The 72089-nt window shown below is 38.1% G+C and overlaps 2 long non-coding RNA genes across 4 annotated transcripts in view; both read left to right on the forward strand.

The window, feature by feature from the left end:
* Positions 1–6183: 6183 nt before the first annotated feature.
* LOC149919716 (uncharacterized) lies at positions 6184–28379 on the forward strand. The gene is made up of 3 exons (XR_016463685.1): positions 6184–6303; positions 12973–13062; positions 28145–28379. It is a non-coding gene; the product is annotated as an uncharacterized LOC149919716 (long non-coding RNA).
* A 14266-nt stretch (positions 28380–42645) lies between these two features.
* The window catches only part of LOC149919717 (uncharacterized), a 138374-nt gene continuing 108930 nt past the window's right edge, over positions 42646–72089 (forward strand). For all 3 annotated transcript variants that reach the window (XR_016469687.1, XR_016469688.1, XR_016469689.1), the window contains exon 1: positions 42646–43979. This is a non-coding gene — a long non-coding RNA (uncharacterized LOC149919717). The remainder of the gene's footprint in view (positions 43980–72089) is intronic.

The following is a 72089-nucleotide window of genomic DNA, read 5'->3' on the forward strand; positions in this document are numbered from 1 at the left end:
TCTCTGCTAAATACTGGCATTGTGTTTTTTTTCTTTTCCTTTTTGTTTTAGCTATCCCTGCACATTGTGCTATCAGCTGAAATTGCACGTCAGTGGAGGGGAGTCTGTTCAGATACTAGTTGTCAAAATAGTATTCAGTGTAAATTGTATTGTATGTATACAGTGTAAATTGTAAAGCTCTGAATAAAGTTTTATTCAGGATTGCTTCCTTGCCTCCTCTTGCTAAGCCATTCCTAACGCAAGCAAAATCCCACCAGTGACTGAGGGACATACCAGTGTGTTTGCAGCTTGGTTCTCTCCCTGTGTATAGAAGAGGGGTGGATATGTTATTGGACTCTCTTACCCTCCTTCTCCTCCTCTCTGTTACAACTGACATTTTGCAAAGCTGGTGTCAGCTGCCAAATCAGAATTGGTTATCTGTCCAAAAGTCTCTGAAGTTTTGAACTGATGGAGGAGATTAATTTGGTCCCTTTCCCAAGCAAAAACACGTTTTGAAAGCTGGACTTCAATTCTCTTTCTGAAAGCTGTGTTAGTATTAGCAAACACTCTTTACTGTTGCTGAGGGACACAGCACTTTAAATCAGCTATTTCGTGATGGAATTTTCCTTCCCTGTCTAAAAGCCTGCAAACTGCTCAATCTAAATCAAGCAGAGCACTGAAAATGCTTGCAGCCCCATTTGGCAGCCTAACAGCAAACAGCTCTAGGCTGGGATCCTATCCCAAAACAACTATCCCCATAGGAAACAAGGAGCTAAAGCAAGGAGCAACACATCTGTAATCTATACATTTCTCTTGCAGGCCTCCTAAAATAAGAACAGATAAATATAGAAACCTGTCAAGGCCAGCATGCGTGGCTGAAACTTTTATTTAAAGTGAGGAGGACAGATCTATGGTCATGTCACTAGATTCATAGTGTGAAATCCAAGCCTGCTTCCAACTTGCTGTGCATTTGCATAATACACATATTAGGTGGCACGTGCATGGATGGTCTTTTTCAAATCAGCCTGGAATGGTTACCTGAGTGGAGAAGGCATGACACTAGTGCTGGGGCAGGGAACAACATGTCTATATCAGAAAGTATTTCCTGTTGCAACAGATAACTTCACCCCATTCTCATAGTCTTATAATACTAAGACTAGTAGCTTAGGCACTGGAGGTTAGTGTCATGGAGACCAGTGTCCTGTTTCTGCCACGTGCCTTTTTTGTGATTGCAGGAAAGTTGCTTCTCCATTTGACATCTTTTTCTTCATTTCACTGGCTAGTTGGGTGGTGCAGGGATGCACAAGCATTGTGCTGTAAGAAAGTTCCACCTCAGTGGATAGATAAAATTTTTAACTTTTATCTGTAGACTGTGATCTGCTTGGGGCAGCTACTCATGATTACCAACGTGTTCAGGCAGTGCTGTTGCATAAAACTTTCTTACTGATATAAAATGAAATACAGGAAAATGAATGACAAGAAGCTACTTGAAAAGCAAAGCAGCTTGGTCGCTATTCAGGCTTACATGCATTGATGTTACAGAGTCTGCAGAAGGTGAAATCTCTCTTTGTTTTTCATCACTGTCCTCAGCTGCAGCATCAGCTCCCAGGCAACATGATTGTGATACTAAAACCAGTATCAGAAAGTAGAGGGACATCCAGTTAGCCTTCTCACTTTGAATTATCTGCAGTTTGGGTTATTGTTAGAGCCAGGGTTATGGTTTTTACAATAGGAAAGCCACTTTTAGGTACTCACAGAGAACTCACGGGCTCCAAATCATGCACAAATTGCCCATTTCATCCAGACAAGTTATAGAAAACACATCTTTGATAACTCTTTTGGAGTCTGTATCAATAAAATTAGGATAAGAAATGTCTGTGGGTTGACTGCAAATGTAGTTCATCAAGCCCTTTGAAATTCTAAGAGAGAAGGTGCTGCAAAAGTGCAAAATATTACAATCCTGAAAATCATGAGTTGTACAGATATATTAGATAAATAAAACTTCTGTGTATGAAGTGCTGCACCACAGTCTGCTAGACTGAGACTTGGCACTTGCAGAGATAATCACTGGAGATGAGGCAGGGTTAAATGTTGAATTAATAGACATGATAGGTCACTACCCTTTAGTCTTTCCTTCTGGGAAGAAGTAAATAAATATGTCAGTTTAATCTAACATGTTAATCTTCCTCTTATTCTTACAGTTTACTTACTGGGGGATTTGCATAATCTACCTGATAAATAAGAACAGTAATTATACCTGCTCTAGAGCATTGTGAGAAATATCTGCAATGAAGCTCGAAGCTGGATTTGAAGACTGCTTTGGTTTTATTAGAAACAAAAAACTCTGGCCAGGTTTCATGGAAAATTCCACGGGGCCCAATGCAAGTGGAAGTAAATTTTCCATATGTGTGTTTGCTTAGTCAAAGTGTAGATCCAGGGTTGCACATGGGCCTGAATAGTGGGGAGAAAGAAGTTCCAGAAATATATTTGCAGGAGCACAGTGAAGAAAAGCCTTGTCCTTCATGAAGGCAATGACTGCATTATTCCACCAAGAAGTATCATGGGGGGGAGAAGAAACACAGCTCCATCCATCTGCTATCTATTAGCAGGTAGTATTGTCTTCTCCACGCCCCTTAACTTATTGTATCAAAACTTTTTTCTTTAACTTCCTTTTCCAGAGAAGAACACAAGTGAGACTTGAATGATCAGAAATCTAACAGTGACAACTAAAAGGAGGGAAAATAGGGCATTTCCATGATTCAGATGAACAGAAAGCTCATATTCCCTCTCAGCAGCAAATGAAGCCATTCCTTCCCCAAAGGTGAAAATGCTTTCCAGATTTTTCCAAGGCACATGGAAATTAGCACGGTGCCATTTGGGTGATCAGTATGTAAGAACAGCTTTTGCATTCTCCTGAACAAAATGTCATATTTTTGTGCATATAGGAAAGACATACTCTTCATTCTGTCCCTAGCACTGGATGTACAGGTGTTGAACAGCATCTCTCCCACTGCAAACATAGTGAAAAAGAACAGCAACTGAAAAGAAAACAAGTCCTATATCCTGGAAAATCTTTTCCAGGGACATTTGGACACTTCCATTTATTAATATATCTGCAAGTATCTATATTGAATACACATGTACGGTAAAACCTGACAGCCCACATTCATATCCATCTGTTCAGATGGCAGGAAACTTGCTCATCTCTTCATAACTTTTGTCCCAGTATATAGGTGTTATGCAACAGGGGGGCACTTAAAACACACTTCAAACAATATTAAAACCATCCCTCCAGCAGGACAGCTTTCCTGGTGGGTAATTAATTGAGCTTCCAGCAGTGCTTGTCAGCTACCTGCAACAAGCTTGTTTGCGTGGATAAGCAGCTATGATGATACTAAGCACTGTCTTTCCTATGAGGTCTGAAGGCTGAAGAACTTAACTGTATTTAAACTGTTGCCTGCAAATTAGATTTTCGAGTGGTCAGTTCCCATTCCTATGTGCAGCAGACAGTGAGTGAGATTTGCTTTAAGCCAGGCTCTTGAGCCAGAAAACTGTCTAGTACAACTGGTGAGAGTTAAATGGAAGAAAGCTCAAGTACTGAAGAGTATTAAAAAGATTTAGAGAAAACTATAAAGTCATTCACAGTAATGAAATTGTTGCAGCTGTTTTCCAAATGCTGTGCAGAAGAGTTATCTTTTCAGGGACTGTGATGGTACAGGGATGTTCTTTTAGTGAGGTGTCCTACAGTGCCTTACACCATGGCAACACAGTGCCTCGTAGCTGGGATCTCATAATGCTCCTCAACTAACAATGCTTTTGAATACTTCTGCAGGTTCTGCTTACTCCCACATGCAGTCTTCAGTCTTGTACACCTAGAAATAGAGCATCGGCTCTTTTAATAAAAATTCCTCAAACTCTGTGCTATTTTTACAGTTATTTAAAATCTTCAGTAGCTTCTCCAACATTTACAGCACTTTCCAAACACTTTCTAATCATTAACACCACCAGAAAACCAATCAACCAAAAACAACTCTGATATTCTTCGTGAAGCATAGAAGAGATACAGATATTTTTGCATGTTGGCAAGTTGCCTTTGATATTGCTGTAATTCACCTATTGCTCATCTTTCTATAAAAAAAAAATAAAAAAACAACAAAAACTTTGTGAATTACTTTAGTTAAGCCAATTAGAAGATCAACAGCTATGTTTATATGAATTGATATGGTTTTTGGTGATCTAAGATAATGACTAGTCACAGAGATAGATGGAAATACATGTGCTTGCTTGCATAAACTTCTATCAGGTCAAAAGAAGCCTTGGACCTCAGTCGAAGCATTGATGCAGGTGCTACTGTTCACTTCTACAACTCTTTCTCAATGCAGAAATAAACGTTTGTAATAAGTGGCCAAAGTCAACCATTGTATCAATAGAAGCTGCCAAACAAGGTATTATGAAGATCATTTTCACAGATGGAATGGGAACTGTCCGAAACCATACCATACCTCAAGAGCCAGGGGGCAGAAAGGGGAAGACGATGGTAGAAAGCTGATGTGGTACAAAACAGATGTGAAATGACTCAGAGGGACAGAGGGTGGCAAGGGGTAGGAGCAAACAGCCAGCTTTCAGGAGTGGGGGTGAGCCTGATTTTCAAAGCAGCAAGCTTGACTGCTATCTGCAGTCTGCGAATCCTGTGATTTTTCCTCATCTTTCACCACTGAATGGGCCAAGCAAGAGGACACAGATGTCCTAGTGAATGAATAACCAATCCTGAGGAGCACAGGAAGATTATTACTTCTATGTGATTACATCTTACTACCATGGTAGAGATCCTGTCTCCACTATGTCAGGACCTGAGGGCACCAAGGGGCCCTGACTATCCTGGACAGCCCTACCTTGGGCCTCTGCCCTCTGCAAACTTCACCCATTACTCAGTCAGGGTAGTTTGGCCTACATTTGAGGTGCTTTATGGCCTAAGCTTAGGTCTGCTTCCTGTGTTTCCTTACTTGTCTTCTGGGATGGATTCTAAAGCTGTGTTGCATGTAGTTTTGTGCCTGGTCCTGTCTCTGGTTTTTTTCCTCGGCTGTAAAATTTGTTATCTGTAGCCATGTTTCTAGAGTTGACTCCTGTTTTCTTGACTGTCCTCCCTAGCTGGAGCCCAGGTCATCTTCTCATTTCATCTGATCAGGGAATATTAGTGGAGCTGGGCGCTGTCGTTGCTTCAGCCCTACTCATGGCCAGAGGGGTGAGGGTACTGCATTTTCTTTACTGGAGTTATCCTCAACACTTGTCTTATTCCCCTGGGTGCAACAGTGACCACTGAACAGTTCTCTGTGGCTGAGTATTAGTTGCTAAGGAGATCAGGGCCTGACTTGGAGGTGTTCTGAGATCTTTCTCTCTTCTGTAGAGAAGAGAGCATTTCTTGTTAATTGTGTCAATAGAAAATCAATCTGTAGAAAGGACCAACAGAAAAAGGCAATTCTTCTGAATCTTCTGATTCATGGATTGACTCTGAGTAAACTTTGTAATGATGGTTATTTGTTCCCACAGTACCCATTGAATACAGAGGAATGATTTATTTCCCTGATATTCCCATCAGGATGGATTTTGAAAGTATGCATGGTTGGGGGTTTACTGTAATTGCTGGGTGGTTAAAGTCACTTGCACTTTAGTCTCTTACTGCTACCTGAGGCATACAGTAATCACCCAACCATGCACTGCCTGTCATCTTGTATTGCACAGCCATGTGTCCTGCTTAAATGGTCCCTTGTCAAAAGTTGCTTTGCATTATTAGCAGGAAGGCCACCCAGAAGACAAAGCTGGGAGTACAGAGCAAAGTATTAATTAGATGTAAGTGTGCTATCAACATGCTGAACGGTTCTGTATATGTTGTAGTGTAAAGCACTAAAGCACAAACAGGCTATGCATAATGGTAGCCCTAGAGAAGTAGAAAGTTGGGCTGGCAGGGGTTAGAAAATTTGCCTCATCTGATCAAACCCAATAAAACTGGAATAGCACATTCCATCAGTCCTGTGGTTTACCGTCACAGGCACTAGAAGCAAAGGTAAAAAGGAAAGAGTTTCATTATCTTCAAGTTTCTTAGTTACAGTTCAAGTGGGAGGAACATTAGAAATTGCTTTGTAAGTAAGCACTCTTGATCTCCTCAATAGATAAAATGATCAAATCTTGTTTAAATATAGGTGTACGCTTACAGGGATGGAAGGTGGAAGGGGTGTATGAGTCTCTTGTCACAACTGTCTACAGCTGTATCTGCCTTGCTAGCTGAGCTGCATGAAGCTTGCTGAGATTCTATAAAGGAATCAGAAAGTAAGTCATCACAGATGGAAATTTTGGTAAGAATCTTGTAGGTATCTATTGATATGTCATCTACTGATGGTATTAAGTCAGAAAAGAAAGAGCTCCAGAGATGCAAGTGGATGTGATGGAGAGGTTTTTACACAGCTGGAATAATGACAAAAAATGAAAGTATGTACACACAAAGACTACCAAAACCATAACCTAACATAAAGAGAAGCACTGTTAGTGCAGTTCCCCGAGGCTGCTAACATAATGCAAGTGTAAGTGACAAGATTTATAGTGTATGAGGGCCTGGGAGGCTGCAAGCAAATTGCAATTGATACTTAACATTGGACAGTTATTTTGGTCAGACTCTTGAATTAATGCAGATGGGATTTCTACACATGTGCAGCATGTTAAAAAGGACATGATAACTGAGGATTCATTGTCCTCATCAATTTGGTGGCAGATGAGCAAGATAAGATTGACTGTGCAGTGTTAGCTAGGTGATATAAACCAGAGGTTTCACTGCAGAACAGTTGCTTTCTATTTCACTACTCATGAAGAGAAACACAGCAAGTATATTTTATTAGTCTTCATGATGATGATTACAGACTTTTAACCTATTGCTTCTGACACTTTTTAGACAGCTAACAACAATGCAGAAATGGTGATAGTGTGGAATATTTCTTCCAAGTGTTATATGAGGCCAGTGTGCTATGATGGCGTCTGAGTTGGCTTGGTTTCATTTGTGCAGAGCACCAGGCGTAGGGTTGTTGATGGATGAGTGGTACATTAGGTATTAAGGAGGCAGATACTGGCGGGTGTTTGAATGAATATGAAGAACGAGAGGGTGGTGGTGTTTGGATTTGAGGGCTGTCATTCTTCTTGCACTTAGCTCAGTCCACACTATTTCCTTGATTTGTTACACCTGGCTGCACTGCCACAAAGAGTGGGAAAATTGTGCAGGTGTGATTATTATGCAATGGTTGGTGATTCCTGACAACAGTAATCAGAAGAGTATGCTGGCTTTAATAACTGGAGCTTTGCTTACTGCTAACCCTATATTTTTGGTATTGTATTTCTTCAGGGGACCTCATTATGTTTGAAAGGAACTTCTGAGAAGTGTAACATTGAGCTTAGAGTATAGGGAAGGGGAAAGAAAAAATCTGCTCTTCTGTCTATACCTTTATCTGGAGAACAAAGACCCTGAATCTGCATGTATTTTGATCAATATTATGAAAGCATTCAGTAGCTATAATTCTGTGAGAATACAGATAAAGATGCAGGGAGATACTGGAGTTAATTCTTTATTCAAATGCTCTTGTTGTTTTTATCAAAGTGATACTTGTTTTGAGAGCAAGTGGAAACTAAGGGGCTTAGTGGAGTTTGTTCTTCTGTTTGCCTGCTTAGCTGCCTGCTCTATATACAACATACCAAGCTTGTAGGCTGTAATTTGGAGCTGAGGGGTGCAGAAATGTATATTAATAGTTAATGTAGTGGATCCTTAATGCCCAGATACCAAAGTGTTTAAATAAATGATATGATGCTATATCTAAGATGGAATCCTTATTTGAAGGCTGAAGTTGGTATCACATTGTGGGGTGGAAGAAATACTGGACTTGACATACACAGATCACTAAAAAGCTAGTATGGAAAGATTTCTGTTGTAATGTTATAGGTATCTTGAATGTTAGGATGCAAGAAAATATCAAGAATTATGATCAAAAACTGAAGAATTTCCTGGAATCATGCGAGTGTTCCTAATATATTTTAAGCCACACACTTATATGTGTTTTCTTGGTGAGGTGTTCATTTTGAAAGTAAGCTAGTGAATTTAGAAGAGAAACAAATGGCATATTTTACTATCAATTTATATTTAGTTTGCCTTCTTTCCTTAAGGGAAAGGATTTTTTTTTCCCAGATTTTTATTCTTTGAACTGACATAGCTTGCTCAGTGCAACCCATGAATTAACCTACTTGGAATCTGGTAACATTGCAAAAACTGATTTCCTTAACACTCTATTTGAAAACACCATAGTCAAGTGACTAAAGATTGCTGGGTAGGGCCTTAAATATACTTACTATAATAAGGATAAACCCATAACATACAGCTCCATCATTGTGGTTTGTCTCAATCAGTTGCAATGCCAAACTTGCCTAAGGCAACTGCTTTTTTTATTTGCACCAAACAAAGAATCTTTTGAGACACATTTGCAAGTCTGAGACCTCACTTGCCTGACCGAGTAAATAATGTCATATGTGCACTTTGCCCTGACAAAGGAGGGGAATATCCCATTGCTGTGTTACAGCCTTTTTAGCCTCTCCCTGTGGAATGTAAGACTACACGTTTCCTCTTGTGAAGCTCTCCTGTACAGTACAATCAGAGGTAGACTCCTGCCCACTTACTCCACAGAGTAACCTTAGATATCTCTTCCTGATGAATCTCTAGCATGTACATGTTTGACCCCAATACTTTCACATTTACTACGGATTGAATGTTTAATTGAAACTGAAGCTTTTGTGTTTTCTCAAGTTGCATGCTTTTTAATGTAGGGAGTGCTTTTTGTTTTCTTTTTACATGTAGCACTGTGGAATAGGATCTTGGTTCAGGGTTTAACGTTGCTACTTTATTTCAGTATAAATACCAAGAAACAAATAGTTATTAAGGGGAGGAGGGAGAAAAGGGAAGATAATTGCGCTTGCAGTGCTTTGACACGTGATTTGTTTAGCTGAAATCCCATAGTATGAAACCAGAGTTTTCCTACAGTGGCATGGCTAACTTGCTGTAGTAAAAATGTAACATAAGATCCTTATGGAAAAAGCAGAATTTCAATTTAAACATAGTAAAATTCTTGTGTTTGGACTTAAATATGAGTACACGTTCCCTCTTCCCTTCACCTTTGTTGCCATGTCTAAATATTTCTAGATAATTCTTTTTTCCTCAGTAAGTAGTATGAAATTCTTCAGTAAAAAGAAACGTTTGCTTTCACAAAGTGTTTTTTCCCTTTTATTCTGAGCAGCAATATTTACTTTAATCTAGATGAGAATGCAGGCTTACCTGTGCTGCTCCTTTCCATGTACTCTGTTTCTAATTACGGAAAATCAGCAAACAATAATAAATGCCCACCATGTACAAAGAAGAAAAATACTCAAGCTTCTGAATTTGAGCCCAAAGTGGTGAAAACTGGTGATTACAAGTAATCTGACCAATTTTGGCTCGCAGTAAATGAAAATCTGGCTTACTGTCTTAACCTCTTCAGAAAATATTGTTTTTTTTGTTTTGTTTTGTTTTTGCTGAGATAGCATCACTGTAGTTATTTTAGGAAACCCCCTCAAGTTATTTCAAAGTCTTACATTTAGGGCTACAAGCTTAACATCTTTTTTTTTTTTTTTTCTCTTTCCTTATTCTCCTTTTTTCTTTGCTAGTCGGTAGCTATTGACAATTCTATACCATATAGAATCATATATATATAATATACATAAGGTTTGTATAGAGCATGAGGTATGACTGCTGTATTTTGCAAAGTAGTCACAAAGCATCTTATTACAACAGAAAATATTTTACCTGAGAAGACTTCTGTGATGTAGTTAACCACAATTGTTTAAGTTCTCAGTGGTTATATCTCCTTTAGCTTTGCAATCTGACATGCAAAGAGGGATATGGTAGCTGTATTAAGGCAGCTGCTACTTCAGGTCCTTGTAAGATAAGATTTGAAATTTGAATGGTGAGTTTTGTTCAGTGACTGCATCCAAAACAAAATTGAACTCTTTCAGGATTTGGGAGGCTCAGGTTAGTTTTAAAGCCAAGGCAGCATCATACAAAAGTGGTGGTACAAAAGGAAACACTGATCTATTTTCCCCAAACGGCTCTGATGAATAATTATGCAAGAAATGGCCTTCAAAAATGAAAGTACCTGAGTGAAAAAGCAAATTAAAAAAGTAAGAATAAATGATATTTTTTCCCCAGATATGTTTAGTATGCCAATGTTTTCCTTAGCTCATGAATGGTAAAACAGATAGAATTTGGAACTTATAGGATGTGGCCTTTGAAGTTAAGATATAACACTGTGGAAGCTCATCTCTTCAGTTTGTATGGACAAACTGCAGTTAAATTGGCTTTGCTTCACTGTAGATCTATAGGATTTGCTATTTAAGTAGAATTAGATTGCCAATGTATCCGAACTTCTCAGCTGTAGACAATTAGTTTGGATCAAAGAAAACTACTTCCTAGGATCACAGAATCATAGAATCATAGAACCATAGAATCATAGAATGGCCTGGGTTGAAAAGGACCACAATGATCATCTAGCTTCAACCCCCCCTGCTATGTGCAGGGTCGCCAACCACCAGACCAGGCTGCCCAGAGCCACATCCAGCCTGGCCTTGAATGCCTCCAGGGATGGGGCATCCACAACCTCCTTGGGCAACCTGTTCCAGTAATACAGAAGCAGAATATTTTGTGAAGTACTCTAAATGTGCTGAAGTGGGTATTTAGGGTAGCAGCACAGCCATGTACGTAAGAGAGAGCTCAGGTCAGACTTCATTACCTTATCCAAGAGCATGGTTCATATGGTTAGCCCAGCATTACAGAATGAAGGCTTGCTGGCTGTGCTCTAGTTCAGCCAAAAGGTTTTCAGCTCAGTGTACAAAATTGCAGATAGTTGCTTGATGAATCATTATGGTCCCTTATAGACCATATCTCTATTCACTCTGGTTTCATCAGCTTTGCTGGACAGCGAGCCACTACAAAGTGCCTGAATCAGATGTGAGCACCTCTCCACATCTTTATCAAATGGATTTGGGTGCAGATTGTGAAGTTACTCCGCCTTTTACTTTTGAACTAGCTAGGTAGAAAGGCAGAAGATACAGAGTGTTCCAGTAGCATGAACAGGTAACCCCTCTGGTGCTGTAAAGGAGGCTGATCTCACATTTTTGGAGAGCAAATTTGAGCTGGCAAGGCATGCATAGAAAAGAAATGCTACATCATGTAGGCAGTATATTTTTCATCTGAAAACAAAGAAGCCACTAAGTCTGGGAAAAATCACCCTGTGTTTTATAAGTCTTTTCCTGAACTGACATATGAACTTTTAAAACTGTGAACTAAAGAGTTGAATGGGAGAATGAAGCAGAATCTCCCACCTTCCTTTCCTATGTATTTGTATTTGGTGAGAGTGACAGAAAGATCTTTAAAAACCTGGCACTGGGAAAGTACTTCATAATAAAATATGAAGATTTTAAGTTCTCCCTTGCCACCTACTGGATTTCTAGTATTGTAAGTGCACTGCACAAGCAGTGCTCATATATAGAGTTTTTTTAATGGGCAAGAATTCAGATTTGCAAGGGCTTGGCACTGTGTATTTTTCAGAGAAGCTCAGCAATTCTTGCAACACTTCTGACGTTTTTAGTAGGTACATGACATTTAATTTGGTGTCAGAGGCTACAGATAGTAGAAATTTGTTTTCAGGTTGTTAGAAAGTGTCTCCATTTTTTCTAGAAAGAAACATTCTGAATCGATTTCATTCAACTCAGAGAACACAGATTTAATTCCTCATCAGAATACCTGCACATAGATAGGGAAAAGGACCATTTCTGTTCAGAAGAATAATGACTGACTTAAAAATCAAAGCTAGAAGCTAATACTGGCAATTCATAATATTTTTAGATTATTCCTTGAATACATTTACAGTCAAATAGATTTATTTCATTTCTCTTTTCTTTCAAGCTTTGTCCTCCTTTTTGCTTATTGTTGGAGAAAAGCCACCCCAAGTTAAAGGAAAAGGACTGTACCAAGTAGTAAAAACAACTGAATAGAACCTCCATGATTACTTTTGTGCCAAAAAGTCCATTACAGCTCTAGAGTTGGTGGTGAATTAACACTTGATGTTACACTATTGCAAAACTAAAAATCTGCTCATTTGAAGAGTCCAGGATGGTTTGTCAGACACATGCTTTAGCTGAAACAAGGACGCACTGAAGGCTGGATGGTGGAGCCATTCATTGACCCTATTACAATAGCAGTCAGATCAAAGTGAAGTTTGAACTCCTGATGAAATACCTCCTTTTTTTTTTGCCTTTCTCCCCTGTATAAATTGCATGTCAAACAACTGTAAGGTTTGTGGCAGTTTGTGCTGTTTGTACAGCTGGTGGATTGCCACATGAAAGAGGGGTTTTCTTCTGGTTGGAGGGGAGGGAAGGGCTGAGGAGGTTCAAAGATAGTTGAGGCCAATTTATCTGAACTTGGATAGCTAAATTCTGGTTCCTGTGTCATTTGCTTTTATATCAGTTCTGGTGAATACCTGCTGAATTTATCAAAAGCATATGCAGTATATTTCAAAAATACGCCCTGAATGGATTTTGGTGTTGCCATAAAAAATCTTGGCCCATATTCTTGCCCTTTTCTGTGAGTTGCCAGCATGGGGAAATATAAACTCAAGCCACGTGGTTGTTCTAAGATTGAAACAAGCTCTAATACTCCTCAGAAACAATTCTGAACTAATGTTTTTTTGGATGAAGGAGCATACATGTGTGCAGGAGAGACGGCTGTAGCAATTGACCTTAGGAACAAAGTCACTGAACTTGCACAACAGTTTGAATGTCCCTGCCTTGGTCTGAGACTTCACTAGCTCTTGCTTGGAGAAACAACTTGTCACATGTCAGGTGCGCTGCTGACAGCTCTTCCTATCTCCTTCATTGTAGGCAATTGTATGGTGGAGGCAAATCACAGCTATCACTTCTTCAGGGCCGTGTAATAGCCACTCCTCGAACTACTTGGAGCAGAAAAGGCAGGTAAGATGAACAGGACCTTTCTAACCAACCTGTGCTCAGCACCCATCCACTACCAGAAACCATGCTGTAAAGCCTGCTCCAGGATTTGAACAGTGTTGGAAGATAATCTCCTGCAGTGCTAGGAAAAAGACATTCTCTATCTCTTTTAGAGTAAGCTGCCAGTGTTGGGGAGAATCTGTTCAGCTTGGGTGCCAGGAAATTTGTTCTTTTCAAGGAGAGGAAGCTCCTTGCTTGAGTGACCATGAAAGTCCAGAGGCTTAATCTGTGGACTTGGGGAATATACAGCAGGTAAAGAACCATAAATATACGCTCACAAAAGCATTAAGGAGGCTCAGAGACTCAATAGACAGAGGGAGGAATTCTGAAGTGTGGATTACAGTGGGAGGTCAGATTATGGACATACTGTGGAGATGGGATAGATAGAGAAATTAGAAGTAGAAATTAATAAGGTTCTCCCCTTGATAAAAATGCCTGAGGTGAACAAATCTGAGGAAGTGCCCTGAAAAATGCCAGTAACAGAATATTGTTATCACTGTTTGTATTCAGTATCCTGTCCAGAACTATCTGGAACAAAATGGAAGTGGAATTATTTGCAGCTGAAAACAGATCACAGAATCACAAAATCACAGAATTGCAGGGGCTGGAAGGGACCTTCAGAGATCAAGTCCAACCCCCCTACAAATCAGGCTCCACGCACATGTAGGTGTCCAGGTGGGTCTTGAATATCTCCAGAGAAGGAGACTCCACAACCTCCCTGGGCAGCCTGTTCCAGTGCTCCATTACCCTCACCTTTGGGTTCCTTTGCATATTGGTGCAGAACTTCATATGCTCCAGTTTAGGGCTGTTTCCCTTTGTCCTATTCCTACAGACACAGGAAAGTAACATGCCCCAAAAGCAGTAAATGTGGATAGCTTGGGGTGTATGCATCGACCTTTGATGTTAGCATGCATTCACATCTTGCTTGACAACTGTAAACCAGCTCACAAATGGACAGCAACTGAATCATGAATAAAAAAGAAAATAGAGGAGTGTTAAGATAGAGGAACTTAGCTGGCTAAAATGGAGAATGAGTTAATGAGTCATACTAGTGATTTGAACAATGTGCCAGCACTCCTGGAAAAAGTACAGAAGGCCTTAAATAGTCAGTGGAAAAGCTGAAATTGAAAAATAGCTAGTAGTATAAATAGGCTTTCCCTGCTAATCTGAAGAGATACCGCCCTCTAAACCTGGTAGTTCAAGGTAGGTGAGCTTGTCCTTGGATTACTTGATTTAAAAATAAGAATCACTGGCAAATGCAGAAGAAAGTTGCTATTTAGAAAAGTCTGGAGTGTTTTTTTAACGTTAGTTAATTACACTACATTACATCAGTAGAAGAGGGTACAAAAATGTTTATTTGTGTCTTCCAATGACTGTTTCTTGAAATAAAATGTAGGAGAACAACAAATAATGCATATTAAAGACCAACGGCATAATGACTTGCTCAGGATACTGTCAGCTGACTATGAATTGAGCTTAAAGTTTGGAATCCTAATTGTTTGGGGAGAATGAATGAATCCATACCTGCACAGTGCCACTGCATTTAGAGCCCTCTTCAGAAATCTTAAACAAAGAAGAGTAGGTACTCACAGATGTTCTGGCATACTCTCAATCCGGTCCAAGGAGAACACCTCTGCTGCTAATGTGGGTGAAAATGGACAACTAAAATGACTTGCATTAATTACTTTACAGTGAAAAACTTCTTACAGGAGAGTGAAACAGAAGGGTGGAGATCCCAGGATCCCTCCATTCTATCTTGTGAAGTGAATGATGGTCCTGGCCAGATTAGAGAAGGCTTTGGAGTTACGCTATCATGAAGTGGGATTGAACAGTTACAAATGTGAATTATGAAGTCTATTTTTTCTGTTGCAAATGGGATATTTCTATACTGACATTCATTTCAGAACTGCTCCATCTTAAATATTCTTGGTAAAATGGACAGTTAGAAGTTTTTATTCATGCTACAGAATTAATAATTGCTATGTTTTGCCATGTGCACTGTAATTCTTTTAATAGCTTCATTCCATTATCAACTATTTATTAAAAAGATTTCACCACAGATACAGGCTTTACAGAGATTACTGTGCACTATACTTAATTACCAGATGTTCAGTATGTTTACAGTATATCTGGTATTCAAGTAAACTTCTCTGTGTGAAAACCATCTAAAATGAACGGTTAAAATACCACTGTAAAGCTTTGTATTATAATAACTTGAAATGGAAATTCCAGCTGGGCAGTGTTATGAAACAAACTAGAAAGAATTTCAGCCTTGCTCCAAAACAGCATTATTAAACTCCAGTGAAAATGTGTTTCACTGTCTGAATTTACCTCCTACAATCAGTCTGTCAGATAAACCATCACCCATGTGCTTTTCATAGTCTTTTAGCTAGTTTAATGCTATCTTTCATCAAAGCTATATAAACTTGAATGTGTGCCCAAGTTTGGAAAAAAAAAAAAACTTCAGATTTTTATGGTGAGGGAGGTTTAAAATTAAGAGGCAGCAAAACCAAGGGCGAGTGTCACACTGTCTCAGTTCCATTTTGCAGCTTCCTTAAAACAGGTTTTCATGCAATTTTTTAATGCTAACTCTCTTCAAATCTACCTGTTTTGGGATATGTGACTAGCAAATATCCCCAAGCCTAAAGCTCATCTGTTGTAAGCTTGTATTACCACCTCAAAAGTAGAGACATTTTGCTTAGTGTTTCAACAAGCTGGCTGATCCAGAATCATTTTTTCTGATTTTGGTTCTAGTTTTTGTCATATTTTATCATCTTCTGCTGGGATGAAATTGTTTTTCATTTTAACGATTCTTCTCTTCTACTATTGATCTTGAGCAGTTGTAGTCTTGTATATTCACTACTGAGTCTTAAACCAAGGCTGCACAGCTCAAACTCTCTTCCAGTCTACTTTAAATTCCTCTGCTAACATGTTTTTCTCCGTTTGTCTTCGTATGACCAGAAGCACACAAAGATAATCTGCATGAAATCTCATACGTGCTCTTGTAATAAATTTCACAATTATTTTTCAGGGAAACATTAATTTATCCCAATATCTTTCCATGGCTGCATCATAACGTGATAAAATAACTAGATAACTCTTCTCATTTCTACTTTAAGAGCCCCTAGTTTGGATCCAAAATATTTGTCCCTATGTTCTGCATGTACGATATAGAATTCTTTCATTCCTTTTTTCTGACTCTACCAAACACATTGTAATGTACCCAGGCTCCCCTCTTCGCAATGTGCAGCTTTGTCAAGCTGTCATGAACATTAAATTGATCTTTCTGCAATCATGTTTCTATCACGCGTTCACTATTTACCAAAACCAACTCTGAAGATTCAGTGATTCCTTGAGAAATCTGCTATTTCTGTTCTAGAATAACAAAATCCTACCTGCAGTACTGTCACATTCCTCCTATTTTTGTTTGCAGCCAAAGGTCTCTAATAACCCAATTCTTAATATAACCTAATTCAATAGCAATACTCTATTACTATTCAAATATCAGTAACATGTATTTCTGCCTATATTCAGCTTCATATTTCTGTCTGTTTTTACTTCTGGCAGCAGATCATGATGCTGTTTCAGGAAAACTTTTTGCAGATCTCTTCCAGTCTGAGCCTTAGCTGTTTCACTTTTAGTGTTACCTCTTCTCATTTCCTTCAAGCCCAACATATATCAGTACCAAACAGTGTTGTCTAACTTTGTTATTTTCTTTTCTTTTATTTTGTTTTCTGTGAACTTAAGGGAGCTGGATCTTGCCTGTACAACAATCCCTTCAGCCCTCAGTAACTATTCCCTGAAGAGCTGCATAGGAAGTGCTTAAGGGCAAAATTTGGGGCAGTGTGTTTTTTGTTTTGTTGCTTTCTGGTAGGCTTCTCATTCAGATAATAGGCTTTTTTTTTTCTTTTTTTTTTTTCCCCTTGTCATGACTTTATTAGAAAGGATATCACCATAGATACAGGATCTAAAAGGACTACTGCATAGTAAATGTAATTACATATTTCTCAGCATGTTTCCAGAATTTGGCAGTGAACCACAATGGGCTCGATGCTTTCTGTATCTTCCAGTGTGACTGCTGCAAGTCTCAAAAGTATCATATTATGCAAAATAATTTAAAAAAATATATAAAAAAAAATTATAAAGAAATCAGTGTATTGACACACAACTAAATATTAACTAGCTTGTGTTTCAAACATTTTTAAGGTCTTGTGTTAGCTTTGCAGTATAAACACTTTGGTGGGATTATTTCCCAACAGAATAACTTGGCTGCATATAATTTGTGCCAAAATAATTATTGTAGTAGTGTAGCAATAAAGTTGACTGAAGTATTGTGCATTCCTCACTAAAGATTCTCAGCTCTTGCTGCTGTTATTGAGGCTGATCTGCTTTGTTCTGCCTTCTAAAGTAGAATACTCCGAAGTGTTCAGTAATCATTTTCAAGATGAAAATAGCCAGTCAAAATCAAAGGATTGCTTTTTAAACTTTGAGAGAAAATTTAACCAAAATGTAAAGTATACTGTGAGAAATCAAAGTCAAGTGACAGTGTCATGTGCTGTGATTATTAGCATTCATACAATACTTTTGACAGGACTCAGGTGCTATACCAGCAGAACAAAAAAGCATTTTATAATCTTGAGAGGAATACAGAGAGATGTAACTAGGTTATTTTTCATATTGGTAATGCCAATCATGATACTGTATGAAAAACAATTCATTATGTTTAAATTAAAAAGCAAAAGCATTCTAATGCTCATGGGTTGAGGGTTATTTGTTTGTTTTGAGAGAAAAGATTGATCCTAAAGTTCAAAAAAATAATCACAGAAAGAAAGAAAATGATTCTACAGTGTTTTGGTTTTAGGAAAGTCTCTGCACTTCAAGCTATCATCATGATCTCTTACAGTCTAAGACTGGCAAGGCTGTTTGTACAGGATGCAGGTAAGCTGTCACTGAAAAATGAAGTAGCATGTTACGTGTGATAGGAGACAGGTAGGGAGGTGTGGATGTGGAATTATTAGCATTCTTGCAGGAGCAGTAAGAAGTAGTGTTTTGAGAAATAAGCCAGGATGTTATAAGAAATTTGGAAATGCAGTTGGGAAGGAGAGATATAAACTCATGTATGTACTGGAATATGTGAAAAGGAAGCAGAATGAAGAATATGGCAAGGCATAAAAGTAAAATGTGAAGTGTAGGAAACTGGAGAGAGGAAAATGTGAAGGGGAGGCTGGCAGAGGATGAATGACTGTGGGGAGAGGGTTAGAGAATAGTGAACCAGGCAGCTGCCTATCCTGATTGTCTGGGGGTAGGGCTGCAAACATAGCAAGCCCCACTCTGTACCCTGCAAGGGAGGAGTGCAGGAGAGTTGCATTCATCCAAGTTACAGCAAGTTACTGTTCTGGCAAATGATATGCATCACCAAAATGAGTCTGAATATGCTTTGTGAAGCCCTTCTTAACAATATTCCAAGTTGCACAATGAGGTATGTTTTGCAAGGGGTAGCAGAAGATAAGCTTTTCAAATAAAGAATGGCTGTAATTACTTCATTTGGAAAAAAAGAAGAAAAACCCCCTCTTGGTGTAACACTGCTCTGCTAGAGATTTGCTCACTTCAGCATAAGCTGGGAGTGACAAGCTGACTTGTGTTTTAAGTGACGCCCAGAGCTAAGCTGCATGTGACACAAGTGACAGCAGGACAGGCCCATCAGTGTTTCATACTTCAAGAGCAAGAACAGCCTGACAGCTTTCTCTGAGACTAATTCAGAGGTTTCATTCAGAACTGTCAAGGCTACATTTGTATCTGAACTTCATTTTTCAAGGCTTATGATGGAGCGTTTTAGGTGTCTGTTGAAGGTTGTATGGGAGTAGAAATTCTTTTACATCACTGCTTCCATGTGACTAGTTTTTTTCCTAATTTATGTTTAGTGTGCTCCAGTTACCACTCCTAAGATCTGAGACTTCATATGTAGCAGTGGGGCCTCTAATTGGAACCATGAAGTCTTTGCTTTAGGTTTATCAGTGTTTGTTTGAATGGGATGTACAAAGCAGTGAATCCTGCTCAGAGTGTTCATCCTGCCACACTTCACCGGTCTTCACTCACTCAAAACCCTAGTTTTGTGAGACAAGGCTGTTCATTTCCATGGTGCTCCACTTTCAAAGCCTTTTTGGCATGGTATTAGGACAAATAAGTGATTAGTATTTATCACTTCTAGCTTGCCTTTTGCACCTGGTCAAAGTGCAAGGGAGCTGAGAGCAGGAAACAATCAGTATTGTGGCAGATAAGACAGGATATGAACCCTCTGGCCCTCTTCTATTCGCTTTCCACAAAGAACAGATTATTTTTCCATCCCTTTCACTTCGGAAATGACAATCAGCAAGTGAAATAAAAAAGAAGGAAACCGGAACTGGGCCCCTGGATTTTATTGGCTGATGGTGGGCAGCCAGCATAGGTGAGGATGGTTTGGTTTGGGGATGTATTTGTCATCTTCTAGTGTCTTAAAGTGTTGGTTCTCAGGATTTACATAGTCAGGAATCTTGTAATCTTTACTTCTTTAATACCTCTGTGCCTATTGGTGAGGGTGACAGAAGTATTTGTTCTGTGTTCAGTGAATGGGGTCTTAGCTGAATCAAGCTGCCTTCACAAGGTTGTAGGAATGGGATATTTTATTCAAAGTTCTTCCAGAAATGTTGATAGTTGAAGCCCTGCCTCAGATATGCAGACTATAAAGAAGCACTGAAAAAGTCTTTCTTGCTCTAATTTCTTATGTCCTGTTACACACATTACATTTCCTCCTTTTTTTTTTTTTTTTTTTTTTTTAAGTTATTATTTGGGAGTTCAAATTATAGACATGTCATCCTGATCAATGCCAAAGCTCTTTGACTTCCACAGCTAGGATACTGCATCAAAAATATGGTACTGATTGGAAGCATTTGAGTCCCTTACCACCTTACAGTTCTTATTTCAATGTAATGTCTAGTGCAATTGAACTTGATGCTAAACTAAGTTAAACTATTGTACTGAATTACATTAGACTGATAGTTACAATACTTATCTTGGATTTAGATACTAAGCAAACTGTTTGCATTCTTCCCTGTAGACTGGAAAGAAGAAAACTTCTGACTATCCTGATATTCTTGCACACTGAATAGCTCAATTATGTAAAGATATTTCTCTAAAAGAAAATTACATGAGCTTTGAGATTTAATTTTCCAGCCAGTGTTGCACTAAGTCTTCCAACTACTCAGCAACTTTGTGTCCTACAGAAATACAAAATGCACATGTTCTAAGAAGGTGTATCAAAATGTGTTATGCAGTGACGCTGAATTTCTTAAAATATTTTCCATCTTTTCATCTTGTCATATAAAGCAAAAATTATACCAATATGTGCTCCCTCAACTGAGTTGTTCACAAACATATTTTAAATGCCTCAGATTCACACGTGTTAAACACAACAGTCAAATGTCAAAATAAGTTATTTTTTTACAGCTTTGATCATTCTTATGGTTTTCTGGATTGCTAACATTTTCTGTTATGACTTGTTAGCTTTCCATACAGTTCTAACAAGTACGGTTCTCTTCAGAATTATCATTCATGTTCCCTATTGCAATTTAACTCTGCTGAAGAAGGATTTATTTTCTTATGAAAATAAATTAAAAAATAAGGATTTAAGAAAATAAATAAAAATAAGGATTTCTTTTCTTTAGGATAAATAATATCAATATTATTATTAATAATAATAATAAATGAAAAGAGTCAGCTTGCCTTTGTGTCTTGAAATGAAGCTGTTTTTGTTTTGTTATTGCCCAGTCATTTGTTACACACAGTGTTCGGTATTTATGATAAGTTTTTACAGGGAATAAACTCTATGTACTTCCTGGTGAATAAAGCCCCTGATATTGCAAAGTTAGTAATGCTTGCAAGTTTCCTTAATGTTATTTTCTGTAATAATAGATTATGTTTTATTTACATTTCCTATAGAGCTAGAGAGAAAGCTGTCCTTTAATGACTCAATAGTTTAAAAAGATCAAGACTGATGGTATATAAAATTTTTAAACTTAACTTCTGCTTTCAATAAAAATATAAATCAGTGACACAATTCTTTCTCAGTTGGCCTCCTGTTTATGGTATCTACATGAAGCATAGTACTTGGTTGATTGCAAACAGTATAATTATGTATGCTTCATCAAGTCAGAATGCAATATTATAAATGCAGTGTTCAAGACACAATTTGTTCCTTAGATGCATTTTAACCTATTTGGCACAGTCCTTTCCAGTGTATATATTAACATCCAGTAACAGTCTTGATCCAGAAAAGTTTTTACGCTTGCAGCTAGCTCAGAGCAGGTGACTGAATTCTTGATGCTTGCTGTTCTTTGCTGGACTATGCTTTAAATGAAAATTAATCATTCTCCTTGCAAATGGTTTTAAGATTCTGTTCATTTTCAGACCTGCAAGTCTGCAAAAATGCTTTTTATCTTACATTTACTTTTTATCCTCTCATAAAAATGTCATTTCCATTGTAAACTTTCTGCTACTAAAATGCTTTTGTCTTGTTTTAGTGCCGTTCAGAGATTGACAGCACTGGAGTACAGCTTCTCTGCTTAGTCACAGCATTAGTACCACCATCATATTTGATTCAAGTCAGCAATCCTATTTCTGAAATAGGTCTGACCAGGCAATTTTTCCTGGAAAAGGAACTCATGACGTCTATTCTCCCTGAAGAACACCCTGAAAAAGGCACCCCTTGCAGTGACAAGATCTTTGACTGTGTCTTGTACAGCACATGTACTTGTACATACATGTACAAACACTCCTTAGTGCACTTTTTCATGTTTTGTGACCATCTTCATTGTCACTTTGTTTAATGAATATAGCTTCTTATAGCTTGACTTCATTTATAATTCACTGTGTTCACCTCTCTAGCCTATAAACAGGACAGGCAATACAACACTAATGTGTTTTGGATGCTGTGCACTTCCCTGGTGTATTCCCTGCTAATATAAACATAGGAGATCTCAGGAAGGAGTCTATGGTCAGATTCTGCTGAAATTACAGGTGTGTATAAAGAATGAGAGATCAGACAGACATCTGTGAAGCTACAGCACTTGGTGGATTGCGAACAGTGCAGAATTCAATTTTGATGCATCCCAAACTAGATGTTCTGTAGAAGAGCAGGCAAGTAATTAATAAGGTAGTGAAAGATTAATCAACAGTTAAATCAGTATTTCTAATCTCAAAGTGAGTATTTAACAAACACAGAAGTTAGCTGAATTAGAGCAGATACATTCAGGAGGCTTTTTGGCCTCCTAAAGAAGTAAATTTTTCTTTTGTGATTTCAGTCATTATCCAATGATTTCTATTCAGTTTACTATTTTAATAAATCACATGGTATCAGCTAAACCTGAAAATTCTGAGGTGTGTAACGTTGTGGATGTATGTATGTTTGTATGGGATGCTTCATCAGCTGAAGTGATTTCTGTTAAGTTCCTGTAACAGCTGTCTTACTACTAGCTGAGATTGACATCTGATAGGGCTGTAGAACCTGAATTAAAAGATTTTAAGGTTCAGGGATTTAGAATCCAGATTTTAGAATTCCAAGGTAGGAGACTGTAAAATTTGTCTGTGATGCATTTTGATAAGTCTTATTTAAGGCAGAACTCTAACTGCTTGCATTTAAGCGGCTTTCTCTACTCAAACTAAGTAAAGAAATTAAAAAATGGGACCCCAGCAATTACTATTGCAATGCTCTTTTCATATGAATATACTCCAATGTGTCTTTTATATATATATAAAATATATTGCATATTCAATTATCAAAATACTACTTTTAGGTCAGAAGTTTTGTTCTGTTTTGTTGTTTTGTATGTGGAAGGCTAAAAAATCCACCATTATTTGCATGTACTCCATAAGGTCTGCCTTTTTGGTATTTCACAAATTTTTAAAGTCTTTATAAGCCTGACAATTGTCTTCCTCACTTAATTTTTCTTCCCAACTGAGTTGGAGAATGGAGGTATAATACCTGTGATCTTTTATCATGCAGTAAAAGCAATGCTTGCATGGTGACAGTCAGGACTTGCTGCTTGCCCCTGGCTGTATCCGACAAGGATCAGTGATTAGGTGCTCACTTGACACTTCTCACCGATTTTCTTCAGTTTGTTTTCCATTAGCTCAAAATTCAGAGGTTATTTGGAAGGGAATACTTTTTTCCCTTACTTGTACTTGCCTCTAATTCTCTGCAACTAAAATGCCCAGTAGACGATGGAAAGCAAGAGCCTATTCCTGCTATCTTATTTGGCCATATAGTAGTCAAACTGTTCAATTTGAGAGGGATTACGGGTATCAAAATATAGCTGGACTTGTGATCTATCCTTACTTATTAAGAAAAGTAACCTTACATTTTAAGCTTCTCAGGGAGTGCAGTGCAGAAATTTGGTTCATTAGATACAACATTTTTGTAACTGGTTAGGTTAAGGATTTGGTTCAGCATCAGTCTTTGGAGTTATAAAACGAAATAATCTTCTATGCTTTTAATTTGGGATTCATGCTAAATAGTTCTAAACATGACATTTTATCAAATCTTACAGTTGGATGTTCATGGCAGTACTGAAGACATTGTTCCGATTTTAATGAAACTAAATTCCTGTTCCAACATTTAGATGAGAGATGTGTATGAGGACTCATACGTGTAAATGGCCTATGTGAAGAACGAGGGTAGTCCACTTTTGGCTGTTCTACAAGTTCACAGCAGAAAGGAAAATTTTATGGAATATTTATTTATATATTACATTTCCTCATCTTTATAATGGTGGGACCCATAGATTTCCTCAAAATTAGTACAGTGCAACTTCATTTAGCTCTTGGGTGTATTGGGAAGAGGAAAGGTATTCTTTCAGTCCTTCTTTACTAATGTTATCCGAAACTTGTTCATTTACACAGGACTAACCAGGCATGTCTGAGCTCTAGAAATCTGAACTACAAAATGAGATTGTATCCTGAAAAGCACCATGATAAATAGATTGTGGCTGTTTTGTTTTGTTTTGTTTTTTCCTCTGTGAAAACACCTATAGTACTACAAAAGATTGACTTAGCGTTAGGACAGTGAGGAACAGCTACAGAACATTTATTTGAAAGTTGCGGAGTACAAAACAGCAACTACATTTTTAGTTCTCTTTCAACAGTCTCAAATACACAGCCCAGCTGAAACAAATGACCCTAAACTGGGAGGAGCTGTTGACACCTTTAAGGGTAGAAAGACCTTGCAGGGGATCTAGACCTTGCAAGGGATCTTGACCAATTGGAGGTTTGGGCAATCACCAATTGCGTGAAGTTTAACAAGAGCAAGTGCTGGATTATGCACCTGGGACAGGGCAACTCTGGGTATGTGTACAGATTGGAGGATGAGCATCTGGAAATAGCCCATAGAAAGGGATCTAGGGGTTCTGGTTGATGTAGTGTTGAATCTGAGCCAGCAGTATTCCCTGGCAGTCAAAAAAGCCAACTGTACCCTGGGATGCATCCCAACACTGCGAGCTGGGTGAGGCAAGAGATTGTCTCACTCTGCTCTGCACGGTGCTGCCTCACCTCAAGCACTGTGTGCAGGTTTGGGTTCCAAAATACAAGAAGGACGTAATTCTACGAAAGAGAACCCAAAGGAGAACTACAAAGATGGGGAAGGTTCTAGAGGGCAAGGTGTCTGAGGAGAGGCCAAGGTCCCTTGGTGTGCTCAGAGCAGAGGAGCTGAGGGGAGGCCTGATGGCGGCTGCAGCTCCTCACAGGGAGCGGAGCGGCAGCGCTGAGCTCTGCTCTGTGTGACAGCGACAGGGCCCGAGGGAACGGCATGGAGCTGTGTCAGGGGAGGGCAGCTGGGGGTTAAGGACGTGGTCTGCACCACAGGGTGCTCAGGCTGTGCAACAGGCTGCCCAGGGCACTGGCTGCCTACTGCTGGAGTTCATGGACAGCGCTGTCAGACACAGGGTTTGGCTTTGGGGTGAAGCTGGGAGTTGGACTCGATGATGCTTGTGGGTCCCCTCCAAGTTGATTCTATGGAGTGTGGGGCTTCTGTCTGTTTTTTAGGATTGAAGTGTGTATAGTGGTTTCCTTCTTAATATTACATAAGGGTGGTTGTACAAAGATGTGGCTGAATCAAGATTTGTGAATTAAATACACCTTATTAAATTAGTTAATGTAGTTGGAAATAATGATAATTCTAGACATACAAGCCCTTTTTAAGATCTGATGATATGTAAGAGCCTGTGTACCAAATAAAGTGTACAAAGTGTACAATCTGACACTGGGAAAAATTGTTCTCTGGTTTAACAAGTACTCAGAAGCTGTGCAGCTGTACAGCCTGGTGTCTTACAAGTTCACATTCTTGATGTTTTCTGTTCTGCTGGGCTGTGCCCAAGTTTGCACTCGGGGTGGCAGAAGAGGAGTTGCTGAGCAGTAATCCTGCACAAGAACATCCTGCTGTGCTCAGTGGGATGAGGCATGGAGTTGAGGCCTTGAAATAAGGGATCATTTTTTTTCAATACGAACTTGATGCTGTTACTAATGCAGAGTGGAGCATTGGACAGATCATCTTAATGCAAAATTTTAGACTTATTGGCTTAGAAATGGGAAGTCTCTGCATCCAGCTAGTGCAAGGAGACAGTACCAAAGCAGTTACCATTGTGATCTTATTTTTCTCATGATGTTGGTTAACTATTTGCTATAATTAGAGGTTACACCACTTCTTTACATGTGAAGACAAGATTCCATTTGGGAAATAACACTCTTTCTTCTTAGGCAGCTATATGGAGACAGCAGTGGGTGTTACAGCTGACAAATGTAAATATCAGGCCACAAAGCAGGTGTTTGGGACAGCATGCCTTCAGATACTGGCTACCCTATGGTCGTCACAGCTCTTCTAAAGTGAAGGCAGTTGCAACAGAACTATTCAGTGTAAAGTGTTGGTGGTACTAATATATTTTATCCATTCAGTTATTATTTTTAGCTGCCATAGCTAAATGATATCAGAAACACAAAGAAAAAAGTTATTAAATTGTATCTGCTTTTAAATATTTGCTTAAGTAAACCTGTGTTCCTTTTTACAATTGGCAGTTAAAGAAATCAAGCATGAGTTGATACATACACCATATAAAATACCAGAATGCAGAAGCCAAGAACTCAGAAATCATACTGCATATGATCATAACAGTCTTTGCTCTAAGCACTGTACAAACATTCTGCGTAGAAGACCAACTGTTTCTTGAGATTATCTGAAATACCTCAAGAAACAAGTACTGAAATAAGTACAAAGGGAAAGCTGCAAATGTGCTTGAAATTTCAATTTTGCCCTCGTTGGCTTTTGCCTGTTGCAGACATACCGTATTAGCATAAAATTGAATTTTTAAAATTTTCACATAGTTAAAAATGACTAGATGAAGTAATTTATAGCAGCACTCCAGACTATTTGTTGGTTGTTTTTTTGTTTATCCACCTGTTTTCTGACTCCTTGAATAAATTCTTTCTTTTATTATTAAAAAAAAAAAAAAAAAAAGGAAAGAAAAGAAAAGAAAAAGCCTGCTGTTACTGAAACAAATAGGTACTGTAGAGCACTTGAGTTCCACTCTTTGTTTTGCTGCCTGCATTAGGTGGGTTTAGGGGCCAGATGCACTGAACTTTGCAACAGACAGTCCTGGGACCATCTGTGCGGAGTTGGGGGGTGTCAAAGAAAGGCTGTTTGTGTAAGTCGTGGGAAATGTAGTGGCCTGCCTGCCAGTGTGCTACATGAATTGAACTAATTGAAGATTATACCCTAGAGCTTGCCGTAGCTGAGTGAGAGGATAATCCTTCATCAGCTGCAGTCGCAGCCAGTAATTGGAGCTTATTACAGGGAGGAGTTCCCCTGCAGTGCTGCAGAAACTGAGAGGCTTTAGTGTTTAATTACTATCTTTCAATAGAGATGGGAGGGGGGAAAAAAAAAAGGCTAGGGTAAGAAAGTCCGGGAATAAGAGGAGGGGCATGCAGTGTAATGCAATTTCTGATAGTCTAGGCTAGACATTTAACAAGCGGGAGCTTCTTTTGTGTGTGAGAACAACATTGTGGAATGTATAATGAACTTCTGTTGTTTGTAATTAACCCCCACATCACCACAAAGTCTTTGTTTGGGATATTAGAGATTGTTTTCTACACCTCCAGAGCAGTTAAAAAGACTATAAAGGTTTGACTTACCATATTCATGTCAACCTTACTTTTAAAAGGGATTTCTAGTTTATTGTGGTCCTAAGTGCAGGTGACATTTCCATTTGACTCTGGCTCCATATTCATATTAGAAGTAGATGACTATTAATGTAAATATATACTTGTATGTATCTATGTAAAGTCAGTTGAATAATCTGATTTCTGTAGGTAAAACAAAATAATAATAATTTAGTTAAACAAACATGTTACTAGCTTTTACTGATTTTTGGATTTTCCTGATATAAATGATTTTTTTAAACTGATAGCATGTAACACGTCTGAACTCCTCATATGTGCAATTCCTTTCTTTACAGATATAGTTTCAACTTACTCCCTCTCCTTCAATAACGATAACAAAGAAGTAAATTACATAGAGTACGTTAAGATTAGGCACACTGTTCCATGATTTAGACTATGGTTTGTGCAATAACTTCCAAATGTTAATGATATTCAAAGAGGTTAGGTTGCTAATTTAGACAAGGCAATCTAATCCTGCTTGATCAGAATAAATGTTGGGGTCCCAGTGGGCAGATCTAGATGTCTCAGAGGTTTGTGTTCTCATTGCCTGCTGCCTTCCTTGTAGAAAATATTTCTGCTGAGTAAAGTACAGAATTGGCTGACATTGTTTTTGAAACAGTCTGTCAGGAATGATGTTCTCTGGCTGTATTTGCAGAGCAGATTGTATGTTATGTGAGTGCTGTTACAAATTAAGTGATTGATCATGCTATTCATAGCACTTATGGAGCAAAATGAATAATGTGCAACAGATACATATCAGGAACTTGCATCATTTTTAAAACAGATTCTTAGTGGCCACTTTGTTTTACAGGATACTGCCGAGATCTTATCCTCGTCTTCCTGTAATGTGGACAGTGAAGTCCATGTCCACCTTTGGTCTTCCTAGTGCTTCCAGAGAGCCCACACTGCATCACATCTGGGATAAACTAACTATGATCATGGCCTGGAAATGTTAAAACTCACCAAAGAAGGGCAACTCTGTTCAGTCTTTCCAAATCAGCCTCCACCAAGACTGCCCTAAGAGGTAACACAGGCACACGATAGCATTAACCGAAGAGCTTCAGATGATTTCTCTGGAGCCAGGAAGGCATGCAGGAGCCACTGGATGTGTGCGGGCATGGCAGTAGCATGGCTGGAAGTAGAAGTAACTTTCAAGGGAGGTCCTATCCATATCCAGTTTACATTGCTGAGAAGAAACAAGGATCCCATTATACTCAATTGGAATGGTTTCCAGTATACTTACAGATCAAATTAGCTGTTACCATATTCCGGAGCAAAACACGGGCTCTACCTTGGCCCTCAGCTGCAAGACATATAAGTGGGACAGACCAACATGTTAAGGCAGAGAAGTGGGCAAGAGAGCAGACAGCAGTGTGTGTAAATAAAGGCCACCCCTTTTCAGTTTTTTTTTTTTTTTTCAGCCATAATTGCCTGCATGTTGATTGCCTAAAGGCAGCTCCCTTGGCTGACTGGAGACAAAGAAAAAGGCCTTTGGACAGAACAGGCTAGCACTCTTTTGATATTATAGTAGTTACAAAGCATGACTGCTGTTAAAAGAGTGTTTCAAGCCTTCATTGTATGTTTGTCAACACATTGCTCCCTTTTCAGCACATGTATGGAAAGGGGTAGAGTGGAAGGCATGTTGATTGTTCTCTAATGTCACAAGCAGATAAACTCAGAAATGCAATAATTAAATAAGAATAATATCTATGGAAAAAAAAAATCTCTGTAGTTCCATAGATTAATTCTGAAAATGTACTGTGAAGGTGCTGAAAGTTTAAGCTTGTATTATTTTTATTGTGCGTTTCCTTAGAAACTCAAAGTACTCAACTGTGTGCCTGCCTAAAACCTAAAAACTTCATTAGCATGTAAGTACTTGCTCAAATTCATTAGAGCTTTATGCTGTTCATTAATAATAATAATTTCTTGTGGCATCGGATGACTAGCAAGTACCTGGGAAAAGTCAGTGTGCCATGAAGAAACCACCATCTTGTAAGAAGCTGCTAGGAGATAGGAAAGCTGTCAAAATAAAACAGAATTTTGCCATGAAACAACTAATTAAACATAAACAGAGTAAACATCAGGCCACAGCTTTTTTCTTTGTGTTTTTTTGTTGTTATTCTTGTTATCTAATATTTAAGCCCATTTGTGTTTGGTATGCAAAAACAGTATCTGGTATATTTGGGAGATGCTATCACTTATAATGAAGTGGAAGGAAAATAGTCTGCCATGATGTATTTGTCTCCGATATCTTCTCCCCCATACTGTAGGACAAACAATGGAATAGCTGCAACTGCCTGAGCAACCAACAGCCCAAGCCTCTTACGATGCAACAAGCATATAGAAACAAAATTAATCAGAAATAAACCTTTAAACTGATATCATGAGGAGAACAAAAACAACCCTGGGATGGCCTGGATTAATCCAGCCTTGGAAAAGCAAACGTACAGCTAAACCATAACATGACAAAATCTGTTAAGAAGAAAGTATAAGGTAAACAAAACCCGAACCATGCTCAAACTGAACAGGCTAGAATCTGGCTGAGCAGGAGCTTTCCTGAGTGTGCTACAAGAGCTGCTCCAAAAGTAATGCCTCCTATTTCATTATGTTGGCCCATGACATCAGAGGTGGATGTTGGTGGTAGGACATTTAATATTGAACCTTCCCCCAGTATTCCATTATATTTTGTTGCTGTGTGACAGATGGCAACAGAGAGGCAGTCTAACAAAATGGTGTCTGACCATTTTGTGTACAATTTTACTGGTGTACAAAGCAAAGCCAAGCCATTCAGGATCCCCACTGACATCCATAGATGTCTTTTGGACATTTATGGAGACCAAACTCTGGATATTAGCATGGTGACACAGAGGGTGATGCCTTCCAGCAACAGCAATAGCGTTGTTAAAGACAAGCCATGTTCTGACAGCCATACACAGCTGTCACACCACAAAACGAAGATTGTCTTGATCAGTCCAACCAGGCTAACTGGTGGATTACAAGCAGGGAACTGAGTGCAGCGCTCCAGGTGGGTCCCACAAATGCTTACATAGAAACAGAAAGAACATCATATGCAAGTTTTTCAGGACCTATTGAACCAATATGAGGTTGAAGGTGATCATTTCCTGGACTTTATTGTTACTGGTGACACACTTCACCATTACGAGCTGAAGTCAAAACAGCAGTCCATGGAGTGGTGACACATGAACTTCCAATCAAAGAAAAAGTTCAAGACACAGCCTTCAGCAGGCAAAGTGATGTGTACAGTCTTTTGGGATAGGTAAGGGGTGATAGTGGGTTTCCCGGAACCCGGACAAACTATCAACTCAGGTCACTATATTATAATGCTGACTAAACTGGAGGCTTGAACTTCCAGTCAGGCCAGAGAAGCAGACAGCTTTCTCCTGAAACATAACACCAGGCTCCATATCAGTTTGAAGACTGTGGAGCACACTGCCAATCTCAGTTGGACTGCCCTATCACACCCACTGCATAGTCCAGATTTGGCTCCTTCTGACTTCCATCTGTTTGAGATAATGAATGATGTACTGTGTTGGCAACATTTTCTTAGCAATGATACCATCATAGTAGCTGTGAAACAGTGGGTCATCTCCACTGAGCGTAGCATGCAGGCTCTTCCTGGCAAAAATGCATAGCTATGTTGAAAAATGGTATTTTGTAATTTAGAATTTTCTTTATCAAATAGCATTATTGCATTCTTCGTCGCTGTTGTAATTTCCATAGGCATTACTTTTGGAGCAATATACATAGAATGGGTCTCATTGCAATAATTTTTGCCTGTTTGTCCTCCTTTCCCTCACACCAAGATAGCGTAAAAAGGCCGGAACAAGTGTACACTTATGCTACATGTGTCACTTCAGTAAATTTACTTTTGGAAACTACTTAGTCTGATTATAGTAATAATGATGAAAAACTAGATTTTTTCTCATACTTAAAAGTCATAAAAGGTTATTCTGAAAGGATCTACATTTAGATAAAATAAACACCTTTTCAAGCTGTCTGGAGGCAAATAGTCTTTATGCAAACAATCTTTTCCCAGGTGTATTTATGCTGTTTAATATAGTATTTGCTTGGCAATTTTGAAATATCCAATGTTTTTGTTCAAGATTTGGGAAACTTGTAATAAGTAGATATTTTATAACTTCTAGTGCTTCCTAAACATCAGTAGTTCTTAGGAATTATAAACTGCTAGATGAAAAGAAGCAATATTCTCATTATGGATTATAAGTATAATAAAGATTAGTAATGGTTCTTCTCTTGCCTCAGGTGGGCCTGAGACTGATCTTGTTTGAGCAGTAGTGCTGAGTGATTTGTTAGATATATGACAATTGCACTATTAAGCTGAGGTACACTCAGGCAGCAACAAACATTAAGTGAAGGGTATAATTACAGCTAGTTCCAGTAAAAGAGATTGATCATAAGAGGAAGCTATGTAAATTAGCTTGTAGCAGTGGAAGCTGCATGTTTGTCTCACCTCTTAAACTTGTGATAGAAGACAGAAATATTATCTCCTAAAACAATATATATTTTAATTAACATTTTTAGTTTTTATGGCTTTAGGAAAAGTGGCTGAATGCAATTTTGACTTCATTACTATCTGTATGTTTAGAAACAGAGAAATCATGCAAGATGTTTTCAACAATCCTGTTATTCTTAGGTTGTCATCTATAAGAATGACTTCTACTTTTGAGTATCTAGTATTGATAATACCAGAAAACTTTGTGAAGCCACGTGGAGGAGCACTGGCACAGATTGTCTAGAGGCTGTGGTGTTTTCCTCGTGGAGATTCCAAAGCCATCTCCATGTGGTTGGGGCAACCTACTCTAGGTGGCCCAGATGGACTCAGGTTGGTCCCTGCCAACCTCTGCCACTTTGTGATTGTGAACCACGTCAGTAAATTTAAAACATGGAAATTAAAATAATATTTGAATCAGGATGTTAAATCTTTAGTTACTGGCCCTCAAGTTACAAGGGTCTTCCTCTTACTGCAAGCCCTCTGTATGGCTCATCAGCCAGGATTCCTTAGTTCAGACATCCTTCTTTGTTTGTTTTTGTTCCTTACAATTATTCTAGGTGACATGCCTTAAACATGACTAATTTTTACAACTTCTTCTTCAATTATTTTTTTTTTATTGAGGCCTTAAATTTGTCCTTTAGTGCTTCTTTCGTTAACAGAGGTAATAATTACTACTGGTGGTTTTCATCCATTGCCTGTTTCTACCCCACATCATGTTCTACTCAACATGCAAACAAGATTTTACAACATCTAGCTATAAGAAACTGCTGCTTAAGGTGATTTGAAACAAAAACAAAGAAGACTAGGTTAGTAGTTCATAAGAAGAATAACTGCTCTTCATTGATGTCTTCTGATTAATTTCAAAGCTACGAAGACAAAGAGTAACATTTTCCCAGCAATATAACTGTAGTTCCTCTGAGATTATATCCTACAAATCTAGGGTCTTGGTACATGGAGCAATTCTACATTGAACTGTTAGGACTCCAACCCATGTGTGGTGGCCAAAATTTACTACCTATCCATACAGATCTCTTACTGATCATAAATTAGTTTTCTGTGAGAAGACAGAAAACGTATAAACACAGCATTGCCATTAATGAAATATTGGTTTGTGGGTGGATTTTTTGCTGTCTGCAAGAGATCTTCTGCTGTCTGCAAGATTAAAAAGTAGCAGTTTATAGGATCTGTTTGCTCAAATTTATTAGCTTTAAAAGCACCCTTTCTTCTGAAATATAATGATTATAATTGGAGGGTCACTGTCCTAATAAATATACATATATTTATAAGCCTGTTCCAGCCAAATTCATTTAAAACAGGTCAGTAATATAGCTGAGAATAAAATATATATTTATCTATTTTAATGAATTTTGTTCTATAAATTTCCTAAAATATTGCTTTAATCCTCACATGCCCTCTGGCTTACTGACTGTACAGTCAGATTTTTTTTGTTTGTAGTGATTGCCCTATTAAAATGGCTTTAAAGTGAGTTTTAATCTGGTATTTAACTAGGGAGGGTCTGTAAATTACTTTTACTACTAACAGTTACCAGCAGAAAATAAATTGTATCAGCCAATCTTAAAAGAAGTTAGGCTACACTTCCAAACTTTTTAAAAAGTGTATTTAAACTATAGCATATTGTGGGAAGGGGGTGCATGTATGGAGATGGTTGTGGACACAATTTGATTATCAATACTTGCTTTACATGATAGTTAAAACTCTCCATTATGTAATATACAGGGTTTTTATCTCAGCCTATCAATATGCAGCTGACTAACAGAATCACAGAATTACAGAATGGCCAGGGTTGGAAGGGACCTCAAGGATCATGAATCTCCAGCACACCTGCCACAGGTAGGGCCACCAACCTCCCCATTTGATACTAGACCAGGTTGCATGCCCAGGGCCCCATCCAATCTGGCCTTGAACACCTCCAGGGACGGGGCATCCACAACCTTTCTGGGCAGCCTGTTCCAGCACCTCACCATTCTCTCTGTAAAGAAATTCCTCTTGACATCCTTGACATCTTCCCTCCCTCAACTTAAAACCATTTCCTCCCTTGTCCTGCTGTTATCTAACCTTTCAAAGAGTTGATTCCCCTCCTCTTTGTGGCTCCCTTTAGGTACTGAAAAGCTGCAATTAGATCATCCTGCAGCCTTCTTTTCTGCAGGCTGAACAAGCCCAGCTCCCTCAGCCTGTCTCTGTAGGGGAGGTGCTTCAGCCCCCTAATCATCTTCGTGGCCCTCCTCTGGACCCTCTCCAACAGCTCCCTGTCTTTCTTGTACTGGGGGCTCCAGACCTGGACGCAGTACTCCAGATGGGGCCTCACAAGAGCTGAGTAGAGGGGGACAATCATCTCCCTGTCCCTGCTGGCCAGCTCTCTTCTGGAACATATGTGGAACAATCATTTTGAAAACAGCTGCTGCTTGCTGCATTTTTCTTTTTTTATTATTTACCTATGAAATACTGTAACTTGTAAAATTCCCTTTTACCTGTGAATAGATTTCAACTGTGCAACTGGTATCTTTTTAACATTCCCAGTATACTTCCTGGGTCACAAAATACTTTGCCAGTTAGGATCTGGTTTGAGAGCTAAGACTGGCAGACAGCTCAGTTTTTGATTTCAGATTTTTTGCTTGACCTTAAATAAATGTTGCTAGTGAGTACCACAAAGGACTTGAGGCAGGATTTGGGTCTTGTGTTCAGTTACGAGCATTTAGTGCAGACAGAAGCTCATAGTCTAGATTTATCCAGCCGGGAAAGTAATATTCAGAGTAGGCTCAGCTCTGACTACTGAAGATGTGGTTGAGTGTGATATGTAGACTTTAGGCTAGAGATATGGAGGGAAATTAGACCCAACTTCAGAAGCTTATAATTTTGACCTCATGATTGTTTTGACTGGACAAATCAACCAAAAATTTGGGAATAATCCAAGCACTTAGCTTGTATAGGATCACTTAAGACTTGGACTTAACCGATTAACATTTCTTTACTCTTATTGTCCTAGCATGTCTGAGCTGCTCTGAACTCCTACAGAGACTTAAGAATTTATAGTGTCTTAGCATAGTTAGGATTTCTTCCCTCATCACAAAGACTTAACTGTAATATAGTTCCTTAAATATTTAACAAAGTTTATATTCACTGTAGTTCCTAATTTCCTTATTAATTTCAAAACAAGATTAATGATTAATCACACTGCACAATTCTTTGCATTGATTTTGAGAGGCCAAGCTCTTGAGAAATTCAAGAAGCTACCTTCAAAGTTAGCTCAGTCATCATAACTTCATATACCACTTTATTTGAATAGAAACCTTTGAATGGCATAGGATATACTGTAAGAAGCAGCTCTTCTGTGCTGCTAAATTACCACTGTTGCATTACTTAACTTTTTTGAACTTTCTAAACAGAGACCTTCATTTTTAACTAAGAATTCCATTGTTGTTTTCCTTACATTTAATTTTATAGGATTGATGTTCATATCAATGAATATTTTAGCAACTTATCTGCATACATAAATACATGTATTTACACAAGTCAAAAACTATAAAGCCTATGGATGAGAGACACCTAAACTAGGACAGGCTGCTTAATGGCAGTTCTTTCTCCTCTAGTTCAGGGAATTTTAAGTTGAAAAGTTTCAAATTGTCAATACGTCAAAAAAAAAAAAAAAAAAAAAAAAAGGCTGCCTGATGGTCAGCAGTCACAAATTTGAGATGCCTAATTCAAAGTTTCTGAGCTTTTAGAGCTCACAGCTTCATTGTACTTCATATACTGAAACTGCAGTTTTCAATTACTTTAGCTCTAGGTGTGGCAGGTCTGCATTTTTGCACATCTTGTCCTTGAATCTAATCAGAAACACACCCCACAATTAGGTGTCTGGCTGTGGAAAACATTTCTTCTACCACATAGGACATCTACAGGAGACACAAATCTTGTTCTTTATCCAATTTCTGTCACATCTGTAGCACTTCTCTACAGAAAGTTAACGCTGTTGCTTTGCCCCTGAACTCAAGGCATACAAACTAGGTCTTTTCCACTTGCAATTTTTTTACCTCATCATATTAGAGGTCTTCAGTTTCTTAATACTTGTTAGTGATGATAAAGCACACAGAATCTGGAGAAAGAACATAGAACATACAGTTGATATGGTTCACTCTGTAACTATGGCGTGTGGCAGCTATAGAATGCAGATGAGGAGAAAACAAATGATTAGTAATTTTCCTGCCTGACCAGCAATGGTTCTAGAATTTCTACACACACAAATAATTTTACATGAACTCATCCCAAACCTATTCAACCACTGCATTTATTATAATAGCCTGAACTGGTACAGAAATGAGCTGTGATTGCTACTTTGTAGTTGGTTCTCAGTCTTCACTGGGTCTGTGGCTAGTATAGTCAGTGTCAAATGTTGGGCTGATGGCAGCTAACTATTTTATGCCCTTGTAACAAAGGTTTTCATTAACATAAAGTCCCTTCATAAAATAGCAGAGAACAATGCTCTGGCCTCACTTGAAGTGACTGTGTCTGTATATTGCCCCTCTGAAGAAACCACAGAGTGCTAAAAAACATAACTACAGTACACCATAAGAAAGCTTCATGGAACATGGGCAAAATTGGCTAAGAATACCAAAATAGGAATCAGTGGAATAGAACAGGTTCAGGTAAGTTGAAATTTTTATCTTTCTTGATGGCGTACCCTCATAAGGATTTCAGTGCCCATCATGATTCTGGGGTACTGCCTGCTTTTTATCATGACTTACAAAACTGAGTATCAACGAAGTCAGTCTTTGCAAACAGCTATTCTGTGGTTGCAGAAAAGTGTTGGCTTGTATCTCTGAAAGGCTGATGGCAGGACAGCCTTGCCTCTGAGATCATTTGGATATCAAAGTTAAAAATGCCATGTGTGTGCCATATGTGGGTTGTTGAGTGCTGCAGTTTTCTCTTGTCCCTACAAGACCCATACTCAGACAAAACCATTTCTTGTGGCACTTGATTCCCTTTGTTCACATACATTGCTGCTGCTGCAGGGCTATGTCTTGTTCCCCTTGGTTACTGAATTAATCACTTTCCTTTGTCAGCAGCAGTGGGTCACTGAAAGTACCGGAGAGACATTTTCTGTTCACAAATATGGCCAGAGATGAATATCTAGTTCTTTCTCATGCAGAGTGGGTGAAATTGCCAGTAATAGTTCCTGCTGGAACACAAGTCCATATCTAGAGTCAAGAGGAATCTTCTTCCCCCTAGATCAAATTGCAAAGTGCCATTGCCCTCCCCTGTAAATCAAAGTCTGCCCAGCAGTCTGGTCCTTAGGTCACCTGGAAGTTTTATTCTATATTAGCAATTTCTCCCCCACCAGTATTTTTACTACTTTTTTTTTCTGTTTGCGTACTGACATAATGTATTTAATTTCATTCTTCATGTTCTCGGTATGCTATAACAGTTTTATAAAGTGTTTTGTGGCCAAGGGCTTACAGGAGTTCTTGCCAAGATTCTGTGGAGCTCTCAGACCTGTGCATCTGCACATTTGTCACAATTGCATGGGACTCCATTCAAACCGTTGGGCAATTCCTTCCAATCTCATGCTGTAGTAAAGTATATGGGCCATAGCTTTTCAAGGGCTGATAAGTAGCCCTTAATGTATATATATAGGTTGATTTTTATGGGGAAAGTGAAACAGCAAACTCCCTAACAAAAGGATTGCTTCCTACCAATTTCAGGGCAGTGCATGACAACAAGCAAGCTTTTCAGTGAAAATGGCTGAGTTTGTTTTCCTTTTTTCATGAGTGAAACACTGATTTCCCCCCTAATGTCTTTCTTGGAAATAGCTGTATTTTTGTAGCTGAAACTTTCCAACATATCTCAGCTTGAGGCACAGGCATTGAATGGAAAATTTCAGTCCAAACATTTAATATTTGGCAAAGTTATAAGCAACTAGAGCTTAAAATTGCAAAGTCTGGCAATATAGGATATGCTAACAGCCATTTTCCTGATGAGCATGCTTGTACAAAGGCTAATATACTCCCAAACAAGTCTAAAAGTATAGACTAAAAACAATGTTGGTATCCTATCTTAACTTTCTAGGCTTTATGGAAAAGTACTTTGAAAAATCATTGGAAAGTAAAGCTGTATGAGTAAAACAGATATAAATCTAACTATAATTTTCTGGTAGGCTTAATAGTTGAAATACTGTCTTCAGCTTCAATGGTGATATTACCAAAATGCAGCGTAGCGCTAGAAAAGCTTCCAAAAAGGAAATTGAGAATGATCCCCAGAGAGAAAAGAATGTGCAAGATGCAGTAAAGAAATTTGCATAAAAATTGTTAGATTGGTATTTAATTGAATCATATTGAAGCTTATGCCTTATAGATAATGTCAGTTTGAGTTACTATTCTGGGTTATTATAGACTGGTGTATTATTAAAAACAAATGTATTACTGAAACAAGTTTTGACAATTTTGTGCAAAATGTGCTTACCTGGTAAAGTCATCTTTTTAAAGCATTCATGCTTTCTAATGTAGTGAAATATGAGATCACTAAATAAAACCTGTTAAATTTGTAGTTTCCATCATTCTTATTATAGATCTCTCCCAAAGGTGCATAGAATGTTTCCAGCTGATTCAGTTTCAGAGCAGGCCAAAACATGTTAACATTTGGTAGATATTGCTGATTTTTAGTATATAATTATAGTACAATAAATACTTTCCTTTTTTCCCCTTGTTGTTCAGCTACTAAGCTAATATTGCCAGGTTAAAAACAGTCTTTAAAGCTGCTTGCATATATGTTGGCAGCACTGCTCTAACACATTCAAATGGAAGAATGCTAAATCTAATACAAATCCTTACGCTTGTTTCTGTTTGATGCTCTGAATAACCAGAATGTTGATAACACAGATTTGGTCTATTGAAAAAAAAATAAATTACTATTCTCATAAGTGAGACAACCTTTTCCTGTATCAATTTAACCAATTGTACAATGCTCATTTCAGGACTGACCTAACTCTGATTATGGTTAATTCATGCGGTGAAGAAGAAAAAAGAGTAACTCCTGCCCTAAGTAGGTATAAACGTATGTTATTGACAATTGAGAATGATTAAGAAATGTTTGGGGTTTTTTAGAAAAGCTTCAGTTTTGGACATTCTGTTCTGTAAGTAGTGATTTTATTTTCCTATTCATTTATAGTATCCTAAAGAACTGATAGCTGTAACTGTGTTGGACTCTTAAGATACGAAATACAGCATGTGAATAAATACTTACATTTTTGTATGATTATTAACCAGTGGCCATTATATTACTGTCCTCTTGCATTACAAATAAAACAGCAATGTCTGAGCTTATATTTTTAATCATATTCAAGCTCTGTTTTAATCTTCTGGGCCTCTGTGGTTCCACGTCAATGCTGACGAAAATTGTACAGATCTTTACCAGTGCAGCAGTTAGAAGACCTTATGCTTTGGCATACTCTTAATCTCAGCACTCTCAGCGACCTTCTTATGGAGCACAATATTCTAGTCCCTCTTGTGACACAGTATATGCTGAAGTGGATCAAGTTATAGTCGGTGTGCTGACTGTTGTTAATCATGCCAGATGCACAGCACTTAATGACTGTAGCAGCCACAGAAAATTGATGCTTCTGATTTTTGTGGGAAACTGGGTTTCAGTCACTTTTTAACATTTCTACTTCACTGTAATTGTAGGTATGGTTTAAACAAAAGCTTTTCCGTTCTGATTTTCTCCCTGTGAATCTTGATCCTGTGAGCTCTAAGGGATATTTTGCTGCATGGCTTATCTACATAGCCAACTGAGGGAGGATTAAAAAAGCTGAACATGGGCTTTATTAGAAACTTATCAAGATCTGATGGAGATTTTGCCATTATTTGTACTAATGTTTTTCAGTGAGATGCAGCCCTTTGAGGCTGAATGAAAACAGTGTTTAAGGCTAGATAATCAGACTGCAGTTTATGACATCAACCATGCAGTCAGGTCTATGCAGGTGGATTTCTATAGCCTGCTGAAGCCCTTTTACCCGTGGATTTTCAGAGGCGCAGAAATTCACTGGCTTGGCTCAGATTGCCCATATAGCAAATGCAGAAACTCTTATGAAATTCCAGAAACAGTGTAAACAGACTGTTATCTTCTGCTTCAGCATTTTAAGGGATTAAGAACAGATATCTTTGAAAACATGCATGCATGCGGACTCTTATTCTTTCTGAAACAGCCAACAAGTCAGGAAGGAAAAAAGGAAGCAACCAAGAGAGTTTTCTAGACAATTTTGCTTAGCGAGATCGTACTGAAAACAATTACAGTACTTCTCCTCAATTATTGCATCAAATAAGCAGCATTTCTCTCAGCATTCTTTGAAACACTGACAGGTATGTGGGGAATTGGAGTCTTACTAGACTAGAAAGGGAAAAACAAAGTGAGAATGACCTGGTAACTTAGTGTTGTAGGCACTGAGGAGGAGGTCTGTGTTCTAGTTAGTGGTCAGAAGAGGTCCTTTGTTTTATGTTAAAACAACATGTGAGGGACTGTGTAAAAAGATGAAAACCTATTTCTCTGGTTGCCTTCAAAAAATGATTTGTCACTTTTTTTGAAAGAAAATATGGATACATATATTTAGGCATCAGTGTGGGACTTTTCTGTTGCAAGTTTTAAGGTGTCTAAGGCCGTGATATATGTACCTTTCCAGTTTAATTTCTATTTAATTTCTAGCATTTACTAATATAATCAGTTCCTGTTCAATTGGAACCTGATTATTGATCCCATGCTAGGTCAGCCTGAATTGTGGCTAGGACTTAGTTGCTTAACTTCAGTCAGAGATTTGTTCAAAAATAAGTGTCAAGTAATCCAGAATTGCGATGCATTGTTTTTTATCTAGATCCTAATTCAAATGTGAGTTGCTGACGTCTGTTTTCATTTATCTGACCAGATGCTAATCCTGTATGAGACAGGGTATTAGGTCTCATTGACATCTATTTTGACTTAGATCTCTTGTTACGTTTTGTGAATTTTTAAGTTTGAAGGAGAGAGCTAATGAAAATGATTATCATCTATAACCCTCATATATTCAATTCTTCTTGCCCAAATTACTGCTTTTCAATAGCAAAGTCTCTTTAACTATGGTAGTGGGATTTTGTCATGACATGATGCAAAATTCCTATGTTTCTCATTTTAAAATTACCCTCTGTTCATCATTTCCAGCTGATCCTCCAAAGAAATTTTGCTCTCAGCTCCCATTTCAAAATTATAACGAAGCTAGTGCCAGTAGCTTGTGATTATCTGGCTTGGTACAGAAGCCATGTTCTGGTATCCAATCTTGGGAAATAACAAAATATTAGCTTTCTTAAAGGAAGCTAGTTTTACTAGCATCATAGTCAAAATTTTATGAGCTCTCTAAGGTTTTTGTGCTTTTTTTCCAGTACATCTATATAACTTCAAACTTTTTTTTTTTATTTCAGAATGGAAGATTTGGAGATGGCAGCGTCACTGTCTACTTCAAACGTTTTTTACAAAAAATGCTACTGTTGCCTTTTGCTTCCTGAGCTTGCTTAGACAGATATGCTAGGAAAATGCTCCTTTCCACGGTTAGATAGAAGTTGCAGTTTTAATTCAATCACTAATTTCACTTCTATACAGTGCAGAGTTCTTTGAATGGGCTTGACTTGGAAATGGCATACAAGAAGTGAAGAAAAAGGGATGAAAATTACTAAAAGAAGCTTTTGAGAGAACTCTCTGCTGTTTCTGTGCAGTGTACCTCCTACACAGCTTGCCTTGACTTCTGATCAGCCGGAGTGGTTGACAGTGTAGAAAGCCTTTTATAACTCTTTGAAGTAGATTTAACAGAATGTAGACTTGAGTTTAACAACTTAATCTGAGAGTGCCTAAGGATGGCTGATCTCTTAAGGACCCGCATAAATGAATACAGCCTAATACTAAAGAGAATCACTGCCAACTAAACTAATTCACTTGAGCCTTCATATATGTCCTTGGTGGGAAGATATATATGAATTCTCCAGCATTGGTTATGAAGCTAAATTAAAAAAACAAAAAACAAAAAAACAAAAAAACCTCAAAACAAACAAACAACAACAAACACGTAAAACACATATGTATATACATGAAAAACCCTTTATGTGGGATAGAAACAAAAAAAAATCAGGAAGTTAAAGAAACTTCTGAGCAAGTGATAAATAGAACTGAAATTTGACTGTAACAATATATATTTTTTGTTCTAATACGTGCATAAACTTATAGAGCAGGTATCAAAAAAGTAGCAAGTAGGGTTATGTATGCTCGTAGCTTAATATACTACTATGAAATTCCAAATGCATGCTTAGTGGAATCACTATATACAATAACTAAGATTAAAGACTCTATACAATTCTTGCTAAAGCAAATTGTATGGTACTGTTTGAAGGCTGCTAGTAGGCTTGCATTGTATAGTATATTAATTTTTTCAAACAAATGCTTATTATCACTTCTTTGCAATCATGAAAAGATACAGTACTTTCAACAGGGAAAATAGCTGAGATCAACTTGGTTTGAATAAATGACACTTTTACAAATTATGACTTATGACAAAGTGTGACTTTTAAAATATTAGGCATTTCTGCATCATTTGATATAGAAAATATTTGATATCTAAGCTAAAAAAGGCTCTATGGAAAGCACACTTATTTGACCTACCTCATGTTTTAAAGGTTCTTCTTTGATAAGATAAACTACATCTATGCCACATTTTATTTATATATATATTTATTTATTCATTTTCTGGAAAAATTACTGCTATATGGAATTCAGTTCAAATACAGAGCTCCTGACCTTATTTTTTCAAACTTCAGTTGGAAATACTATCAACAGATGTGCATTGGGTTGCATGTGGAAGGACCATGTCATCTCTTTGGGACAGGTTGCAAAATAGCGGTCCCAAAGAGTGGTAAGGAAAGCCATGAAATGGAAATAGCATTGCTTGACATCTTAATGAAGATTTAAGTACAGTAATTTGATGAATTCTTTAATACGATACACTCAGAATTGAGGTATTGAATATTGTCCTGTGTTTAAATCTTGTTTTCCAAGTTAGACTGGGGCAAATGATCCATTTTACTTCTTGCATAAAGGCTGAACAACGTAAAGAAAGCCAGGTGATGTCTCTTCCAATAGCAGCAGGCTGACCCCTCTGGCTTGCCCCAAGTCCATTCAACTGTAATCTTTCTCAGAGTTGAATTAGGCACCTTGGATCAAAAATCACCTTTTCTGCTATGGCATGGAGTGCTTGCCCCTCTTCCTAATAGGATCATAGAGTGATAGAATGGCTTGGGTTGGCAGGGATCTTAAAGCCCATCAGGTACAACCCCCTGCCATGGGCAAGTTGCTGCTCACTACGCTAGGCTTTTGGGGTGCTGTTCTTTATCCTGAAGTGCCCATGGCTTGTTGGAGACACAGTCCCCTATGAACTTGGATCATGTGAATGCCCACAGCCTGCCACAGGACCTTGCACGGAGACACTCTGCAGACCAGAGACATGGCTGTGCCTTGTAAACTGGGTTGAACTGAAGGTACCGCATAGATGTTGGAATAGTGTTTTTCAGATGAGCTTTCTTCAGTAGGAAACATATTCAAATGCCTTTCATCAGTCTCTTCGGTGTTTCCGAAGTTCATTTTAAGAGATGTGCAGCACGAGCACCTCCCCGAATATCCCTGAAATCACAAGAAAGCACAGGCTGAGCGTCGCTCTGCGCTGCCCTGCCGAGTTCTGTCACAGCATCCTACGGAACTACCGCTGCCCCGGCCTGCCTTCCCGCCGCCTCAGCACCCCTCAGGCGCTCGCTGCGTGCTCGGCTCACTAAGCGGAGCGCCGTGCTGCGAGCTCTCCGAGTTTCCTGCTTCTCAGACTCGAGGCTAAGCTGCCGCATTACCGGCCTTCGGATTTAATTTCGGACTTCCCCGACTCGCTCCCCGCTCGCTCCCCCCTCCCTGCGGCCGCTGCCCAACAGCCGCCGGCGGCAGGTGCGCGCGGCGCCGCTCCGTGCCGCGTGAGTCGAGCCTGAGGTGCGTGAGGCGCGACAGGGAGCTGCCCCGCGCCTCTCCTGGGTGAGCAGCTGCGGGGGGACAGGTGAGAGGGCGGCGCTGAGCTCCGGGCTGAGGGGTCAAGGCTGCTTCCCGCCCTCGGTGGTGCTTCTGTGCTGCCGGAGGTGCGCGGTGCAGGAGGGGCTCTGAAGGGGGTGTTGAGTTGAAGGGAACCAGCCTTAGAATTCCAAAGAACCTTCCCCAAGTCCACCAAGTAATCGTATCATTGAATCCCTCCCGCCACCCAGAATAAAGGATAGGTTTTCTTCGCCGGAGCCGGGCTGGGGGGAGCCCGCGGCAGCTCGGCTGTGTCTGGAGGGAATCTCCTCAGAAGAAGGGGCTGGGAGCTGCAGGCGGCGGGTGGCTGAGGAAGGTGTCCTCGGTGTCCCCTCCACCCGGGTGCGAGGCTCACGGAGTGACGGGAATACAGACAGAAGGTTTGAGGGAGGGTCTGTGGTGTAAGAGGGGAAGACTGCCCGGTGCGCGGGGCTGTGCGAAGGAGCTGTGTGCTGGCTGGGCGGGGAGACAGGTGTGTGTCTTCGCTAAGGACGGAGGGGGCAATAAGGCGGGCAGATGGCAGTAGTTTTCCCCTGCTGGTGGCTGCTCTTCACAAGTGGAAGTTGTCACAGAGCAGAAGTAGGGATTTCCTTCTGAGCTTTAGCTTGGCCAGGTGGGGTGGAGAGGGATAAGGAATAACAAGGAATTGATTGTCAGTGGTGCTTCTCTCTTTTTCTTAATCTCTCCCTCTTCAGGCAGCTCTTTGAATCAATAAGTCTGAATACATCTGTAACTCCCAGCTAGCTGCTGGCAGTGTAAGAGTAATTTTTTTTTTTTTTTCCTTATTGGTTCATACTATTTTTTTTTGGTTGTTGTTGTTTTAGAACTTCACTTTGCGTTTTGAAAACTAGTTTTGATCTGTTTTTCCTTCTTAAAGAATAGGTGAAGTAATGAAAAATATTCAGTTCTTTGGGGCTCAGCAGAATGTCTTTCCCAAGCTATTGTTAATACCTGCTGCCAACCTGGCCTGAGAACGGGCAGTTTTTGGTCAGTCTTTAGTTAGGTCATATATAACAAAGAAATTAATGTCGTGTAACAACAAGTTATCAGCTTATTAAACTTTCTGAACTTTTCAATATTTGATCAGCTTAGGTGGTGTTGAATGGTGGTGAGCCTATTGCTAGTGTAGTTAACAAGAATTTTTATTTGCATACTTTGTGTATCTTGATCACAAATAAACATTAACCACCATGCTGCCTGTTGGCTTCCCTTTTAGTCTGTAGCTGCTTCAGCAAGATACGTTAACTATCATTTCACAGAACAGTGAACACAAGGCAGTTTCTAAGTTCGCTGTCTCTATGGCAAGGTAGTTTAATGAAGCTTTGCCTCCGCATAGGACTTCATACAGAGATGACTGTTGAAAATGTAACTACGTGTCAGTGAATGCAAAGGTTGGTACTTCAGGCTGCCCTGATAAATGTGATATTGGCACAAAGCATCTCCCTGTCCTGCAGCAGCTTGTAGGACAGAGCTGCTTGAGGGGAATGGGGGGTGAAGCCTCTGCTACATCAGCCCATTCTGCAGTACTTCTGCAGTTATTTACTGGAAAGTGTGATGACAAATAAGTGTGTTATAATATAAAAGGAGTGATAATAAAAAACATATTTTAATTCTGACATAAGATAAACTAAATTTTCTAATTTATTCTTAAATTTAAAATATGATTATTATTATTATTTTTTTTAGTTCCTGGCACAGATGAGCATCTGAGCTGAATATAACTGCAAAAATGTAGAAATGGGAAGCTGCAGCATTGTATATGTCTTGAAAGCTATAGGTTTTCCAAAAGCGACAGGTGAAGTTGTAAATTTGAAACACCTGAAAATAACTAGTTGTTTTTAAAATTAAAACCACTCTGCTGGTAATCTTTTGACCAGACTTCCAGAAGTTTCATGCTGAAACTGTACATTGGTGATGCCTTCTTTCAAATACTGTTTGATATGTTTGTCCAATACATGATTAGAAGACCTGCTGGAAAAAGTGTCTTTTTCAGATAAAAGAATACATGAAAAGGGTGGGATTGAGTGAAAGTTGCTTTCAAAACTGTTGGGAAACTATTCTAAGTATGATGAATATATATGATGAAAGTTTGTTTTACTATCTTTCACATGTAGCTTACTTTCAGGTTTATCACAGAAACACCAAGGTTGGAAAAGACCTACAAGATCATCCAGTCCAACCATCCACCAATAGTTCTCACTAAACCATATCCCTTAACACAAAATCCAAACATTCCTTGAACACCTCCAGGGTCGCTGACTCCACCACCTCCTTAAACAACCCATTCCACTGCCTGACCACTCCTTCAGAAAAGAAGAAAACTTTTCATAAGCTTTGAAAAATAGTGTGGTTCTGGTTTCAGGCATATTTAATTTCATTAATCAATTCTTTTCACAAGATGATGTAGATTCTCTTTACTAATGAAGCAGTGAATAGGGTAGATGAGTGTTTCACTCAGTGAACAAATATGAACAGTTTTAGTTCATCTGTTTTGTGCACTCCCAAAGAAAAAATTACTACTGTGCTACTTCTAATTGCAATGGCAAAGTTCCTCAGGGTGCTGGGGGGAAGGTGTGGAAACCGGCAGTCATTATCAGCTGCAGGTGTAAGCACTCCTTGTATGGCCCTTCAGGAACTAAGCTGCTGTTAGCAGTTTGAGGGAACTGGTAGTTCACTAGCTAATGTAAATATATACAGCTTCTGATGCCCTTGGAGGAAGTGAGTTCCTTCCAGCTGTAAATCAGGGTAATTTGGTTTTATTTGATTTTGTTGCTACTTAATAGCTTAATTTTAAATTAAGTCTTCCCCTACTTATCCACAACTCCTACCCACCCTTACTATCTTGTTACTTCATTGAGGGTTGTGGTTCAGTATAAGAAACACTGGTCTAGGTCATTACTTGTGTTCAAAAAGGTGAGTGAATCCAGATGGTAGCACCTCTATTCTACCAAATACTACTTTGTCTTGCATAAAACAACTGTTTCTTGAAGATTCACAGACACATGTTTGTGGCTCAACAGTAAGAGAGTGTACATTGATGACTGCTAGTGTTATAATTTCTGTTATTGGGGTAAAGATCTGTTCAGCAGAGCAAGACTGGAGATGTCTGATTTCTATTTGAGACAATTATTAGTGTCTTACTTCCAGTAAAATAAACCTTACTGATTTTACTGAAGGTTTTTTGGAGGAAAGTGATAAGAGAAGAGGGAATGCTGAAAGGTCTAATTTTTACATTGAATTTCAAAATGCAAACAGCTGAGCATGGTCTTGTGTCTGTTTCCTTTTATTTCTTAATAATTTCTTAATACTTGCTGGTATTTTAACCTGTAGGGAAAAAAAAAAAAAAAAAAAAAAATCAGGAGTGGATATTGTTTGGCTTTTAAATAAAAGTCTTCACCTAGGTGTTGTATACGTATGACCACAATAAAACAGCAATCTATTTGCTCTCAATACTACATGTACTTGCTGGCAGCTTTCCATCGTCCTGCCTATGATAAAAATACAGGCTCTGAATATAGTAACAGTATAATACGCATTAAATATCCAACTTCAGCCTTGCCAGTCTCTTTTTATCAGTCATATGTTTCTTCTAGTTTCTAAAGGAAATGCCCATATCTGCATAAGAAGCAACTGGTAGCTATGAATGGAATCTAATATTTTCTAGTAACTGTGGAAAAATCAGGCAGGCAAATGCTGTTTTTTTTCGTGTTCAGATGTATAGCTGTCTCCCTAAAGAATGGAGCCAAGTAGCAACTTCTGCAGTGGACAGAAGGGGTGAAGTCTTGCTCACTGTCTGCCCTGTAAAATCTGAAGAGATCCCACTGAACGTTTCCAGTAATGGGGAAAAGGATCTCCCAGTAAGAATTATTTTAATGATGTAAGATAGGATTGGTCATGCTTGTGGCTACAACTGTTACGTGGTTGCCAACTAAACCTGTTTGCAGTTGCCTTTTATTCTGTTTTGTTTTGCCTTTTAATTTGCCAAGGGCTACCACCCTTCAGTTCAGCTGACAAAGCTATAGGTGTAGCTGCTCCGTCCTTTTGAGTCAAAATTGTCTTGTCTAGCTTAAAAGTTTGTAGCAGGACTTCTTAAGAAATAATACCTACAGCTAGTTTGTTCAGCCAAGTCTTACCATTATCAGGATTAATGTATTGTCTTTCATATGCAATAATGTGATTAGTGAGTGATATTTTAATGCACTTCGTATCTGAATTGTGTCCTTCTCCAGAGACCAAGCATGCATTAATTTATCTCTGCTCTGCTTGTGCAAATCAAAATTGATTTTAAATATGGATAAAAATATATTGCTTGCTGAACTAGCTCGTGGAAAACATAACCCTTTAGCTACATGTGTTGGTTACTTAACACCTATAAGTGGAAGTGGTGGGACACTGTTATTATTAGAGTCCCTATCTATAGTATTGTGCAAAAAATGCTGCTTGTTTACCACACGGTATGCTAGAAAAAGATTTTCTTACATTAAAGGATTTTTCTTAACTCAGTCCTCGAAACTTTTCAGAATTATCACTCTGATGAGTTCAAAATAGGCTCTTTCATTGTGTATCACAGCTCAGGAATCCAACTGTTAACAAGTCATTGCCCTATGCTGCTCAGTGGAGGTCGGTGTTGATAATTTCAGTGTTTTGATTCCTCTGGTTTTCTGTGTGTATCCTTAAAGTAAACCAAAAAATCCTTTTAGTAGGAGTGAGATGCTTAGTGATGAATGATTGCTTAACAATATATATACCGGCAGGGTTCTGCTGTAATCCAGCACTCAGTTGTCTTATTTATGTAACATTTTTTACTTCCAAGAAGTGTTACAGCTAATGGAGGTTATAAAAACATTGGATTCAAATGGTGTGCCAAGAGTGAAGGCTGTCCTCTGCGTAGATAAATTAGAGAGAAACTAAGTTATCTGTACCCTACCAGAGATACTGGGAAGAGGCATACGAGGAGAGATGAAGTGGGTACATACTCTCTGTTCACAGGCTTCTCTCTCACTTTGCAGCAGCAGAAGTGTTGAAGTGTTGAAATGCTTCAGAGTAGCTTAGGCCGTGTTGCCTTCTTAAGAATATATTGCAAATACAGCCTCTGTATTTTTGCATGTTATCCTGTGTAGCCTTTCAGAAATGTTAAAATATGAGGGCTGCTCTGAAAGTGTTTCCGCCTATTTTATTATGTTGGCCCACAACATCAGAGGTTGACAGATCAGATGTTGGTGGTATTGCAGTAGAGATTGAACCTTCCTACCAATATTCTATTAAATGTTGTTGCTGTGTGACGGGTGGCAGCAGAAGGGCAGTCTGACAAAATGGCATCTGATGTGGAAGTGTGTATGAAATGTGGTGGTTGGTGCTTTTCAGCAGTGGGGACAGCAACAGTGGGTCACCTCCACCACTGCGGAAGTTTATGAGCGTGGCATGCAGGCTCTTGTTCGTCACTGGCAAAAATGCATAGCTAATAGTGATGACTACATTGAATACTAGTGTTTTGTAGCTGATAATTGGCTCTATCAAATAGTGGTGTTGTGCTGTTTTTATCTGTGATAGTTTCCAAGGAAATCAGTTGGATCGATCTATGTATATCCCCAAGAAAAGTGATTTACTTGTGAATCCGCCTTAGTACTCAGCTGCAAGATCTGCTTTACATGATATAAAAGGCAGACTCAATAGTTTTATGGTTATGGAGTCAGCATAGTTGAGTGTACCAGTTTTGAATTATATGTAATGTACATTAAAGCAGAGTAGATGGTGCTCCTTGAAATTCTAGATGCTAAATTCCGTAACGCAGCTGAGCAAATCTGACTATAGGAGTCCTTTTGAGATGAATCAGTGCTCTTTGACAGTACAAGACCATCATCTTGAAAAATATATTAAAAAAAATAAATCTGATGCATTGCAGATATAGAAAATAGCACAAAACTGTTGGCTATGTGGGAAAAAATGTCTTAGAAGTACACATTGCTGTAGCTAACAAGTAGAATTCATACTGCAATGAAAATTTCACAGCAGGAATGCTGTAGAATGTCAGATGTTTTGAATTTGATACAATGGAAAGACTTGCTGATTTGAGGAGGGGGAAAGATAGTTTACTCCATATATTTATTTTTCTTTAAAACAGAAGCTATGTACAGCAGATACGAAGTGTTTGTGACAAATATTGTTCTTATCTTAATTTTAAGAATCTTTTGGATCAGAGTTTTGGAAGTCTTCTACAAGGAAGAAAATTGGAATATTTCCAAAATGAACTCCAGAATGTCTAGCATGTAAAAGCCTTTTATTTCATTAAAAATGTAGAAAAGCAATTAATTTTAAAAGTCTGTTGGTGAATTCGGCATGGCCTGCTTCTTCTTTATCATTGAATCTTGCTACGTTCAGTTGAAATGTCTAAAGAAAATTTACTTTTTAGATGCAGTTTTTGTGGACGTTGATTTTTGGAAGTCAAAAGCAGCTTGCTTGGTTCTAAGGTCTTTTTATTCATTTTGCTACAGAGCAGTTTGTGGCAGCACTTCAGTTATCAGATAGTCCTCTTCAGGGATTTATAACTTTTTCCATAAACACTTTGCTCTGGTTGTAGATTCATACTGTGGTTTCTGCCTAAGAACACTTTTTTTCTGGCTGAAATAGCAAAGGCTAGGCTTTTAGAAACTAGATAGAAAATCTTTGTAGCTTAAAAGACCTTAATTTAAGATTTTTCTTGAATTTAAAAGTGGAGAGATTAATCAGTATTAATGTGTATTCTTTATTTTAAATGCAGTCTATTTTTCACTGGCGAGGAATTAAAGTTTAATGATACCCTTTTAAATCAAGGATGTGAAATTCCTGTCTAATTTCCATTAGTCAATTGAAGCAAGTTGTTGTAGAATTATGGAAAGCACAGCTGAGGAATCACCTAAACTGTCATTTAAGTGTCACCCAGAGGAGAGTAAGCCTCTGTAGAATGTCAGTCAGTGTCTATCTTGAGAGACCTTTAGTATTCAAATGTCTAAGACCTCCTGGCAATAGTTCTAGTGTTGAAAAACATTGAGCTAATGTGTCAGCGAAAGCTCTTTTTCTGCAGATTTTTATTGGCTCACAGGACCATACAGTGAGACAAAGCCAGTTATGAGGCAAATACAGGATGGTCCCATGCTAAGAAAACATTTTGTGAACTCTCCTGTAGCTCCCTTTGAGCAGGGAGGCCAATGGTTGGTGGTGTAAGTGCAGAAGTATTAAGCGTCCTTTGCACTCAACAAGATCAGGATAGATTTTGATCTTACATGATCAGTATTTCTCTGAAATTCTATTTAATAGAAAACCAATATTGAAGAAAAAGAGAATGGCTTACATCCACAAAGTCTACATCCAAGTGCTAAAATCTACTAAAATTACAGAATTCTGAAGGGATTTCCTGCATGGAAGTGGCTTAAAAAGAGGTCACAGCCAGAGCTGTTCCCAACAAAGAGGATTTTAAATGAGAAATGGAATGTTTCATGCTATGATTATAAAAATAAGTTTATTTCCTCTAGGGTCCTGGTTTTCTAGCTGGATCACATGTCAGCAATGCATTCAAATGCAGATACTTTTCACAAAAAGAAAAAGGAAAAAAAAAAAAAAAAAGGAAGGATCCACTGAAAAGCTGTTTTACTGCTGAGGAACAACTTCCATGGAAGTATTTTGACTAAGTCTGTTTCAATGGAAGCACATTCATTCCTCATGCATCCGGAGTTCGGCATTTGGTTTTCTGAAATCATCAATGCACATAGCTGGAGAGCAATTGCTATAATAGATTTCCTGTACAGAATCCAATCTCTGTATGTTAATCTTGGATCTGCTAGATAACACACAGTGTATTTAGTGATACAGCCTGCCAGTACTCTTCCCCTCTCAGAAGATTACCAGATATATGTTTGATTTCTTGGATCTTTTAGTTCACTTTCTTGCCAAAGAATTTGCTCTGATTGAACTCACTGGAAAAAGGGGAAAGCTGAAGAATGAGTTTCATGCTCCTCTTTGTCATTAATAGTGTTGCAGGCAGTAACCACTGTGTGCTGTTGCATTATTTGCACTGGCTATTCCAGAGATGTGGTTCTCAGGAGACATCCTGGTGTGGATGGTACGGGATATCAGGCTGGAATGTGTGCTAACAATGGTGCTTCCATTCTTCATGACTGCATTCCTCAGGTAATTCTAAGTGTGGTTACAAGAATTCTGTCCAAAGAGAATGTGGATATCTATCTTTTCACATTAAGCACAGAGCATCTTTGTGGAAGACTGTGCAACTGAGCATAGCATGAGGACCAGTGGCAGAACTAGCTGTGCACCTACCAGTCAGTTCTGAAGCCTGATCTGGGCTTCAAAATGTAAAATAAAGTCATACATTTAATTTCAAAAACTTGTTAGTTTGAAAATATGTTGAGAGGGTAATAATGCTTTGTCGTAGGCCAGTTGGTGACATGGAAAAATCTAGTGAGATTTCAGATGCACTAACTTTTTTTCAGGCCTCCAGTAGAAGTGAGCACGTCTGAAATAATCTCTACTAATTTGTCTATCATGTCTTCTTTGACCACAGTGGTTACAGTAACGTTATTGCTACAATGTGTGCACAGTGCTTCTTGAACTGGTCTTGCCTTCATTACAGCTCTACAGTTTTTTCACCTCTCTTCTCTGCCTAATTAAAAAGATGGGAAGGAGAAAGGGCAACTTCTCTCCTCCCCTCCGATCATCAACAACAAGAAAAAAAGCAGACCAAAGAGAGCTCTTGAGAGAATCAGAATCAGCAGGCTAGCACTCCTTGCAGTCTTCTGGGAGGAGAGTTGCCAGTGGTGAGCTGCTCCTTTGTGTTGTCTAACTGCTCCACTTTATCCGTCTTTAGGTTGGGAAGCAAAAGAATGATTTGTGCCGCTGCTGCCTCTTCCAAACTATAACTTTCTTCTCTTCCTGTTATAAGGAGGAATGGATGAACATGTTTTGCTTAATTTCAAATCCACTTAAAGTTCATGAGTTTCAAATCAAAAACAGAATTCAAGTCTTATGAGGTTTGTGTTCTGTTAGGAGCTGGCTTTTTGCCAGTATATGTCTATTCATTTAACTTTTACCCCTTTTATATGTTTTAAATACGTATCACTTTGCTCTTCTGGGTCATTTATATTTCTTCATATTCTTATCCTTACATGTTTTTTTCTGCTTGCTTTTGGGCTTTTCACAAAGTTGCTAGCATAGCTGTTCACTTTCATGAGCATAAGACTTTTGCTTTGCTTCTTCATCTTATTTTCCTGCAGTTTTATGTTTCGCTCGTAATGTGCACTTTCTTGCCTACTCTTGCATAATAATATATCCAAGTTAGTAAATGAAGGATGAAATCTGCTCTAGATAAAGGCAGTATTTTAGATACCATATGCTTTGAATATGGAATTCATAGCCTTTTCAGAAGTTTGTTTTATACACCATGGCAGCTATTTCAGACAGAGATGAAGCAGTCACAGAAGCCGTACCAAACACTGAGCAACTGGATCTTTTTAGTGTTAAAGTGTGATTCCATTAAAAAAAAATAATTGAGGATTGTAAACTGTCTTACATATGATGCAGATTTCATCCCTGCTGACTTGCATCATGGAATGCCATGTAACCCTGATGCAAAAGATAATGGAAGGCTGCCACACTTATACCACATCATCTGTGATCTTTTTTTTTTCTGGATTAACTTAACAGTGCTCTGCTGGTTCCCTATGGATTCGCTTGTTCTTCCCGCCCCACCCCAGTATTTGCAGCTATTAAAAAAAATTAAAGAACTGGGGTTTATATGTGTATATGGAGATACACATATACACCTACATTTAAACTCTGTCATTACTGACGTATCATAATTGTGTTGTCAGGTATTTTGAGGGGGAATTTATTAGTTTAATAAAGTTTATCCGTGCTTTCCACTGGTAAGCAGAAAGTGCTTTTTTTTCTTCAGTGTTTTATTCTGTGATTAAATGAACCTGCTGTGCTGATAGCAATTCATAGCAATTCACTTAAATATAATCTCTTTGTTCAGAGATTATCTGTGAATCGGATGCCATTTACTTGTTTGTTTTTTACAGACATCTGATGAAAAGCCTATAAATAGCTCTCGGTCCACCTTGTTTCTGCTGATACTATGTGAAATAGAGATTATTTAAATTGCAATGTGAATTTCATGACACATGATCTCTGAGTCTGAGTGTGGGAAATGAGATTTTAATGTCAGCATTTCTGATTATGACCTTTAATATGTTTTCAGTATTTATCTATAATATTTAGTTAGCAATTGCTTTTTGAATAAAAATTCCAGTGAGTTATCACAAGCTTGTCTTAGAAAACTTTGCTTAGCACACACAAGTACACTTCTTAAACTGATGTTAATTATGTTTTAGTGATATTTTTCTAGATTAAAGAACGCTAACGACATAAACTTTTTATATTATATTTCACATTGAGTAAATATTCATTGTTGATATCATTCTCTGCTTTTAAAACAGGATCACGATAGACTCTTATAGAGAAGCCAGTGAAAGTTATGCTTTAAATAAAAAAATTTTACAAAAGGTGCTATTTTTACAAAGTCAGCAATCTCAGCCTCAAATAATTTTCACATGAAAAACTTAAGTGTTGGGAGGCGTTGACTTTGGCACCACCAGAAGTTGTTTTTTTCCTCAAGAAATTTTTACAATTTCAGCATGTTTTCTTCAAGGCCTTTGGGTGAAAATCTGGAGATAGTTCTTGTTAGAGATCTGCTATTTAAACTCGGTAATTGTCCTTCAGTGTCCTGCCAGCTGATATGTACTGCTGTCTGTGCAACTTATACTCAGTACATGTTATCACATTATTTGTTTTTTTCCAAATTCCCCATTTCTCAAGAAAGAACATGTCAGTCTGAATCCTAAAGGGCCTTCTGTGGAGAACAGAAAACTGTGGGTATCCTGAAAATGGGGGACCTTTTCTGTTTCAGGTGATGAGTGGGAGGGTCAGCAGAAGAATACATATAGATAGGAGGAGTGTAGAATCACTGCTGAATTTGGAGGCTGGCTATCCCTAGCCAGTGTTTATATTGAAGATGGTTCTTGATTCCAGTATGCAAAAATGAGTATGACAGGTACAGAACTGGGATGAATTTCCTCTCCATTGAAATTTCTTATTTGCTATTTAAATAATTTTTTGTGTCACCCTAGCTACAATCTACCCATTCTCTTAAGAAAATAGGGGGCAGCTGATTACATTTAGCCAGTGTTTTTGTTTGTTTGTTTTTGCCTGCTGTCTAGACAATTGGCTTGGTTCCCATTCCTCCATCCGCAGCTTGCTTTCTTGGTTGTGGACCTTCTAGGGCTCTTAACCATTCTGCTGTCATTTGAGCAGCATGTTCATACTTACAGTATGCACGGAAGGGCTTTTTTCTCTCATGTCTTTAATGAAGAATGTGGTATGAATAAATAAGTATATAGTTTCTGCTAACGCTGGGTCTCTTAGAGTGAAAACTTATCAGCTCTAGCATTAACTGTCCCATTGTTTTACTCCCAGAACTTAGATGAGTCTTTTCTCTTTATTCTTGCAGAAGTGGGGATGTGTTCTTATACTCTCTCCTCCTAACTACTTTTCATGTACATTAGAAGTCAGCAAAACAAATAGGAAAGTCCCCAAAATAATACCAAATGAAATAATTATAAAAAAAAAAAAAAAAAGCAAAAGAACAAAAGAACAAAAACCTACTGGATTTCAGCTCTTTCTATTGTATTGCCTATTTTTATTCTTTGTGTATAATTTCTAGATTAGAACTGGGGAAGTATGTATTTTTCCATTGGATATATATGGGACATAAGTTGACAATTCAACAAAAAGTGCTTGAAAATACGGTGTTCATATATGCAGTCTTTTGTAAATAACATTAGGCTTATGGCTGAAGACAACCGAATGCAGAATATTTGAGGATTGCCTCAAAACAGTAGCATGTCTTTCTTAGCACAAAGCTTTGCTTGCATGCAGCCGGTTTAGAGAGCAGGCAGAGCTTGCATGCATTTGTTTAGAAATGTGTTGCTGCACATGTAACAGCATCTTAGGTTTCCAGTGGCCACAGGATAGTCAATAGTTGTGCTGCTTGGCGCATTTTCATAATGTGCCTCTAGAGCTAAGCTGGAGTTCACTGGGGGGAGTTGCAGTTCAGTCAGGAAGCAGGACTCTTTCATGGACTGTATATCTAAGGGACTTTAAATTGAATTTTCATGAGATACCATGATGATTCAGATGAAGAAAAGCTTTGTGTCAGGCCCATGCAAAACTAAAAGTCTAATTTTTGCTCTGGAAACCTAGTGAACGTCCTTTTACCAGATATATTGTGAGCTTCCACAGTGATTTTTATTTATAGTTAGTCCATATTAGTCAAAAAATGCAATATGCTCTTTGTTCTTGCAATTAAATGTATTTTTGGTGTGACATCAGTGAAACATGCATAAGTGAATACTCACTTATTGAGCATCAATATAAGTAGGCTGCTCCAAAAGTAATGTCTCCTGCTTATTTCTGTGGAAACTACCACAGGTACAAAGAGCACAGTAATAATATTTGATAGCAAATTCTAACCTACAGAACATTATTTTTCACTGTAGCCAGCACCATTAGTTATGCATTTTGGCCAGTGATGAACCACTGCATGCTGTGATGATCCTGCATGCTGTGCTCATAAGCATCTGCAGCAGCAGAGGTGAATCCTCATTGCTACTGCTGAAACACGCTGCTCACTGCGCTCATATCCATTGTTTGGTCTCCATAAGCATCCAACAAGCATTGATGAATGTTAGTAGCTCCCATTTCTTCCCCCCCCCCCCCCCCCCCCCGCCCTATGGAAGACTTAATGACAGACCATTGCCTCATGTGCACTTCCATGTCAGAAACCATTTTGTTGACTGCTCCTCTGTTGCCATTTGTTGCACGACAATGAAATGTAACAGAATATTGGCAGGAAGATTCAACCTCTACCGCCATATCACCAACATCCACCTCTGATGTCATGGGCCATATAATAAAATAAGAGGCATTACTTTTGGAGTATCTCTTGTAGACAAGTATCTCTTGTTATTCACCCCTTTAAAGTTGCAGAGATTTGCTAAATAATCTGTGGCAGCCCATTCTTGTGTCCTTTCGGGCCTACTTTCCTCCCTTTCTTTTTTTATTCCTGTATTTTTGATTGGTTGGCTTTTTGTTTTGTTTTCCCTTGTTTTATTCACAGGACCAGCCCACAGCAACACAGATGCCATCTGTTCTGTATTTAAATTTACTGTACCTGCTACTGTTTTCCTTTCAGAACCTGGAAATCCCAAATGTCAGTGTCATGAAAATTGTCTCAGAAATTCTTTTTTCTTGTTGTTGTCTCTGCCCCACTACTTCTGGATGACCTGTGTTTTCACTGGCACCAACTAGAGTGCCGTTTTGCCACATCTGCTTGAGTCAGTTCACGCAGCAGTTCCTCTGAAAATCATGTTTAAACCCTCAATGACATTATGGTCTTTTCTGCACTTTTCCAAAGCTGCGTGGCTTCTAGTGCTTGGCCCTACAAATCCTTTGATATTCAACCCTCCCAAAGCCTTTTTTTCTTTTGTAGCTTTTAAATACTTTCTAATGCAAATGTTCTAACATTTCTTTACATTTTTTCACAGGAAAGCAAAAAAGTTAATGTTTTTTTCAGGTGTGCTGTGCCTTTCTTGAGTGAAGGATAGCCCATGTTTTGCCATTTTTGTTTTCTGTCCAGTTTGGATACATGCTTTGGCAAAGGTTGTTCTTTGACTCTCATTAATAAGAGGAAGGCATTGTGCAGTTTCTGGATACTTTCTGCAATTATATAGGTTGACTTTAACACAATGGAAAGGAAATGCTGACATAGTTAGCTTTTAATTCCGAAGGACTAATGCGGCACAGAGGACAATATCCTCTTCAAAATCTATTTTTGTCTTTCCCTCCACTTCGCTATAAAGCTTCCAGACTTTCCCCCAGACCCATCCCGCCTGACTTCCTGTTGTAGATGTGAGGAAACATTTGCACGCATCCTCACAGAGGAGCTTTACCTCTTTGTTGGCAGTTGCTCATTATTTTCATGGCATTGTTTGCTGGCTAAGCCCCTCTAAATAAAATAAATAAATAATCATTTTTTGCAGCAACAAAATGGGAGTTTTAATAAGAGGGATTCTTTTGGCTTAGAGGTCGGCTCAGGCTTACTGCCAGTGAGAATGTTTAAAACTGTATTGTGAAGGAGGAGGAAAAAAGTTAGTCTTAAACCAAATTGCATATTGTGTGGTGTGAGAGATTCCACATGTTGTTACTTCATACAAATGTTTTCTCCCAAGAAGCAGAACAAAGTATGATATTCAAAAGAGTGTAACAATAAAACATATGGATTAAAAAAAATCTGTCAGCTCAAATGAGCAGTATCATTCTTTAGCTCGCCTCCAGTGGGTCTGAGATGTTCATAGGCTGTTTTAAAATATGATGAGTTCATCCTAGGACAAGAGAGGGTTTTCTGTTTTTTATGTCTTCCTGTGTAAATCATTGGGGGAGGGAGAAGGGTGGAATTATGCTCTGGATGCTGATGTCTTTGCATTTTTGGCGTTATGCCTTCTTACTGTTTTATTGTCTATTTTGGCTGAACTTGGAGTTCCAGCTGTGCTCCCCGCCAAAAAGAGGAGGAAAAAAAAAAGAAAGCCAGGTCCTTTAAGGATACTGAAAAATGAAGCCAGTTTTTGAATCTGCCACGTCCTGTAAGCAAATAAAAATGAATCTCTATGGAGCTCAGACGTTACTTCCTGTTCTCCTTTCAATTCCAAGCAGGAATAGAGCAATTTTTTCTCTGCATCCAGAAAAAGAAGAGGGGGAGAAATACAGGGTTTCAAAGCAATATGGGAGAAATCTTCAAGAGTCTTCTATGTGGTTAATTTTTAAAATATGTATAAATAGTCTTGCACATTTAGCAATATATATGTCCGTACTTGAAAAGTGTTCCACAACTCCTTCTCCCTCTTCCAGCCCCAGCACTAATTTCTAGTAAGAGAGTGAACACATTAAAACCGCACAATTTTTCTTTTTTTTTCTTTTTTTGTATTTCCCTTTTCTACTGGTCGTGTAACCATTACTATTAAGCTTGCAAATGTTTTGGTATCGATAGCACATGAGGAGTAACTGTAACCAAAGCCGACTAGTCAAGCTTCAGATTCACTGTGGACAGATGTTCTTTGTGCATAATTCTAGAGGAAACTATTTTTTTGTTACTAAATGTATGTAATCATTAACACATGATGGGGCCACTGTAAAGGCACAAAGGCCGAAGCACGAATGCTTCCAGCACCCGAGAGGTGTTTTTGTGCTTTATTTTATAAACGGTCTAGAATGTGCTATTGGTTTTACTTTTTAAAGTATTTCTTAATTGAAATTTCTTAATTAGCAAAGTAACTTTGAAATTGTTTTTAGAAGAAAAAGAATTGACTTCTTTTTCTCAGAAGAGGCAAAGTGATATATCTCAAAAAATTGTCCTGTTGCAGTGAAATAGCGAATGGAACACACAGAAGAATGGCTTGAGATCCTTAGGCATCCTGAAACACGTTGGCAGTTTTTGATGTGTATATTTACTTTTTCTTGTCTAGGGAAGTTAAATTATTTGAGAGACTTTTTGGATTTTTGGACAGTAGTAGAAATTACTATTGTTTGTAGCAGAGTCCGAAGTCTTAGGGATCACGTCATGCTTCTGACATTCCAAGGCATCATTTGATTTTTCATTTCAGATTGCAGAGGGACACAGAAGAGCTGTCAGCACCATAAACCTGATCACAGCAGTTTTCTGAAAGTACATTCTAGCACTACCACGTCTGTAACCTCACTGAGCCTCTGGTCTGAGTTTCAAGGAGGATTCAGAATTGATAGGGAAAAGAAGAAATAACGATACTAGTGCTCAAAGATTGCTTAGATGGTATTGAAAGCTTCATTGGATCCAATATGAAGCTAATATTACTTATTGGATGGTGAAAGGATGCCATATGTAATAAGTGCTTTGCTGTTTTCAGTTGCATGGATAATTGCGTACAAGCTTTCTTCTGCCCCTTTAGAGTGTCTTCTGGATATTTACCATTGGATGGTAGGCCACATGTACTGGTGTAAAACAGACTTATATGCATGAGTTCTTTCTGTGGATCCATGGAACGATTTAGGAGTTGGTAGCTCTCTACTGCGTGTTCCTGTTCTCTGTTGGTCCTTATTCAGGTAGCCAATAAACAGGGTGAAGTCCCAGTTCCACAATAGTCAGTCAGTGAAAATTTAATCTTAATAAAATTGATGATCTTTAGACCTTGATTGACTGCCTAGGTCCGTGTTCCTTTATCTCTGACAGAGGATAAGGAAGTTAATGTTACAATGGATATAGGCTTTTTACCTTTTTTTTTTTTTAGGGCTGAACTCAGAAGGGTTATACAAACAGTAACTAGTGGGAATAAGATTTACATCCACATGGAGTATTAAATCTGATCTTTACATCTGGAAGCATTTACAGTATCAGACCCTATTTGACATTGCAACTCAACCAAGGAACACAATGGCAAACAAAGAAAATGGCACTAGCAACTCAGAAAACTTTTTTTTTTCTTTTTTAATTTTTTTTTATTGTTTAGTTTTTCTTTTTTTTTTTTTATCATTACTATTTTTTGTGGGTGGGTGGTTGTTTTTTTAGCAAATTAGTTCTAAAATTCACTCATACAAATTAATATTGATGGCTTGCAGAAAAATTGAGATAATATTCATTTCAGCTGCTCTGTTATCTTGAGAGCCAGTTTGATCAATGATCATTGACTGACTCCATAAACACTTAACAGTCAGAGTTTTAAAACATCCCATCTTCCATCCACCTCAGAAGTGCTGGTATAGTTCTCTCTCATTTTGAAACTTAAGCTTTTAGACTACACAGTGCAGCACTATTGTTTTAGAATTCTGACTTGCACGATTTTAGAGAAAAATGCCTTCAAGACCAATAGTGCCCCAAACTTCTATTTTGACCTGATATCCAGAGATGTGAAATATCCTCTTGTCTGTCTTTCATGTTCCTATTAGGAATCTCGGAACTGATTATCAGGTTTTAGCCAAATTTGGCAGAATGGCTATTTTGATACTACTCTTTGACCCAAGGTCTGCCTGATAAGCTGCCTTGCACAGCCCTGATGTGTCACAGATGCAAAGTGCCATGTATTGTGAGTACAGCATAGGCTGCTGCTTGCCCAGGAAGTACGCAAGACAAAAATAATGTTTGACTATGGGGAGCATAGGAATTATCAACAGGGCTTGAGGTATGTTGTGATGAAGAGAAGCATGGCCCACTGCTGATGAATTGATATTCTTAGATGATCATTTGCTTAAGTTGGGAAAGCTCTTATTATAATTCTGGAAAAAGGAGTTCTCCGGATTAGAGAAGAGAGCTTGCATTGTTATCCTCACCATGTGTGAGCTCAGCCTTTATTAGACACTAAAAAAGTCTTTTGCTGTTGTACTGCCTCTCCTGGAGATTCTTACTTGACTGAAAAAGGCAGTGTTCATGCCACAGCCTTCTAACGCACTTCTAAGTCTACCCATGGATGCTGATAGAAACAGAGCCTCCTTTGCTCAGTTTCTAATGGAACTTTTTCACATGGTTCTCCTTTTGCTCCTTTGCTCAGTTTCTAATGGAACTTTTTTACGTGGTTCTCCTTTCTTTACAGATCTGTAAGCCAATACATTGCAGAGCTAAATTTTCTAAGTGTATATTTCAAAAATAAAAACTTTCCTAGCTAAAATGTACTTGTGCCAATTTCCATTTCAATTCATACGTTTGTGGCCAGGTCCCACAGTCTGTCTTACGAAGAGAACAGAAAACTTCACTGGAAATTCTTAAATTCATACCACCTGATGTAAAGATTTTATAAAGATATGCTTGAGTAATAGCAAATATAAAATGCTATGTTCATGAAAATAAAGTATACTTGTAGTATTATTTTTTTATATACTTCAGCATGTATTCTGATTTTATAAATCTTTATATTAGAAAACCTATCAATAGCCATCAATAAGATTGGTTTTAATGACACCTCACTGACTGTCTGTTCTGTGACCCTGTTTGTAGCTTCAGAATCGATTCAGTTCTTATCCCGTCTATTTATTTCTCTCATCCCCAATTTTCATATTTTAATCCCAAATGTTAAAATGATGACAGTGGGAATGGAGTGCATCACAACCTCTCTGTGGATGAAATAATTGAATTTGAATGAGCCAACCTTACAAGGAGTATAAATTGTCTGAAGGACAAGGCAAATGGGGCAGGTCAAAAAGACACAGGGGCCTAAGCAGTCACCTTCCTAGAGCCAGGACAGTCCCCAAAAAGAGGTTTCACTAACTTCCTGCCAACATGTCTCTTCACATTTTGTGGACTGAGTGGTCGTGTAATTGTGGAGTTCTTGCGGTGTGTTGAGTGTGGGGAGAAGAAAAAAATAAACACACTAGAGCAAATGTAGAGAATAATACAGGAAGCAGGCACAGTTCTAAATTGCTGCAGCAGGTCCTGTGGAAAAGATATTTTATCAGTATCCATGGGAAGGACTGTGTGCTTTGGATCTGCTGATGATAGATATTGATGGCAAGCTGAGGGAAAGCAAAGCATGCTCTTGAGTTCAGTGTTCAGAAAGAGCAGTGATATATGGCTTCAGCTATGTCCTACACTTTTCAGCAGGAAGATGGTGTTTCATAATTGATGTCACCAGTACAAAATCCCTGCTTTCAGTTAGAGGTGCATTCTTTAGTGAAACCTGTCCAGCAGCAGCCAAATATATATCGTTTGTACTGTTGAATATGATGTGTTTTTGAAAAGGTAAAATTTGTACTTGAAATCATTACATTTTGGACAAAATGCTTGCTGCAGCCCAAGAAACAAGTATTGCATGATGTCATTGGGCTTCCCTTAGATTGGACAGAATGACAGATTGCAATTCCAGTCCCTGGGTGGCAGGTATTTGAATACTCAGCTCTTTAGGTGTCATCTGCTCGTTGTGAAGGAACTGTAGTGGCTTTGAAACTGTATTAGGACATACAGAGTTTATGCTGCCCACTTAGTAAGTATATATTTTTTGTTATTTTTAAGTGTAAGGATGTTGTGTGGTATATTTCTATGCTGGACTTAAACTACTGCTAATTCAAAACAATTTTTTTCTATAATGTCTTATTTTAGATTTTGCTTAAATCTGCCTGATAAGGTTGCCTTTCTGCATCATACTTACCGAAACAATAGTTCAGTAATTCACTGAAATTTTACGGCAGATTAACTGTGATAACTGCTTTTCTGAGGGAATAACTGAGGGAAGGACATTTTATTTGCTTACCTGGAGGCTGCAGACAGAGGTGGAATCTTCTGGGCAGAAATACTTGAAAATAAAGAATAAAGAGAACTGGTAGCAGAGGGAATATTTTGCTCCAGTTACAGAATTGATCACTCTGGAGAAGTTTAAGTCTAGGTTCCTACTTCAGCCATACTGCGTACAAGCTGGCTGCCACTGGCACAATGAAGTCAGATCCTATGCTGCAGTCTTGAGTGTTACTTATTTTGCAGAATTATTAATTTCATTAGTAAGATAATTAATGCAATGTGTGAATAATGGCTCGTTTTCCTTGGATTCAGTTCTATCGCCTCATTGGCACATAGACAGTGACAAAGTGAAACAAGTAATCTTGTTTGGGAGAGCTGCAGCTTCGGTATTAGAAGTGTTGTGTTGAAACGGTAAGCGGATACATTCGTGTGTGAAGGTTTGTTAATGGCTGGGCTTTGGGGTTATTACAGCTTAAGATCTTCAATGAAATATTTGATGGTGCCTTTGGGAGCAGTGTCAGCTGTGATATTTAGTATTCTGTTTCTCATGTAACCCAGTGGGAATACGATACTCTTATAAATCAGGTTAACTATATCAAGAGGTTTGGAATTAACTATGATGTCATAGTGTCTAAAAAGTGCTAAACTGGAACAAATCATGCACAAATCCTTATCACAAATCCTACTTAATCCTTTTTATATTGCTTGTTATAAACAGACATGTTTCACCATATACAGAGATTATACATAATAAATTATTTTATATATTCCCCTATAGAGAAAACTTAGCAGAGGATTCAGTGTGACTCTTACCACAGAAAATTCTAATTACAAATTGGTGAATATAGCATGAGTGATCAGCCAACATTTTCTTAAGTAAAAAGTGAGAATTTGCTTTGATGTTCGTGACCGTTTATTAGTTTTCTGAAGGTATCTGCAAAATCAATATTTTGATCATGAAAACACAGATGAAATGAAGTAATAATGTAACTAATATTTCGGTTGTTATGCATTTTGGTCAAAGGTTTCTTTCTGAAGTTTGGGATCATTATGAAGCCTTTACTTGTGTGTTAAGTTGCTGTATTTTTTAATTGAAATTTGGCATAGAATCACAGAATAGAAAAGAATAATTGTGTATCCAAGGTGACTAATCATCACAAACAGTATAAAAGCACACTAGAAATTGATAGTTAGCAGAACTCAAAAATCAGGAAGCCAATGTGAAAGAAAAAAGCTGTCACTCTTCCTTATTAGCAGAAAAAATCTTTAGTCATTCTGGAACTGACAGACCTAAATCAACAATGCACCCTTTGGGTATTTTGCCTTCCATTTCTGTACAAAACAAGCCATAATCTCATATCAAAACAGCGTTCTGTTTATGGGATACTTTCCCTGCTGGTGAGTATCTAATTGACCTTTCTGAGCTAAGTGAGTGCGAAGAAAGTGAATTCCTCTTCTCTGTCTATGTATTATGAATGTCTTGGAGCTTTTCAGTCTGTGTTTCACTACTTGGTCCGTAACATTTCTTCAGGAAAAAAGATTATTAGACAGTTATTATGAAATGGCTTTGAGTGGGTGATATTTTATTTCATGAGGAAGTAATATGTAGTGACTCTTGGTGTGCAGTATTCATGCAAATCAGAAACTCACTGTATATTATTATACATATTATATATATTTCTGAAGGCTGTCATAAGCAGCTTGTGTGTGTTTTTCTCAGTAGGCTGTGGACTGTGTTCAAGTTTGAAATATGTGTAGCTCTAGAAAATCCTAGAGTTTTGTAATGCACCAATGGTGCTGGAATCTGCTGGAAATTATTGCATATTTTATAACACGTTTTAGTTTAAAATACTTCATTTTATTTCCATAAAATTGGCCAAAGTACCAACTGAATAGTAGTCTTATTATTTATATTAATATTTTTTCATGTATACTTAATATTCGCAACAAAAAATATTTCTCTTCATTACATTCAGGCTAATTGACTAATGTTATCAGATTTACTGTCTCCTACATCCTTTGATCCTGTCCTGTGGTTGGTGATGTAACTGTATCTGACAGGTGTCTTGTCCTAAACAAAAACATGGAGCAGAAGAGTGTTTGTGTGGCCACTTTAAAACTTCCAGTACTAGCCCAAAGAAGTCATACTTCACATCATCAAGTCAGTTTTCTTCATTGTATTTCATAAAAGGTTGTTGCTAAGTTAACATTGTTAACGTTTACTGTTGACTTTGAACTGGAAGTCCTAAAAGAACTTGAAGAACTGATGAGATCAATAATTTGTTCCATTCTACAGTTAAAAGAAAGGATGTTATCTGCAGCTCTGCTCTTAAAGATCATAGAGCAGTATTTTAACAGATGCTCTTCTGTGTTTTATATGTCAGTAGCAGGTTTTCATGCTTCTCCTTTTCAAGAAGGGAGAAGATCAGTGTGGAATTCCAGTGGCTAAATTGTTTTTTTTTGTAATTGGAGCCATATGGTTTATTTACAACATTTTATTTAGTTGCAATAGTGATGATTTAAGTGCTGTCTTTCATCATTTCTCAATATGTTACTTTAATGATGTCAAAAATCGATCAGTTCAAAATGCTCTTATTTAAGTGATACACCATTTCATAGACTGAGAGAAGTGGAAAGCTGGTCATTTATTGTTACTTCAGAAGAAAAAAAAATCAGGTGAGAACTGCCTCCATTCTCCTGAAAAACATCTCTAAATCTTGCATGACAGGCAGCAGGCAGCATCAATGTCTATATAAACCCTATATCAAAATCTGTCACAGAATGTCTGAAGTAATTTCCTGAATAACTTTTCCATGTCCTTTTGCAGTGCTTTTCCCCATGTATGTTATGAGATGTCTCTGTCCCTGCGCTTTGCATGCCCATTTGTGCCTTTCCTTGCTTTTTGCCGTTACCTGTTTGCTCATTCCCTGTGCTGCTTGACTTTCTTCCTTTCCCAGCAACTCTATCCAGTGTGTTGGTCTCTCTCAGAGTCACTCTGTAGTTATTCTCTGTACCTCTCAATAATCTTTTGTGTCAATGAAGTTCTGTTAACAGCCTGTTTTTCCTCTATAATGGTAAAGAATTGTGATACCTCTTTGTCAGGGCTACACCCAGTTTGCCACCTTTCCCTTTGCATTTCTTGAAGGCAAAGCCATTTTCTTCTTCCAGGAATATGGAGAGAGACTCACTTTCTATAACGGTATCTTCAATTAAGAAGTTTGCATGTAAAGACAGGATGCATTTGAAAATTGCAGAAATATCAACGAAAATAAATGCACATAATCACTTGCTGCTGCAGTAAAGAAATCATTGTTAGGACAGTCCATGAAGCCTGCTATAAGGTGTAAGTCCTACAAAGCATAGGACTGTTATCTCCACCAGTGTATGACTCTACATGAAAACCAGAGGTGTTGTAATAGCAGAATTCATTCATCTTTCCTTCCTCTTTTTATGAAGTGGAACAAAACTCACTGAAAGGGTTGGTAAATTGCATATTACATCCTGAATTTACCGTCACTGAAGCAATAATGGTGATAAATGGAGGAAGATAGGAAAATTAGAGAAACTGTAATGACTTTCAGATCCTCTTGAGCTTCTTTCTCACTGAGAACATGTGTCCCTGTCAAAACCTGCCAGAGAGGAGTAGAAAAATCTATTAAATTGCTGTCTCTCTTCAGGCAGTGAAATGTCCCATCAATACTTAGTGAGATTAGAGTAGTATCACAGAAACATGAACTCTACTTTACTGAGCAGGCTTTCCAATATGTAGGTTAAAATAGCTTTGTTTGCTGATGTGAAATTATACTGATGAATATACCCTATGTACATGGACACTCAAACAAAGGTCTCTGGCTTTTTTTTGTTTTTATTTTTTTTTAATAAATTATATTTTTTAAAGTGTGTTTGAGCTATGTGTGTAACAATGATTACTTTCACTGCCTTAAGCACATCTAAGAATTAGTAAGATTCTTTGGGAGTATTATATTACTAAATTACATGAAGTTTGCTTCAGACTGCAGTTTTGTCCCCTTTCCATAATTGGTAGGTCTGTTCTTACTCTTTCTTCAGAGCAGGGAAGTTCTGTGTTTGTAATTGTGCTCTCAACCTGGGGCCACCTGTGCTATGGGACTGCTGGACTGTAGAAGCAGAGTCTTTTAGTTGCACTACGTGGGCTGTCAGAGCTCCATGGGCTGGTCCTGTCAGTCACTTTGAGCCTGAGGAAATCCTTTAGCAGGACTTTAACAATGATGCTGAATTCTTTCTACTTAACTTTGTATCATAAAACATACAGTCTTGCTCCTATTGAAAAAGCAGCTGAAGTTCATTTTGTTAGATGGTTGTTGTGAGCTTAGCATCCTATCAGTTAACTTAATCCCTCAGCACAGCTTGAAGGAACAATATCTAACTTCTTGCAGCAAGTAGATATTTCCATAATGCAGCAAAATGAGAGGAAAATGACAATGGGGAGTTCAGTATTCCTATTTTTGTCACCCATTTGAGGTGATGAAACCAGGAGTGGATCAACTTTGTTGAACTCTTCCATTTTACTGGGTAAAAATGAAGTAAAAAATCTATTGGATATTGTGGTTTTATGTATGTATAGTGGTGTGTGAATGTGTGGAGTATTTATTTTGTAATAGTTTGTAAGCTTCACCTAAAAACACAATCTAAGTATCTGTGGAATAGTAATCCTTATTCTGACTTCTAATAAAAATAGTCAATATATTTAAAGTATTTTCAAGGAGCTTATTTGTTCTCTCGGTTTAGTGTGGTGGGTCAAATTCTTACCCATTCATGGGTAGGCAGTTGAGGCACTATTGAACTGATAGCCTTTGCATAGCTGTCACTCACTCATTTTAGAATGATGTTAACACTTCCCCATTTTGGGTCTTTTAGAAGAATAATACTGATACAACACTTAATAAGTCATAATGTGCAAATAGTAACTGAAAATAATACTGATGCTGTATTTTTCTACCACATAGAAAAGCCAGGAGTATTATTATTTTGATCCCAAAGTCATTACATGTCCAGACATACTCTAGTGAGTTAAAAATTATTCCTGAACATGCAACATATCTAGTAAATATACATCTTTATACTTTATTGGAGGTTAGATGAACTCTACCTTGATCTTCCATTTTGCTGCCTTTGGCTTTTCTATTTAACGCAGACTACAAGATTTACTGTTTGCTCCCAGGCTGTTACCATCTGTTTGGTGACAGTGTTCTGGCCATGTCTGTCTTCCCTTCTGCAATGTGATCCTTCCATTTATGTCCGTGAACCTGAGGTTCCCTTGTTAACAAAAAGGGTGTTTTCTGATAGAAGATAAATCCAGAGTAATCATAAAAATCAATTCAAATTGTCATGAGAAATCGTTGCCGTATTTAATTTTATAATTTCAATTTGTTTATACTATCTACAATGTAGGCTTTCTTAGTGGCTTTCTAGACTTAAAAAGTCAAGTGAAAAATCAAGGAAACAAGCAAATTCTGGTGCATCTGTTTTTTGTGTTTGCAGTTAATATGAAATAAAAAAAAATGTGGGCAAGATATGTTTATTACTTTATGATGGAAAAAATATTTTTTGCAGATATGATGGTGATTAAAGGTATAATTCTGCATTTTTCAATTAAATGCATTGGCATAAAGACTTGTCACAAAATCTAAATATACAGACTCACAGCAAAGAACACTGAGGAAACCTAATTCCATTCACTCTAACGTCACAATAATAGGGTGTTTGGTAAAAATCTTACAGTTACATATGAACTTTTGGGACCGTTATTTAATTGTGCTAATGTGTCTGATGGACCCATCCCCATATGAAAGATTCTGTTCTTGATATTAGAAAGAATTCTATTGACTGTTAGGATTTGAGGAGGAAGGCAAGAGAGGGTTGGAATATAACAACAACAAAAACCACTCATTAGTTTGATTTCTGAATACTGGGAAACAATGCAGTTCCATGTGCTGATTTCTGTGAAGTTGATTTTCCTGTCACTTCCATAATAGGCCTGCTACGTTTTTGAGGTTTCATTCATCTTTGTCTGCAGTGTGCCCTGGCGTTGACAATGTATTTCCAGTTTCTGCTAGGAAAAACTCTGCTTCTTATTGAGGTATTCGTTGGCTTATTGCAGCTGGTCACTGTGTGGCTTTGAGTTCTTTGTTTTGTATGTGTGTGTGAGCTGTTTTGTTGCTTTTTCCCTTTTTCCTCTCTCCGTATTTTTATCCAGTTTTACAGCATGTCTGGCACCCAGATTTTGGATCCATACTTTCTTTTGTCCTCAACAGACAATATTTTTCCATTTGTGAAAGAACACTTCTGGTACTTAGGATGCATGTATGTAATTTGCTACAGCCTTGCATATACAACAAAGATTCCTTGCTTCAAAGTTTGTCTTTAATCAAAGTCTGGCACAGCAGAATTACTTATATCTCAATGATTGTTGGGCATGTTGTTATGATCTTGCCAGAGTGTCTGTCAGAATCTTACCTGGCATTTTCCAAGCCTTCATTAGAAATTAATTCAGTAACCACAGAATCTGGAAGTACATATGTCTTTGTCTCATGTTTATACTTCCCCTTCATGTTGCATGAAGTGATGTTTGCCAGATGGCACTGTGAAAAGCAATGATTTTACAGTATTGATAGAATCTCAGTCTTTCATTCTGCTGTTCCCATTAATCTGAATTTACTTATGTACTTATTTCCTGTTGTCTTCTCTGTGAATAACAAAAACTGCCACATGCAGTCTTAAAATGCGGCCATTTATGATGTAGTATTGCAGTCACCTGGATGAGAAATTTATGTTCTTTTCAGAAGCTCTTTTCACAACAATTCTATCAAGTAAATGTAACACAACTTCAACTAACTTGGAGGGGGGAGACAGCACAAAAACAAAACCATGTAAAATTGCTTGACTTATTATTATGTTTGTAAATTAGTTGATTGATCTTGGTTTGACTCCAAGCTTCATTGAAGGGGCACAGATTTTATTGTACCAATTTGGAAGAATGCTTTTCCTGATGGACCTCACATGTGACGCACTGTAGTTATAATGTTTGGTGTGTCTCTATTTTAATCCTTCATTTACTATGAATCTATTTGTAGCCTTAATTCCTCAATAAGGAAAACCCTGCAAAAAACTCATACGTGTGAGAGTAGTATTTCTTTTCATCACTGTCAGAAGTAGTTTGTGTAACTACTCTAAAGGTCATTTAAAAGCAATTTAATCTTCAAACTTTGCACAGCTTTGTCTTGTTCTTCAAGCTGGAATTGTATTGTGTTCTACTGTTGTTTTGTTTGCTTGTTTTGAATAGTTCCATTGATGGAATTTGTCTTCTGTAAACTTACCTTTGCTTGCAGAAGTATTACATGTATTACATGTATATATTGTATTATTATCATGAACTGCAAAGTCAGTTGCTATCTTAAAATAACCACATGTAGAGAAATACTGAAAGAAAATACTACTGTTTGTGTGCAGTCTACTATGGAGTGAGTCTGAAATAGGATTAGAACTAGAAATGCATTGATTTTGGTCAATATGTTAAGATATGCATTACTATAGAGGCATGTCTGTAGAAATCCAAAGCCCCAGAGACCCAAGGAAAAATATGGAGCAAAGAAAACTCATTTATGGTAGAGGAGAATCAGGTTGGAGAAGCTAATGGGGTTGACAGATTGCACTCAAAAGTATTGTGGTGTCTGGGTGATGTCATTGCAAGACAATTCTTGATTATCTTTGAAAAATTAAGGTAAATTGAGAGGTTTCTAAAGGCTGTAATAATGCAAACACCATTCCTATTTTCAAGAAAGCTGAGAAGGAAGATCTGTAGTTCCAAGGGGAACTACAGACCAGTCAGCCTCATCTGGTCCCTCAGAAGATGATGGAGCAAATAATCCTGGAAACCAGTTCCAGAAACATAAAGGACAAGGTTATTGTAAGTAGTCAGCATGAATTTATGAAGTGGAAATCTTACTTAACCAACTGGATAGCTTTCTACAATGAGGTTTGATGGATGGAGGGAGAGAATGGATACTGTTTACCTTGACTCTAGTAAGGCCTTTGACATTGTTTCCCATATTATCCTAATGGATAAGAGGATGAAGTATGGGTTAGATAATTAGACAGGTGGATTGAGAATTGACTAAATGGCTGGGCTGATAAAACTATGACAAGTGACATTAAGTCTACCTTGTGGCACATCGCCAGTGGTGTACCTCAGGGGTCAATGCTGGTGCTGATACCATTTAACATCTTCATTAGTGATCTAGATGATGGGGCATCGAACTCTTCAAGTTTATGAATGACTAAACTGGGAAGAGAGTCTGCATGCCAGATGATTGTGCCACAATTCAGAGAGATCTGGACATGCTGAAGAAATGCAGAGAGAAGAATCTCAATAAGTTCAACATGAAGAAATACAGAATCCTGCACATGGGGAAGAATGATTCCATGTACCAGTACATGCTGGAGCCAATTGTCTGGAAAGAAGTTTGCAGAACTGGGAACCTGTTTGACACTAAGTTGGCCATGATCCAGGAACACTGTTGCAGCAAAGTAGGTTAATATCACCCTTGGCTGTGTCAAGGAAAGCACCGCCAGCAGGTTGAGGAAGGGATCCTTCTTCTCTGCTTTGCCCTACCATACAAGAGAATGCATGAAATTTCATCTGAAAACAAGAAAATATTTTGCTCTTGTGAGAGCTGTCAAAAACTCTAGTTGGAGGCCTGTAACTAGTGG

This window comes from Phasianus colchicus, chromosome 1, assembly GCF_987193195.1.
Source record: "Phasianus colchicus chromosome 1, bPhaCol1.hap1.1, whole genome shotgun sequence".
Classification (NCBI taxonomy): Eukaryota; Metazoa; Chordata; class Aves; order Galliformes; family Phasianidae; genus Phasianus; species Phasianus colchicus.